We start from the raw sequence: 72,089 nt of genomic DNA on the forward strand, positions 1-72,089 counted from the left end.
ATTGGTTTGAAGAGAATGAAGTGATCTGATTCCTTTGGGAACACAGGGATTAGGAAATGGTTTGACCATCAAGATGATGGTAAATGACCATCTTAAATATAATGGAAACCAGAAATTAATTTACTTTTTCTAAGCCACATAGGTAGGAATTTGCCTGATTTCAAAGTCAGTGTTTTTCCCACTTAATTTAAATTCTCCTTTGTCTGGTACCCCCATTCTGGGTGTATACTATACTCCATACAGTCTGTGCATAGCTCTGTATTTTACAACCATCTTGTTTTATACTTATGTAATTATGACTCTGTTTATCTTATTAGATTGTGAGTTCCTTGAAGGTAGGGCCACATCAGATTCTAATCAAATCAAAATTATATGGGGTCGATATCAGCCTGGCCAACAAGGTGAAACCCCATCTCTGCTAAAAATACAAAAAAAAAAAAAAAAAATAGGCGGGAGTGGTGGTGCATACCTGTATTTCCAGCTACTCTGGAGGCTGAGGCAGGAGAATCGCTTGAACCTGGGAGGCAGAAGTTGCAGTGAGCCGAGATCATGCCACTGCACTCCAGCCTGGGCGACAGAGCAAGACTCCATCTCAAAAAAAAAAAAAAAATTATATGGAGGTTCCAAGGTACATGTTATAACTATTCGTTTATTTAACAGGCACTTAAATGATGATACAATGTGCCAGATACTTGAAACAGAGTAGTAAAAATATTTAGTCCCTGTCCTCAAGGAATTCACAGTCTATAACAAAACCTCTCACGGAAGAGTGCTCACCAACCCTGTGCCCTCTCTCACCTTTCTCTGTTGATTTAATTAATCCTTGCCTAGTCAGGCCAGTGTAAACCATAATCCAGGTATCGAATCTATCCCCTGGCCTCAGGGATGAATTGAGTTCTACGGTATTGATAAGATTCATCTGGATTAACCCCTGTAAATGTGATTTGTAAGTGGAAGAGAAAGTAATAAACCATGACATGGAGAGGCAATTTTTGATGCAGACAGATGGGTTTTAAACAGTAGGCATACAGCCAGGCAACTGGGCTGTAGATGAACAAGAATGTCAGTCCTAACATGGGCAATGGCCACTAAGCACATAGTTCCTGCATCTCAAGATCCAGGTCAGTAGGACCGCAGAATGTCAGCGTGAGACACACTGCTTAAGGTATATGACTAAACAAACACCAGTAAAATAAACTTTAGGTTAAACTTACTGATGCAATCTTAAATTCCGTCCCCAAGCCGTGGTCAACTTCTAAAACTAGAGAAGCTGCTGCTGCGTGTCTCTGTCCTTGGTGCTGAAACAAAGCCCATCGCGTTGGTCCCTGCCCTTGAAGTGCCGGTTTTCCTGAGATGTTGTTGTGGTTGGGGGAGTGATGGGATATAGCCCTCCACCCCACTTTTATGGGGGAGGAGGTGGTGGTGTTCAATACTAAATGTCCTAGATGTGTGCCTGGTTGACATGGATGTCTGAGATAGGCCTGGGAAGACAGCCTCAGCTCTCCATCCTCCTTTATGCCGCTGACACTGCATATGCATATCTGAAGAATGGTTCTTATCACATAGTATTGGGACTGTAAATATCAGGCCTGACTTCAAAACTATGTTCTGTTCTCTCTTCCTTGCATCTTGCAGCTGCCTTGCTGTTTTGACCGTGATTTGCATTTTAAGGAATTAGGTTGACATGTTTATGGGTCTTTCCTAACACATAATACATTTATTCATCTTATCTCAATACCTAGTACAATATTGGCACATGGTGGATACTTAATAATTTTTTTGGATATAAAAATAAGAAGTTAACACTTGATTATCCTTGGAAAAGGTCTGGAGAGAAAAAAAACATTGACTGGGTAGAATTCTATTTTTCTCTACACTGCCTTTTTCAGCAAGAAATGACATGATTTTACAAGGGTAAATAACATCAAAGTTTTATTAAATGCTCAACCAATCACTGCCCTATCATCACATTGAGGATGGCCAGTGAGGTGAAAAGCCAATTCTCAAGAAAATTAGCCAAACAGCCTGAGATAATAATGTTAATATTTCACAAGTGTGTTTTTCTTTAAACTCTTCTGAAGTGTCATCATATACAACTCAATTTGATTACAACATGCATATGAGGTAGGTGAATTAAGAAGTAGAATCTCAATTATATGAGAAAAACTAAGGTTCAGAGACGTTAGTGTCTTGGCCAAGAAAAACATGTAAGTTATAACTGGTCTTGAAAAGAAAATCAAGGTCTCTTGATCTCTGATCCAGAGCTCATTTCATTGCTCTATAGAGATCAAGGTAAAATTAAGACAAAGGCCTCAGAATCTTAGGTGCTCCTCTTAGCAGTGCTCGTAGAATCTTTGGGTTTTTGAGACACTTTCAGGGCAGTGTCTTGATAGAAATCATTTCCTCCCAGTTATATAAGTGCTCTTCTTTTCATGGGTACCAACAGATACAGCCAAATTATCTGTATGTGCCTTTATTCTATTTGGTGATCTTAATTTACTCCAGATAAGTCTTGCTCCCTGCCTTAAATTTATTGACACTCCAGATAAGTCTTGCCCCTGCCTTAAATAATTTTGTTTAAAATTTTATTTATTTGCCTTGGTCATTCTTAAATTCAGGCAAAATGCTATGGACTCTTTCAACACTGGCCAAAAATTAAACAGATCCAATCTGTATTGAATGCCTAACACACATTTATGCATTCAATTTTTAATGATTTTTTTTACCTTCTTAGTTATTTGCTTTCCTGTGGGAAAGCTATAAAGGGACCCCAAAATGATGAAATCCTAGAGGGACTTACAGTATTGTTGGGAGACATGCTATAAAGCTGTGAAGTGCTTAGTCATAATAATAGTTTAAGACAAAAGTACGAGAGCGATTGCAAGGCAGCACTTGACTGATTGTCAAATAAGTGGTGCAGATAAGGATTCCATGGTTTTGAGATATTATATATTGATTTCAGGAGATTGAATTGGACTGGGTACAGTCCAATACCAAGGGGTAAATAAGTATAAGCAAGGCACTAACAAAAATTTCCACCAAAATATAATGAGGGCAATCCCTTTGACAGGCTTTGAGGAAAAGAAGAAGAAAGATGGAAAGACGCTAGTTTATCCTGAATCTCGGGAAGTAAAAGGAAAAATTTTATAACTATGAGGCAGAAGTAAACTATAGTTGTAGTCTCTTGAACATTAAGTAGGAAAAAATTAGAGATACCATTTATTTATTTTAAAATTTTTTATTGAGCCTATTTTGTTTTCTTCTCCAGGGCCAGGAATACAATGGTGGCCCTCATAGCTGTGGCTCTTGCTCTCTTGGCTCTTACAACTGGGCCGTGTGAATCCATAAGTTGCTATGGGAGCACAGAGGAAACTTCTAGCTCAACTGCCTTGAGGGCTAGTAAAGTCTTTCTAGAGGAAGTGACATTTTAGTTGAGACCTAAAGTTCAGGTAGGAAATAGCTAATTAAGGAAGGCTGGGAGTATCAAAAAGATTGTTCCAAGCAGAGAAAACAGCATGCATGATGGCACAAAAGTGAAAGAGCATTTGGTCTATTTTGCAAAAGAAAAGCTAAGTTTGCTAGAGCCTACTGTTTGAAGCAGGAAGCTGTAAGGGTTAAGGCTGGAGAAATAAGCAGGAACCAAATTATGCAGGACTTGGGGCTTTCAGCATAAAACTAGGGCCTGGAGAAGAGAGGAGGAAATAAGATCTTGAAGGGTTTTATCCAGAAAATGGCATAAGATTTGCACCTGTGAAAGGTTTCTCTGGGTGCTATGTGGGGAGTAGATTGGAAGGGGCAAACAGCCTAATTAGAAAGCTGTGTCAATCATTTGGGCAGGAATCGATGGTGCTGAATTACAGCAGTAGCCATGGAAATGGAGAGAAGAGCGTGAGTTTGACAGATATTTAGGAGTCAGACTCTGTAAGATTGATCATGGCTTAGGTGTGGAGGATAAGAGAGAGGGAGGAATGGAGGATGCTTCTTCCAGGTTTCTGGCCTTACTGTATTGCAAATGCATTCTGCTCGTCACTGAGTCATCAAAGGAATTAATGTGGGCCTGGACTCTCTAAGTGGCTTATTTGGCTGAGTGATCTATAGATGAATGCACACCTTTCCACCCCAAGTTCCTATTGCTGCTCTCATCTCTATCTGCCATATCTCATTTCTCTCATGGGTTCTTACCTAAATCCCAGGAAAACTCAGATTGGGGGTGAAAGGTGGTGGAGGGGAAGAATAACTAGAAGATTTAAGATGATCACTTCATTGAATTTGCTTTTATCTTTCCAAAGGACAAGTTTTCCCCCTGCCTTTGGTCTGCTCCACAGAATGAATTCCCTTTTCTGGTTTTGTCTGCTGCTCACAGAGACAGAACAGTGCTACTCGGAGAAATAAACAAACAATTCTCTGCTTTGTGGCTGGCAAGGAGGGCCTGACCTTCACTACTCAATGGCAAAGAAAATGTGATCTCTCCTCCCTCCTAAAGGCCTCCAGGTTCCTTTTCCTAGCAGACTGGAAGGAGGAGCCAAAGGAAGCCCAGAACTGGCTCTGGGCAGGGAACCTCCGCCCCTTCACCTACTTAGCTGAAAATCTGTTAGAGGTAAAATAAACATTATAGCAGAACTGTCATCTGCTAATCGAGATGTGTAGGTGAGAGGGAACCCTGGGGAGTCCAGAGAGAGATGTCCGACAGATGGCTTAGCTTCCGGTGGACAGAGAGGGCCCCTGGACCACAGCACAGGAGCCAGGAAAATTATGTAGGTAATTAAGCTCAGGCTTTTGGTATGGAAGGTCAGGAGGGAAGCTTTGAGAGGCACCTTTTTAAACAGCATCTTTAACCGGCTCTCATTTTAGAAAAAGCCTGGATGGATTCTCTAACTGTTCCCTTTCTGCATTAGAATCCAGAAAGATATAGCTTTAAGTCTGCAGTGGAAATGGCAATGCTGCTGGAGACATCAATTTTGTGTGTTTCTGAGACCGACTAACATTCGTTCCAAGAGAGCTTTCCCCACATGCTGGGGTGAGGTGTGACAGAAATGTGACAGAGGCCCTTGTTTCCACCAGCTTTTCAAAACATTCCTGAGAAGTTTGATCTTGCTTGGCAGGAGCTTCTTGCCGGCTGTGCTGGTAAAATAACGAGGAGTCCCCATTTGTGAGCTGTTTTTCATCCTGGTGGCACTTTTCAAAGCACTGCATCATTAGCCAGGCTGGAAATGGTTTTCAAAGACTGCTTTGCTCAAGCAGGCAGTGCAGGGTCAGAGGCAGTGCAGAGTCAGAGAGGCTGTAGGTGGCCAGAGGACAGTGCGTGGGGGTTTTGTGCCCTGTGAGAAGCCTCAGAACAATCCTCCTTGTGGCTGCACTATTCTCAGAATTGGCAAGGATGGAGCAGAGGCCCTCAGTGTCTCCTGGGTCATTTTGTAATGTGTCCTAAGAAAGATAGGGCAAGAAAAGAAGGTTATGACATGCAAGTGGGGTTGGAGAAATAATAGCAAAGATTATTCTCTCTTCCATCTGTGTAGGGTGGTGTGGGCTGGGAAACTTTATGAAGTTTAATCTACAACCTCCAACTTCACCTTTTGTCTCATATCAGAAATTATCAGCTACTGAACCCAGACCTGTGAATGGGGAAACCCACGGAGTGCATGGAGGAAGTCAATATGCTCTGATTATAGAGATTTCCAAACCCAAATGCTGATATTCTCAAACTTTGGTCTATATCCCAGTCACCTAGATTGGTTTTTTTTTTTTAAAGTAAATTTTCAGAGTTGGCTTTAGAGTCCCTGAATCTGATTCTCCAGGTTGAGAACAGGCCACAGGAATTTTTAATGAGCCCTTTGAGGGCATGAAATGCACATGGAAGTTTGAGAATCATTGTATTGGAGCTGCTGTATTTATCTTTATCCTTTTTTTCTTTGTTTGCATTTGTTCTTGAAAATTCTGCTTTCCTCAGGCATTAGAGGGGCCCAGGGACATCCAACTGAGCGTGGGTGTGTGCCACAGCAAAGGTATTTGAGAACTCCAGCGGAGGAGTGCTGGGGACTCAGGTTCAAAACTAAGGCCTCCTCAGGCGAGGCAGCCAGGTCACTGCTGGAAATGCAGAGGGGGCTGTCAGGCCATCTCAGACAGCTGGGAGTGCAGGCTCTGATTCACAAATGTCAGGGCTGCTGAGGAAGCCTCTCTGGAGAGCTGCTTGCTCCCAAAGAATGAGATAATAATTGCATTGAAAATTACGGAGAAGCAGAAGACTTGTAGAACACATTGGAAATTTTAATCACTTTCTCAGAATGGCTGTAACATTCTCTTTAGCCCTTCCTAGGTGTGTCCTAAGCCTCCCTCATTCTAGCTGACAGGTAATTAGTGCTCTGGCTTGGGAGAAAGATGCACACTTCTCAGATCAAGTAAGATAATGCACATGAAGACACTGCAAAGACTGTAAGGACCACAGTGGAAGGGCTAGCTCTGAATCCCTGCATGGCTCATATGCTGGGGACAGCATGCCCTATCATCTCATAACATTGCTCTTGCTGCCCTCCCGCTGTCCAGAATGCCCTCTGTGCTTTCTCCCCCTGTGAATTCTCCCTCATTTCTCAAGGCTGAGCTCAAATGAAACTGCTCTAGAGTCATTCATTTTCCCCGGCAGAACTAAGCATTCTGTGCCCACTGCTACTAAGGCCACTGGAAAAAGGCTGCATGGTCTCTGGTACGTTGTAGGCCTGATAAATATTCTCATTCAGTTGCCTGATAAATTTCTCTTCCTTCAGCTCACCACTTCTTGATTTGCATGTCTGTCTCCTCTTCAGCATAAGAAATGAGCTTATTCTTCTTGGTATTCTCAATGAGTATGGAAAGCCAACTAGTAGGTGCTCAGTAAATGGCTGTTGAATGAAAACAATAAGTATCAGTTAGAAAAGGTGACCTGAAAGAGGTGAGGCGAAAAGAAATTATTTGCTTTGTTACACAGAGCCCTCCTGGAATGCTATATTGATCTAATGTTTAATCTAAGAACAGCATGGAAGGAGATTTTCTTTTTTTTTTTCAGTTTCTTTTTTTAAATTTTATTTATTTTTTATTTATTTTTATTTTACTTTAAGTTCTAGGGTACATGAGCACAAAGTGCAGGTTCGTTACATATGTATACATGTGCCATGTTGGCGTGCTGCCCCCCTTAACTCGCCTTTTACATTAGGTATTTCTCCTAATGCTATCCCTCCCCCCTTCCCCCACCCCAGGACAGGCCCTGGTGTGTGATGTTCCCCACCCTGTGTCCAAGTCTTATCATTGTTCAATTCCCACCTATGAGTGAGAACATGCGGTGTTTGGTTTTCTGTCCTTGCGATAGTTTGCTCAGAATGATGGTTTCCAGCTTCATCCTAATTCCAATGCATAAGCCACTAAAAAATACCCTGGCCAACATACCTAGATTCTAATGTCATACTATCCTGGTGGTAAATGGTGATGCTTCATGCTGTATTCATTTCTAGTTCAACATAGTTTATGAAGCGGCCTCTTCATGCCTCAGTTTTTCCATCTGCACTGTGGGACAGAGCAAATCGTGACTATCATGAGTAATCCTGCCTTCTCTCCTCTGATATCTTCGGAAGAAGGCAGATGTCACTGGAGGTGGGTGTGTGTAGCTCAGAAAAACAGAGCCATTTGTCACATGTAGTGACAGGCACTAAGGGCAGGGCTTGAGAGGAGAAAAGAGAGTGAGAGAGAGAATCAGAATTGCATCTTTTTTTCTTAATTTTACTCTGGTACCCACTCCACATGGAATTATCCTAACGGGCACATAGGAGGAGAGACTAGCATTTACTGCACAGCTAGCACATTACGGGAAACTTTTATTTAAAGTGGGATCCTCAGACCAACAACATTGACACCGCCTGGCGCTATCTCGGCTCACTGCAACTTCTGCCTCCCGCATGCAAGTGCCTGCACCAGCCTCTGTCGCCAGGCCGCAGTGCAGTGGTGCGATCTTCACTACAACCTCCGCCTTCCGGGCTCAAGCGATTCTCCTGGCCCAGCCTCGCTAGTAGCTGGGACTACAGGCGCGCGCCACCACGCCCAGCTAATTTTTGTATTTTTAGTAGAGACAGGTTTCACCATGTTGGTCAGGATGGTCTCAATCTCTTGACCTCGTGATCCGCCCGCTTTGGCCTCCCAAAGTGCTGGGATTACAGGCGCGAGCCACCGCGCCCAGCTAGGAACTTCTTAAAGATGCAGAATCTAAGTTCCCATCCTAGATTTACTGAATCGGAATCTGGCTTTTAATAAGATCTACCGGTGATTCATATGCATATTAAAATTTGAGAAGCACAAGCATAGAGTAGTTTCAAAAACGTTTGTGAGAGTAAAAGGAGAAGTGGGGAAGAAAAGATGCAGAGGATGTTTAAAAGATATTCTGCCCACCAGGATATAGTGAAATGGAATACATTTTCTCATGCAAATAACTAGAAAAATGCTATGGTGAGGTGGTGGGAGAAAGGGAGGAAGGACTTTTATTTAGCTGCAGACTCACTCAGGGAGTTGACAGAAAAAACATCAATGTGTGAGCTCAGACCAAAGCAGCGTACCCACCCAGCACAATGAGACAGGAGCCTAACAGAGCTTGGAGGCGTGTTGGCTGCTCTTCTGGCCCTGGGCCTTCAGATCTCCTACGGTGTACCCGCCCAGACCTGCCCTGTCATTCACCATGGTAGCAGGATACCCAGGACCTTGCCCCAGGGGTGGTCATGGAGGTGGTGGGGTGTCAGTGTGATCTAGTTCTGTTTAACGATGAATTCTCTTGTCTTCATTTAATTGGAGTCTTAAACTGAATTTCCTCTACCAAATGTAGGGACTTGGTTTGGAAGCCTCTCTGTGGGAAGCACAGTACACTCATGTGTGTATGTGTCTGTGTGCATGCATTCAGGTCTTTGAGATATAATTTACACATAATAAAATGCACAGATTTTAAGTGCTCAGTTTGATGAGTTTTGACAATTGTATGCACACATCCATGTATATGCCAACCAAACTACGTATTTTCATTACTCCAGAGAGTTTCTATTTGTCTCTTTCCAATCAATCCTTCTGTCTCTCCACCCACTTGGAGGCAAAGGGTTCTGGTTTTTATTCCCATAGGGAGTTCTAGTTGGTCCATGTCTTTGCCCCAACGGTTGGTGTTATCGATCTTCGTGATTTTTAGCCATTCTAGTGGGTATTAAATGGTTTCATTGTGATTTCAATTTACATTTCCCTGATGACTCATAATGTTGAGCCCTTTTCATGTGTATATTGTCCATTTATATATCTCTTTTTGTGAAATGTCTGTGCAAATCTATGGCCTCTTTTTAAAAATGTTACCTTTTATTGTTGATTTGTAGGAATTGTTTACACATTTTAGATATACATCCTTGTCAGATGTATGCATTGCAAATTTTTTCCCCAGACTTCGGGTTCCCTATTCATTTTCTTGATTTTTGATTAGCAGAAAAATTTTAATATTTATGAAGTACAATGATTTTTTAATATTTATGAAGTACAATGTATCATTTTTTCTTATTAGTCAGTGCTTTTTGTGTCCACAGAAATCTTGCCTTCCTCAAGGTTTCAGAGATATTCTTCTATGCTTTCTTTTTGAAATTTTGTGGTTCTAGCTTTTACATTTTGGTCTGTGATCCATCCCAAATTAGTTTTTGTGTAAAGTGTAAAACAGAGGTTGAGGTTTGTTTTATTCCATACAGAAATTTGTATGGAATAAAACACTTTGGGCTTTGGCTAAAAGCCAGTTAACTTTGTATGGGGAACTATTTTTGGACTATGTGTTCTGTTCCATTGGATTGATCTGTCTATCCTTATTCCAGTGCCACACAGTTTAATAACTGTATTTTAATGAAATTCTTGAAATCAAGTAGTGTAAGCCTTCCAACTCCCTCATCTTTTTAAAGTTTAGCTATTCTAAACCCTTTACATTTCCATAAAAATCATAGAATTAGCTTGTCATATTTCTTTTCAAAAGCCTGTGGCATTTTGACTGTTTTTTAAAAAATTGAATCCATAGGTTAATATGAAAGACTGGCTATCTTAACAATATTGAGTCTTGTAATTCACGGACATGTTTGTTTATTTAAGTCTCTAATTTCTCTTAGCAATGTTTGTGATTGTCAGTGTAGGCATCTTTTGTACCTTTCATTAGTCTTCTAGATATTAAATCTTTTCGATATTATTATGAATAATTGTTTTAATTTGATTTTTTACTTGTTTTTGACTACTATGTAGAAATTCAATTGATTTTCACATATAGAAGTCGATTTATATTTGAATGTTGAACCAACTTTGCATTCCTGGTACGAACTCACTTAGATTATGTTATAGATATGTGGATATTATTTTCTAACACTTTATTAGTGATATTCATGTCTGTATTCACAAGGGACTCATGGTCTGAAGTTTTGTTTTCTTGTAATGTCTTTGTCAGGTTTTGATGTCAAGATTGTGCTGGCTTTCTAAAATGAGTTTGGAAGTATTCCTAGCTCCTATATTTTCTGAGTTTATGTAACATTAGTATTATTTCTTCCCTAAATATTTGATTAAATTTACTGTTGAACTATCTGGGGCTAAAGTTTCCTTTGTGGGAATATTTTTGAATATAAACTTAATTTCTTCTTTTATCATACATATTTATGGCTATTAAGATTTTCTATGTCTTGTCGCAGTTTTGGTAATTTGTGTCTTTTGAGGAATTTGTCCACTTAATCTAAATTGCCAAATATACTGACATAAAGTTGTTCATCATATGGCTTTATTCTCCTTTTAATGTGTATAGTATCTACAGTGTTGTCCCCTCCTTCATTTCTGATACCAAAAATTTGTATTTTCTTTTTATTCTTGATGAGTGTCTGGATTACGACTGCTGCTTAACAAATTATCCCTAGCATTAGCAGCTTAAGACCACAAATTTAATTTACTCATGGTTTTGTGGGGCTGAAATTTGAGAAAAGCTCAGCTGAACAGTTCTCACTTGGAGCCTTTAATGTCATTGAATTCAGTTGTCAGTTGGGGCTCCAGTCATGTGAGACTCAACTAGGCAGGATGCCCAAGATGGCTTCCTTACATGGCTGGCAGCTGGTGCCTGCTGTTGGCTGGGAGCTCAGCTGGGGCTGTTGATGGAGTGTTTACATGTGGCCTCTCCAGCTTAGCAGCTGTCTTCTTCCAGAGCAAGCATCCCAAGAGAACCAGTTGGAAGTTGTTTGGCTTTTCCTAACATAGATTGAAAGTAAAACATTGCCATGTTCACCAAATTTTACTGGTTACAAGCAAGTCACCGAGGCCAGCCCAAATTAAGAGGAAGAAATATAGAGTCCATTTCTTGATGGAAAGAGCATCAAAAATTTTAAATCGCATTTTATAATCTTCACAGCAGTCTAGGTGGGGATTACCAATTTTATTCATCTTTTCTAATAATAAATGTTTGCACTGATTTTATCTGTTTGTCCATTTTTTATTTAATTGATTTCTGTCCTTATTTTTGTTACTTATTTTCTTCTACTTACTTTAGATTTAATTTGCTCTTCCTTTTCCAGCTTTTAAGATGGAAGTAAACTTAGATCACTGATTTTATGTCTTCCTTCTTCTTATGATAAAGACATTGACAACTACCAATTTCTGAAGTATTATAAATTTGTATTTTGTTGTCTGTTTGTTACATAGTCTGTACTGTAGGTTCATACAGGCAGCCAGCTTCAGGGTGCCAGCAGGCCATAGGAGTTAGAACTGACTACACTGCTCTTTTCTAGAGTATACTGGTTAAGAGCATAGACCTGAAGCCATGTTGTCTGGGTTTAATCCCACCTTGGCACTCACCAGCTACATGATCTTGTCAAATTGCTTAGCCTCTTTGTGCCTCCATTTCCTCTCAAATCATAGATTAACAGATTACTGACAGGCTGAATTCAAATCTATTAAGTAAAATAATGTGTAAAGTGGGGATGGTAATCATGATATCTACCTCAAAGGTTGTTATGAGGGTTAAAGGAGTCGGGATTTGTAAAGTGTTCAGAATACAATTTAAAAATATATTTCTCAGTACTCCTGTTATATTAAAATAGGAAGGCAAATAGGAGGCTCATTAAGCCATTCAAATGATTACTACATGAGTCAGGCAACTGTGCTGGACATCAGTCTTACCATCTAAAGTCACTCTAAAGCTCTACTGTCATTTACTTTCAACATTTTAGGATAACAGCATCATATGTTCTATAAAATTTACAGTTACTGTCTTTGTTCTTGCAACTATTGATTGTTACTAAGTCTTAAGTACCAGGCTAAGTCTATTACATATAGAATATTATTTAAACCTCACAACATATCTTCAAAGATGCCAACTTAGATGGTACCTAGAGGTGAATTAGCCATCACTGTCCCACCTCTGAGTCTCCTTAAAACAAGGACTGCTCTCTTAATCCCCACTCTAGTTTCTTGTCAAGACTAACTAGGGCAGTTTTCCAGTTGGTGCCTCTGGAAATATTGGACATCCTGATTTTTCAGCTGTCTGGAATTGATGGAAAATGTAGTTTCAAGCCAGGGAAGATAATAGAGCGTAGGGGTTAGAAGCAGAAGCTTTGCAATCGGACAGATCTGAGTTGGAGTCCTGACTCTACTCTTTACTAGCTATGTGACCTTGAGAAAGTTCTTTAACATGTAGTCAGCCAACCTTTCATTCATTCCAAAAATATTTACAAGCATCTGTGCAATTCCAGGCTCTGTTCTAGGCTCTGGGGAGACAGCTGGTAATGAAAGAGACTGCAGTCTCTGCTCACATGAGCTTTACATTCAGTGGTTTTATGACTTCTTTATAGGATTGTGGGGAGCTTAATTGGGATAACATAGGTAAAATGCTTAGTGTAGTGCCACTGGAACATATTTGAAAAGGAATAATGTCAGGGAAAATGCAGACACCTTCCTGAATTTTATATTGTTTTCAGACATCTTTTGCCTGACAATAGTGTAGAGGAGTTGCCTTCCAGAATAGCAGTGATTTTTGGAATAACTGATCTGAGGATTGTTCTTCCTTGGCCTCTTTTCAAAGGTGACCAAAAGATGGAAACATACCTAGGATCTTTTATTATAGCAATTTAAAAATATTTATGATAGCTTGTAGAATAATTTGAGAGTAAATTTCATATACGCCTCAACCAAGGAGCCAGCATTACTGGTCATTTAATTGTCCATCCTTCATTGTTTATCTCAATTCTTCAGAAAAATATTCTAGACAAGACTGAAGGTCAGCATTTCATCTTTAAGCTTATTCTAAACCTAAATATTATTGCCCTAAATCTGACTGTACATATAAGAGTAATAAAGGTATTAAGTGGATAAAGAAGATTAATATGGAATGAACCTCTCTATAATTCAAAACAGAAACTACCAATATCTGTAAATTCATACTCTATCTTCCTTCCTTTCACAGTGTACAGACATTACCTTTATCCTATAAAAAATCAGCCCCTCAGATCTTATTCCACTTCTTATCTGCATTATATCCATTTCCTTGGTCATTTGTTTCTCCCCACTAGACTATAAGCTTCTTAAGGGCAGGTGCCATGTTTCACATCTTTATGTATTTTGTTCATATCCTAATGCCTGGCATAGAGTTGGTTTTCGATGTGTGTTTATTGAATTGACTTGAAATGACATAGATTTCCTCTCAAATAATAGACTAATAGATTATTGGCAGGCTAAAATCAAATTCTTCTAACTCTTTCATCTGTTGATTTTATAAAGATTTCTAAAAACATCAAAATGATGGTAAATTTATTTTAAAACACTTTGAATGAAATTTAGCTAAATCAATCCAAAGGCTTAAGTTTAGATAGCCTCACAAAGATGTCATCTCAAACAATGAATTTATCATAGATTCCAGTGAAGAAACATTATTACAAAATCAGAAGTAGTACCTGCCTAATAATGTATATAATTCCACATTAAACGGTTTAAAATGTGCTCTTATTAACTACCACCTCTTTTTTTAGCTTATTTATTTAAACAACTTGACATAAGTATTATTAGATAATCTGATTGCACATTCTCTGGTTATAACAAACAGGAGGACAGACATTATCTTTTATTTGAGTACATATTTTTATAATTTTCAATTGGATGTGAATATATAAAGAGGCTTTAAAAGCTGCTGAAACTTTTGGTTATTTCAGGAAGATTAGTGGAGAATTAATAAGAAAGGAAAAGTTAAAATTTAATCTGGAAAACTTGGGGGCAGGTGTATGCGCTAAAGAATTGGGGGATAAGGGTCACTCAACAAATATTTATTGAGCACTTACTATGTGCGAGCCACTATCCGAGTCTTTTAGATACAGAGAACCCTGCTCTTGCAGAGCTGACATTTAAGTTGGGAGAACATTCATTCAAAGAGATTCTAGTAATAATGACTTTCAAAAGGAACCATTGGATCTCCATTTCTTAGCTTCCTGGAGCTTCTTCGCCCTGTTGAAATGTGAACAGTCCCTTTCTACCTATAAACCCCACAGATTCAGAGAAATTAAAAAGGAAAAGCATGGTCTAGCACAAAACAGGTGCTGTTATAACCTTCCCGGGGTGCAGAGCACCTACTTGTCTTGAGAGGCTACTCAAGTAACTTCCCTGAACAGAAAAATGTTTCAAGGCAATTCTCTCTGTCTATACTAGAATTGACTGGCAACATCCCTGATACAATAAATAATAATATATAGAAGAAAATAAATGCTTCTGTTTCCACAGGCATCTCTATAACATATCTGTCTCAAAAAGATCACAGCAAAAAATAAAGGAGATAATGTAAAGTGTCTAGCATGGTGCCTGGCAAGAGGTTAGCACTAAACACTTAAACATGCACGCACACACAGTCTTCCTCAGCTGCAATGAGAAATATACGGGCCCTGCCTCTGACAGAGAATGTAAATCAGGCTCCTAATTATTCAGCAGAGGCAGTGGGCTCCACCTCCTGCACATCTGGTGTGTGTAAAGCATGTGAATCCCTCTTTAATCAGCAACTCAGAATAATGGCATTTCCAACCCTCATCAGAGAATTCAACCAGGAATTGATTGTGATGAAGCTCTTGCCAAATGCTTGCTGGGACAGTTGATATTTGAGAGAAACTGCCTAATGAATTTGTTATCTGTATGCATTATTTTTCTAGGCTTTTTATTTGAATTAAGAAATCATGAGGAAAACTTACCTGGACTATATTATTGCTAATCTGTATAAAATACTTTGTTGAATTGACATGTGCTGCTTCTTTACATACTTTTTAGCCAATCTGTATTAAAAATATCTGCCTAGCATGGGGCCTGGTCCATGGTAGGTTCTTAATAAGTGTTTGAATATTGAAGGAATGAATCTGCTTGAATAGATTCATGGTTTTTCTTCCTTCGATACAGCCATAAGTGAAAATAACAACCATTAGAATTTGCTTTTTATTCCTTCTCCTTCTGGGGAACTGCTCTTCATCCTTCATGTCTTAGCTGGATATCACCTTCTTTTTGGTCCACCCCTCTGACCCTACCCCACTTTACTTTCTTCTTCAGGCAGGGTTCTAAGTTCTTCCCACCCTGCTCCCACCTCTGGCTTTGCACCTATCACATGTTTTTATAATTGTTTGCACTTATGTCTCCTTGTTGGACAGGGCAGCACTTCAGGGCATGACTGTGTCTTTTTCATTTTTGTAACTGCAGTGTATGGCACAAGGCCTGGCCCAGAGTAGATTAATAAATGTTTAAATGTTTATACACCAACTGAACATTTCTTCCTCGAATTCAGCAACAGGAAAAAGTGATATTTTCAATGAATTTTTATTTAGTTTCTGCTTTATGCAAAACACTTTCCTGATATTATAAGATCTTTGTGGTCCCTACCACTCAGGAGTTCTCCATCAGGTGAGGGAGACAGACATATCCATAAGCACATTCAAGGTTACCTGGATTCAGTGTTCTAATAGCAGTACAGAGACAGTGCTCAGTGGAGTAGGAGGGATGAAAGAGATTAATTCCAACACAGAAATAAAGGAGGCTTATAGCTTGAGGTTGACTTTGAATGGGTAGAATTTTAACAGACATGTATGAGGATGGGAAGCAGATGCCAGGAAGAGAAAAATGCTGTCTTCCTTTACTTGTTTTTAAATGTATTATCTATTCATCCATTCATCCTGCAGACTTTAATGAAGGACTCTGAGGTTTCCAAATGTACAGACTGTATTTTAATAGTTGTATCCATGAATGCCTAGCATGACCCTGATATATGGTAATTTTCCAGTAGATGCTTGTTGGAGACTAAAGTTTGTGAGTATAGAAGTAAATAAGACTGGAAAAGATGGTTGAAACCAAATTGGAAAGAACATAGTTCTGTTTATTGTAGGTGGTCATTGAAAGTTCTTGAGTTGGGGAGGAGTGCAATCAGACCTGGTTATATGTGAAGGATGGATTGTAGGAGAAATAACTAGAGATAAGACAAACAGCTAGATGATAGTTTAAAGGTATAGGTGAGAGTCAATAAGGATGTGAATTAAGCAGTAGAAGTGGAAGGGGCAAAGTAGGGATGAGGAACTTCTGGTATGAGTTGACGTTTCTCCTACATCTCTTTAAAAATCACCCCAAAGCCGGCCAGGTGTGGTGGCTCATGCCCGCAATCCCAACACTTTGGGAGGCCGAGGCGGGCGGATCACGAGGTCAGGAGATGGAGACCATCCTGGCTAACACAGTGAAACCCTGTCTCTACTGAAAATACAAAAAAGTAGCCGGGCGTGGCGGCAGGCGCCTGTAGTCCCAGCTACTCAGGAGGCTGAGGCAGGAGAATGGCATGAACCCAGGAGGCAGAGCTTGCAGTGAGCCGAGATTGTGCCACTGCACTCCAGCCTGGGCAACAGAGCGAGACTCCATCTCAAAAAAAAAAAAAAATCACCCCAAAGCAATAAGGAGAACTAGAACAGGACATACACTCCAACACTGGTGAAACTAGGAAAACATATGTAACCCCAAACCACAATATATACACACAAAACTATACGAGATGTTGGGAATTGATTTAGCAGATCACAGAAAGCTTAAAAAGATGAAAGCTAAGTGTTTGTGGATAGTATACCAGTGAGAAGCAACTTTATTCATTCTGAAGAGCCACAGACAGACCAAAAAACTAAGGACACCAGGTGCTGTGGAAGGTTGTCTCAGTCAGTTTGGGCTGCTCTAATGAAGTTCCATGGACTGGGTGTCTTATAAACAACAGAAATTTATTTCCCATAGTCCCGAAGCCTGGGAGTCTGAGATCAGGGTGCCAGCATGGTTGGGTTCTGGTGAGGGCCTCCTTCCAGGTTGCAGACTGCCACCTTCTCCTGTATCCTCACATGGTGTGAAGGGAATGAGAAAACTCTCTAAGGTCCCCGTTATAAGGGCACTAATCCCACTCATTAGGGTTCAGCACTCATGACCTAGTTACCTCTCAAAGTCCTTACCTGTTAATACCATCGATACTAGGGGTTAGAATTTCAACAAATAAATTTTGAGGGAACAGACACACACATTCAGTCTATAGCAAAGGTGGAAGTGTGGTATAGTTGAAAACAGAGGAATTGGGTGAAAGTCTACAAAACAGTCAGTTCGACCTCCAGACCTCCACCCTGGACATCCAGGTAACTGTCCCTCTCTTATGGCGGGAGAGGAGAGATTTATTCTATGAAGCAGCTGAACCAGAGTGCTTCTGAATTCAGAGATACAAGGTATGGCAGAGAGCTTGGATGAGGTAACCAACTCAAAAGAGAGGGGTCACGTGAAAGGCTGCATCCTGAATGATAAGGCACTCAGCTCCCTTTCCCTACCCTAGCAAAGGCCATCTACTACACTTAAACCTCAATGGAAAAGACTGGTGCCTCCTCCTCTGGGGATCACAGTGGCCAGGGAGAAAGAGGAAAGGGAATACAAGCGCATGCACACACACATGTATTTTCCCAAGGAAAACATCTATGGGTTGGATTTCAGCAGTATTAAGTCTCACTCAATCACAGAGAGTTTCAGTGTATTACTCTTAGAAATGAATGCAAAGCAGAGTCTGGATTTTTTAGAAAGGTCTATCACAGAAAAAGCAGAGAGAAAAGAAAAGCTCTCCAAAAAAAAGAAAAAAAAAAAAGCAAACAAAGAACAGAAAAAAACTTACCTTAAAGCAATAATTAATATCCCCAGAGAGTCAAGGATGCTATAAAAAAGGAATCTGAAGAGAATAAGAAAAAACTCTTATACATTCACAATATAGCAAAAATTAAAAATTTAAAAGAAGAACTGGAACATGAAGTTGATGAAGTCTCACTGAAAGTAAAACACAAAGATATGAATAAGAAGAGAAAAAACATAAGGAAAATGGAGAATTCTAACATCAAACTAATAGACGTTGTAGAAAGCTATAACAGAGAAAAATGAATAAAACAGAATTATCAAATGAATAATTTTATAACATTTTGGAAAACCAAACTACATAAGCATTTAGAGTAAAAGCCCAAAAAACATTCCCCTAAAATAAACTGTACCAAGATACATCCTTAGGAAATTCAGTACACCAGGAACAAAGAAGTAATATAAAGATCTTCCAGAGAGTAAAAAAAGGTCACATACAAAAGTTTAGTAACTAGCAACTACCTTGGAAGACAGAAGACAGTGGAGAACTACATTCAGGATTATAAAGAAATAGTATTTCCAGTCTAGGAATAGACAATTAGCTAAACTATCAAGATGCGTAGTGATAAGATACATATATTTTATTATTTTTTTCTTTTCTTCTTTTTTATTAAGAAACTTTGAAAAGTTGTTTTTTTTTTTTTTCCCCCAGGCTAGTCCAGTGAAGCAGTAGGAGTGGAGAAGAAACAAAGAAATCTGTAACTGGTTGTGATCAGTTAGTTGTAACCACTGCATTTGGACCAGCCAGGATAAATATATTTCAAACGTACAAAAATTTCAACAAACTTACTTCCAAGTATCGTGTCTTAAGAAGCTACTCGACAATATGCTCCACCACACCAGGAGAGAGAGAGCGCACGAACGCCAGGAAGGAACAGCTCCAACACAGGAGAGAGGTGAAGGGAATGCCCAGGCTGGTGGCAAAGGGGATTCTCCATTGGCCTGGAGAGTAACTGGTCCACAGAGCAGGAAGCTGAAAGGCTCAGGAGAGAAGTCTCTAGGAAAAATAAATGTGGTATATAGGAGACTGTGTTTGAGAAGCTGTTAGAGGAAAAGAGAAGTCTGAGCCAGGCACTGGTACACAGACTACTGTTAAAAAAAATTTAGACAAATTAAATTTAATAGAGTTTACCTGAGCCAAGGATAATTTGTGAAGCTGGCAGCCTCCTGAATAGGTTTATACATGCTGGGCACTGTCCTGTGGTTGGACAGGATTATGGACAGAAAAGGGAAAGTAACATATTGAGAATGGAAGTGAGGTACAGTAACGTACAGTAACAGTAGGACTGGTTACAGCTCAGCATTTGCCTTATTTGAACAGCATTTGAATGGCTGACCATCTGTGATTGGCTGAAACTTGGTGATTGATTACAAATATAGTTTATAGTCTGTTCAAACATCCAGTTAGGTTACAGTTTACTAAGTACGAAGAAACCTTTAAGCCAAATTTACAAGGAGGCAGCTTTAGGCTAATCTTAACTAAAAGTATTAAGGAAGTGAAAAAAAAAGGAAAGCAAGTATTAACCATACGAAAAAACTAAAGCTGAACAAGAAGGCAGCCATAATAATAGTGTTTACACTAAAAGCTTAGTCTTCACCACTATGCAAAATATCAATGTAACAAAACTGCACTGTACCCACTAAATTTATACAAATAAAAAAAGATATAGGGATGGGAGAAATAAAAGACAACATATTAAAAGATAGCATACTACTTGATTCAGCAATAAATAGTGTTTACATGGTCTTAATAAGGTAAACTTTAAATATTGATCAAACAAAATTGTGATGTTACTATCTAGAGAGGATAAAAGAGAAGTCACAAGAAGGGATTGGAGCGAGTTTGAGAGAGCTAAGTAATCATCCATTAGGAAGCCAATACCTCACTGATACTGGGGAATCAAATGAAAGCTGCACAAGCTTATTATTTAGAATCATGAAGATAAATACTAGACCAAATAGCCAAGAGAATTGAAAGTGGTGACAACTTGGCTAGGCTACTGAATATGATGGTGAGAGTTGTGCAATGCACAACCCCCCAGGGCAGTATTCCCATTATAGAGTATTTGAATGGTGCCTCCCCAACCAAAGTTGAGCTTTGCACAACCTGCCCAGCCTTACACAACAGCTCTGCCTCTTGTGGGCAAGGACCAGTGTTGGGACAGGTTGATGTGAGACTGGGACGGCTCTATTCAGTTGTAAACATTATAGCACTATTTGTCTTTTAAAATTATGTGTTTGATTTTTAAAAAATCTAAAGTAGAAAAGGGAGAAGACGAATTTTAGACATCTGAGATAGACCCCTTGGGATTCGGCAGCCTCTGAGGGATAGGCAGTTGGAAACAAGACAATGCAGAGAGCTGAGAATAATCAGTTAATTTGAGAGAGAAAAAAAAACAAAAACAAAAAACGGAGAAAGTTAGTATCATAGAAGTAAAAAAGAGATCTTCCAGCAGGAGGTAATGGCAACAGCGCCACATGCTGGTAAGTAGGAAATTATTCAGGCACTGGATCTCAGCTCCATCACTGAACTGTTGTTTCCTCATCTAAACAATGGTGTAATGATATCAACTTCACAATACCCTTTTATTGCTGCTTTTATGAGATGAAAGAGTGACCAAGTTGCTGCAGTAAGACATCCTTTTCAGCACCCAGTTTTGCGTCTTGACTATACTTTCCTCAAACTAAATATTGTTTAGGGAAAGGGTTATGTTAATGAAAATTCATTTTATTATCAAAATTATATAACTTCTTTCCAAGATCCTGGGAAAGATGTTTTCTCTTTTTAATTTGGCTGAGATTAGGCTTCAGTTCCTTGAAACAGAGAGGTGCAGTTGAGATTCTGGAGGCTGTTGGAGAATCCCATGGAAATTCTTTTTCCTTGAGAAATATCTGTAGGGGACTGTCAGCCTCTTGCTGGATGGGTGAAATAATCTCTTTCCTGCCGCAGGACTCAAACTACAAGATGAGCTTCCCTTCTCCAGTGAGTGGACACATAACAGAGACATTAAAGTGATGCTGTCTCAACTCAGCCCAGGCCTGACTTTCAGACAACACACATTGGATCTTAAGCCTAGAGGCATCTAGCCTAGAGCCTGAGCCCAAGAAAAAAACTGAAGAGTCTCTGAGAGGAGAAAAAATCTGGAGTAGAGTGCTGTTCCAACGTCACCAAAATCCCTGTCCTCTTCTCGCTAAAGCAAGAGGTCTCCCTACAGTGACAAGTCCCCATAAAACCATGAGGGCTGTTGAGTTGCCTTTGTTCTGATATCTCCCAGCCTCGGTTTAACAGTAATGACAACAACGACAATTTTACAGAGCGTACTATATGCCAGGTACTGTTCTTAGCACTTTACTTATGTTAACTTTTGTACAGATGAGAAAAATGAGGCCCAAAGGGGTTAAACAACTTGCTAATATTAGAGACAGTCCAAATATTAAAGGAGGTCCCTGAACACTGGCATCTCTACCATGTCTTTAAGATCCTCAGCATCCATTTGAGAGGTGGAAGTTTCTCCCCTCCTCAAAAACCTGCAGTGAGTTCCACCAAATTTTAGCATAGAGAGTATCCAGACTTCTTACCTTGGCTTTCAGAGTTCTTTATGACGCCTAACTTCACCTCCACTATTCTTATCACATTCCGGGAGTGCCTGCTACAATGAGCTTCTCATATGCCAAAAAGAGTGGCATATGCTCTGTAAGGCTGAGGAGAGAGTTTTTTGGGAAAGAGAGCATTTCAGGATCAAACATGTCATACCACACCTGCACCTACCCACTTGCTTGAGCCCAGCCCTCTCAGTTCTATTTCACCCAGACCCCAGGGAGCTTAATGCTTGAGTAAGGAGTTGGTGGACTAGGTGACCTTTGGGGTTCCATCTGGACTAAAAATAGAACAGCAGGCTTTCTATGTTCACTTCTGCCCATGTCTGTGGACAGTCCTGGATGGAGTAAGGATCGCTTTCTTTATATATCACCTAAAGACCAAGACATTTCTCTCTAAAAGCCTTCCAGCCCTCAGAAGTCCATATACACAATCTCTCTCTCAGACTAAGGGAGGTACGTAGGGGCCAGTGAAGGAATGAAGCAGAGTGAAGCTCTTAGGGATGGTGTACTCCTCAAGAACTTTTATACAGACTGAATCTGTACTGGCCAAACTGACCTCTCTTTTTTTGTTCAACCACAGTGGATCACTTGGTCTTTTTAAATATTTGAAGCACTTTCAACATTCAATGTCTTCTGTCAATTTCTTCCTTTTGCCTGAAGTGCCCTTTTCCTTTGGTTTTCTTGGCAAACTTCTGCCCTTTCTTCAAGGTTCAGCTTAAATATCACCTTCTCTGAGAAATGTCTTCTGGACCAGTTAGACAGTAAACCATGCTGGAGGCAGCAGTGGCATCTCGTCGTGAAAGTGAGTAGCCTTCCCAGATGTGTATGTCAAAAGAAGGCTGCTCTACATTAGGTAGAAAATGAGCCAAGGGAACATTTGTGGGGATAGCCACAGCACCCCCACACTCCTAACAAGACGCAGTTAGGGTTCCAATTGAACCACTGATTGGTGATCAAAGACTCAATGCCATTGAGCATGGCCACAATAAATTTAGCAGGAGAAAAACAAAGCAGGTAAAACTCTAACCTCAGCCCTAACAATTCTCAGTAGGACATTCACATAACACTTAACCTTGAGCAATTAACCCTTTTTTGGTGCGTCCTTCAAGGTTAACTGATTGTTGCATATATGCATCAGCAATGGAAGAATTAACTTGCCACATATGGTTAATCAGATGCAGTCAAATGTTAGAGGATTTCTGTCAAAACCAGTGACTTTTGTTACAGAACAGGTGAGCTACGTCTCTTTTGTAAGTCTATAATTATATCTATAATTAGATAAGGAGAACAATAATCTTTTAAGGCTATTTCTAATTCAGGACAGTAATGCCATTTAAAAATTGTTAATTGTGGTAAAATACATGTAACACAAAATTTACAATCTTAAGCATCTTTAAGTGTATAGTTTAGGAGTATTAAGTACATTCACATTGTTGTGCAATCATCACCCTCTCCAGAACTTTCCATCTTGCAAAACTGAAACTCTGTGCCCATTCAGCAATAACTCTCAATTCCCATTTCTCCTACCCCCGGCAACTATTTTTCTACTTTTTGTCTCCGTGAACTTGACCATAAATACCTCATATAAGTTGAAGTACCTCATATAAGTGGAATCATGCAGCTTTTGTCTTTTTGTGACTGTCTTACTTCACTTAGCATGCCTTCAACGTTCATCCATGTTGTAGCATATGTCAGGATTTTCTTCCTTTTTAAAGCTGAATAATATTCTATTGTAGCTGTATACTACATTTTGTTTATTCATTCATCCATCAATGGACACTTGGATTGCTTCCACCTTTTGACAACTGTGTATAACATTGCTGTGAACCTGAATGTACGCATTTCTGTTTGGGTCTCTGATTTTGATTCTTCTATATATATATATACACAGAAGTGGAATTGCTGGATCATAGGTATTTCTATTTTTTATATTTTGAGGAACTGTCATACTGTTTTCCATAGAAGACTCACCATTTTACATTCCCACCAACAGAGAACAAGCGTTCCAACTTCTTCCCATCCTCATCGACGCTTGTTATTTTCTGTTTTGTTTTAATTTTGGTAGTAACTATCCCAATGGTTGTGATGTGGTATCTCATTGAGGCTTTGATTTGCATTTTTGTAATGATTATTGATGTTGAGCATCTTTTCACCATTTAAACATAAGAGAATGCTTTGCATGCTCATTTTTGTAATGGGAATGTGTGCGTTACACCAGGGTTGTCAAGTCATTTACAATTTTTAATAAAGTTCTAAACACATCCCTGTTTATCTTGCCTGACTTGGATTATGCTAATAGAATCATCAAAATTACATTCTAACTTCTCAATTCTTTGGTCAGTCAAAGGTGTGTTCTGCATAAGCATCAACAATCGGGGTCAATATCAAGATTATATAACTTTTCTCATCACCAATTCCTATCCATAGAGTATACACAGGCACACTTGATTCTCTCCTATGGCTTTCAGAGGTTTTTTTTTTTGGTGGGGGGGCAATCAGAAGTCTATGATAAATGCATTTGAAAATTCCTGCATGGCCTCTTCTTGTTTCTGCTTTACATGTTTCTTCTCTGTCAAGCAAGGCACCAGGAGAGTAAATCCTGTATTTGCTAGAGCAGCGTGTGAATAAAATCATTTTAAGGTAATGGCAATTCATTCAGAGGAGATAAGAGGACAAACCTGTCCTTTGAGGCATTCAAGGTTTAAAAGGATCTTTGATAGTAACAGCTCAAATAGAGCTAAAAAAAGAAAAACTGGCACATTTGTTATCAGTCCCTTAACTTCCTCAGCATAATCATAAGGCCAGATGGGCTCCAGAGAAGCTATGCAAAGATAAGTAATGGAGAAAATGTATATTTTTTGCTCAGACCATGGCAAAAGTGGCTAACCAGAATATAAAGTAGACAATTTAGGTAGAAACGCAAGTCAAGTTCTCCTGAGATTTATTCCATGTACTGCTGTTTATTACCGCTGTATTCTGAGGAAAGTAAGGCTGGCAATATCTTTTTTTCCATTTAGGTTAATCAATCTATCTGTGAAAGAATTGTCTATGGGAATCCACTCATTCCCTAAAAGCTTGAAACAAGAGCTCATGGAATTCCTGCCAATCCTAGTGTTTAGATCTCCAGCGATGTTATTTGAACCTGGAAAATAAATACCAATTATCATCAAATTGTGTGTCTGAGCAGACAGGGTAGTGTGAAGGGTAAAACAGAGTCTTCATGCTGTCAGGAAAATCAGTCAAGGCCAGAAGAACAGTTCCCCATGCTGTGAGCAGAAGCCAGCTGAGATGAGGGGGGCTCATCCACTGTTAATACATTTTTTTTTTCTTGACAGCCAAAAAATAAATGGTCTAAACCTGTGATAAAAGAAAGTTCTAAAGTGAAGGGTGTCCACAGGCACATTAGTTTGAGAAGAACAATGGGCTGACCTTTTCAACTCTTTATTTTTAAGTATGCTTTAGATTATATTCTAGATCCAATTGGAGTTCATACACTAACAGTACAGATTCTGCCTTTTTAAGTAGCCCTTGAGTGGTTTCAGTTGCTTTTCTTGACTTGAGCATTTAAAATCCTTCAGCAACGAACCTTAAAACCCTCAGAAAATCTAATGACAACATCCCTCCTGTAGAGCCTCAGTCAGCCCTGTTTCAAGTGAGGACAAACATTGCCCTGGCCTTCAGGTAGAGCTGCATAACATGGGGATTCACAGGGCAAACACTCTGGAGTCAGAGCCTGTGTTTGCCTCTTGCCTGCCCTGCTTCCTTGTTGTGACACTCCAGGCAGGTTATTTAAATTATCTGTACCCTAATTCCCTCATCTGTAAAATGGCAATAAAATTATCATTATACTGACGTGTGTGCTTATGAGGATTACATGTGGTCATTCATATAAAGTACTCAGAACCCAGGCTGGTGCATGCTAAATGTTTAATAATTGTTACCTATTATTATTATTACTAATTTTATCATTATATAACTTATCCCGTGCACCCAGTTAGAAATCATGTCCCAGACCTGCCTGGCCTCATTCTTTTGGTCTAAGTAGGGTATGTCCAACCAGTTTCTGGAAATGAGGTATCTTTACAGTGTCCAGGTGAGGTCACCTGCCTTGAGGCAAGACTTACTGGTGACTTAGCCAAGGAAGAATTCCTTAGACTCTCTGAAATGAGAGGGTAGTTTAACAGATGGTGAATGTAAGCTCCGGGTCAAATTCTCCCTCCCAGCCAAGTGTCCATCCCTGAGACTGTGAGGGTCCTGTCTTGCACAGGCTCCTTCCAAGGCCCTGGGCAATGCCTGCCAATTTTATATTCATAATTTTATATTATTTTTATTAAAGGGTCTTCTAAATCTTTAGGCTTCTCAAAACCTGGATCCACTCCTACATAGGACTTGTCATAGGGAAAGAGCACTTTTTTTTTTTTGGCAGGACTTCAGTTGGCCATATTTCCTCATGTGGCTACTCTGAAGAGATCCCATTTCCAGGAACTGGGTGGACATACTGTACCTTGGGCCAAAGGAGTGGGGCCAGGCCTGTAAATAGACTCAACCCTTGTAGAAGCCATTTATAAGAAGTTGAGGTATTGTCAGTTTGGCCTAGGCTAGTGGTTCTCCACTTTGGGAAGGGGTGCTGGGGTAGAAAGATCAGATTTACCTCTTCAAACTATGCACGCTTGGCAGGGAGAGGCCTATCAAATTTTCTGCCCAGATAATTTTAATACACTCCCCCAGACTGACTGGCCCTCACTGAGTTGGAGTATGGGGCCCTACCTCCCTGGAATACAGTATGTTTTCTTTTGAGAACCTGTGGTGGATTCTGCGGTGCTCCCTAAGCTCACCCAGCCCCACCCTAGGAGCTTCACCTAGTGACAGTGTACACAGAGTCCTCCCCCAGCATTACCCTCCAGGGAAGGAACTTCCTTACCCAAGATTAAGCTGCCTGGTACATGCAAGTTTCTAATGAATAAAGGCCCAGCCCCCAGCCTCAATTTGGGATATGTATCTCTGAAAGGCCATCCCAGTTTCAGAGCTCCCTGGGGGACTAAGGCTTTTGTTTCAACTGCATCCCAGTTGACTTCTCCCTCCACCCTGTCCTGCTTCTCTCACTTCCTTGCAGGTGTTCTGAATGCCCTCCCCCAAAAACCTTCTGAATGCAAATCTGTCTCAGAGTCTGTTTCCCAGGGAACCTGATCCACGACAAACCCCCATCACACTGTCTTCCTCCTCCCCCATTCAGTATAACCTTCCCAATGCCCCTTATAAAGCACTCCAGAAGAGAAACATTTATAACTCTCAGAAATATGACAGATTCGTGGAAGACACATCACAGATACAAGAAGTCAACTATATCAATGTTTAGGTTAAAAAAATAAACTACTGAAATAAAAAGGACTCGTTGGAGATGGTTTAAAAATGAAGCAAAAAGCTTATAGATTAAAGAAACACATGTGAGATTAGGTAACATAGATGAGTTTTAAAATAAAAGACTAGCAGCTACAGTTTTTTTTTTAACTTCTATTTTAAGTTCAGGGGTACAAGTGCATGTTTGTTACAGAGGTAAGCTTGTGTCATGGGGGTTTGTCGTGCAGATTATTTCATCACCCAGGTATTAAGCCTAGTACTCATTAGTTGTTTTAAAAAGTAAAAAGAAATAAGAAATTGAGCTTTTAGATGAAAAGGTAAGACCTAGGATATGAAATGCTGAAAGCATACATACAGATAGGAGTTGAGAATTAGAAATAAAATTCAAGAACTAAAGGATAAAAAACGAATTTAGGAATGGCTTTAAAAATAAAAGCATTTCCTCAAATGGTTAAACATAGAATTACCATATGATCCAGCAATTTCACTTCTATGCCTATACCCCAAAGAATTAAAAGCAGGAGCTCAAACAGATACTTGTACACCCATGTTCACGGCAGCATTATTCACAATAGCTAAAAAGTGGAAGCAACCCAAATGTGGATGAGCAACATGTGGCATAACATACAATAGAATATATTATTCAGCCTTAAAATGAAGAAAATTCTGACATATGCTATAACATGGATGACGCTTAGAGATATTATGCTAAGTGAAATAAGCCAATCATAAAAAGATAAGTGTTTTATGATTCCATTTATATGAAGTACCTAGAGTAATGAAATTTACAGAGACAGAAAATAGAATGGTGGTTACCAGGGGCTGGGGGAGTGGGCAATGGTGAGTTAGTGTTTCATGTGTACACAGTTTCAGTCTGGAACCATGAAAAAGTTCTGGAGATGGATAGTGGTGATGCTTGTAAAACATTGTAAATGTAGGTAATGCCATGGAATTGTACCCTCAAGAATTATTAAAATGGTAAATTTTGCTATGTACATTTTACCACAATAAAGAATCACCCCCTCCCACCAAAAAAAACAAAAGTTCATAGATTAGAGGAAGAGAGAGAGAGAAGAGAGAGAGAGGAGAGAGAGAAGAGAGAGAGGTGAGAGAGAAGAGAGAGAGAGGAGAGAGAGAAGAGAGAGAGGTGAGAGAGAAGAGAGGAGAGAGAAGAGAGAGAGAGGAGAGAGAGAAGAGAGAGAGGTGAGAGAGAAGAGAGGAGAGAGGAGAGAGAGAGAGGAAAGGGAGAAAGAGAGGAGAGAGGAGAGATAGGAGAGAGAGGAGAGAGAGGAGAGATAGGAGAGAGAGGAGAGAGGAGAGAGAGAGAGAGAAAGAGAGAGAGAGAGAGAGACAAAGAGAAAGCCTAGCTAAGCTTGCCAGCTTTGGTTCTGAGCAGAACTGTGTGTGGTGGAGATGCAGTGCTCCTTCATGGAGGAGACAGAGACCAATACACGATGCCCCTACTCTCACCCGCCTATCATGTTCATGTTTCCGTCGAAGGCAAATTTTTCAGCTGGGTCTTCTAGCTACAGGGACCCTGCCTCCTGTGTTGGCCAGCCCCTCTGGAAACTTTTCAGGCATCTGCCATAATCCATGTTGACAAGGGAGAGACTCCTCAGGACAGAAATGAAGAGAGAGTCAAAGCCAAGATGGGTGGTTGTGACTTACCGACTTATTTTAACCAGCAAATTTGGGGGCAGTGGCTATTTTGAGCTGTGTCTGAAGGAAGTCTTTCCTGCACATAGGAATGCAAGTGTTGGCAGCCATCACTGTGGCTTCCTAACAATTGTTCCCTCTTTCCTGACATTCTTCCCATCCTGTAGTTCCAGCACTGAGAGTCCTTCCCACTGGGAGACTTGGGTTATGAAAATACTCCCAAAGAGGAAGCTGCTTTTCCAAGTATAGAGGAAGTGGAAAGGCAAGTGTGATCTGGATTCTACCTGGTTCTGTTCCCACATGAATGACTGCCAAGAGTTCCCACCCACTTGCAGCCAGTGCCAGAGTTTCTTTTCAGCCTCCAAAACTCTTGGTTTTCCAAGAAGTTATCCTAAATTAATTCTATTTATGATAGTCCATGATGACACATTAATCATTTGTTCACATCTTTATTCATTTGGCTAACTTTCATTCTACAAACATCTATTCAACAAATATTTATTGAGTGCCTAATATGTGCCACTGCACTGGGAACTATGTCAGGAAGCTTAGAGATTGATTCTAGCATGAACACTTTATTTTATAGTTGAGCATAAAGACCTAGAATTGCTCTATTCAATACAACAGCTACTGGCCACATGCGGCTATTTAAATTTGATTTAATTAAAATTAAAAAGTGGCCAGGCGTGGTGGCTCATGCCTGTAATCTCAGCACTTTGGGAGGCAGAGGTGGGTGGATCACCTGAGGTCAGGAGTTCCAGACCAGCCTGACCAACATGGTGAAACTATGTCTCTACTAAAAAATACAAAAATTAGCCAGAAACTGTGGCGGGTGCCTGTAATCCCAGCTACTAGGGAGGCTGAGGCAGGAGAATTGCTTGAACCTGGGAGGCGGAGGTTGCAGTGAGCCGAGATTGCGCCATTGCACTCCAGCCTCAGTGACAGAGCAAGACTTCATCTCAGGAAAAAAAAAAAATACAAAGTTAGTTTCTGAGTAACAGTCACATTTCAAGTTATCAATAGACTCATGACTACTGGCTGCCACGTTGGACAGTGCAGATCTAGAACATTTTCAGAAAGCTCTATTGGGCCACGATGGCTTAGAGAGTTAAGTAAATTGCCCTCGATCACATAGCCCTTCCAATCAAATTCTGTGAACAGCACAATTTTCTGTATCTTATGTTTCTACTAATTATATAAAAATGAAACTCATTTCTGTGTTGGACATCTCCTCCAGAAACTTCTCAAGCACCTGCCATAATCCATGTCGAGATGAGAAAGTGGGCCTGGTTGTAAACACCAAAATATTTGAAAGAAAATAGAAGAAAAATGGAGACACATGTACAGATATTTAAAAATTATACAGGTAGCTAACTCCAGCTAGAGTAAAATATCCACATGTCTGCCTGATTGTTTTTATTAACAAAACAAGACTTTTAAAATGTTGAAAGCATGGCTTCAATTCTTACCCTAGGCACCTGCCTCTAGTTTGATTGTGGAACCACCCCTTTGGCTTGAGGATTGAGGCAGACTGCTTCAGCAGTGGGTCTGCACAGGACTGTCTTGGATCTTGTTCTTTGCTCTGTATGTCCTGGGTGATTCCATGCCATTTCCAGGCATTAAAACCCATCGATAGGCAGATGATTCCCAAATATACATCTCTCTCCAGGCCTGCTAGCTCCTTGATCTCTGGATGACTTGGACTCTACACTTGGATGCCTAACAGTTATTTCAAGTCCACAAGTCCGAACATAACTCTTGATCTCACCCTGCCCTCAAACCTGCCCCTCCACCGTCTTGCCTTTCCCAACAAATGGTAACCCCTACATCAAGACATTCAAGTGAAAACCTACAGGTCATGCCGGATTCCTTCCTTTCCTTCATGTCACATTTCAAATCCTATTACCTCTACCTCTCAAATACATCCCCAACAAGTCTCTCCTTCTTTCCAGCTTCACCCCAGTGGTTCCAGACCAAGCCATCATCGTCTCTGCCTGGACTCCTCCAAAAGCCTCCTATACTCCATCCCTATACTCCATCCTTCCACTTTAGTAAGCTTCAAATCAATGGCCTACCTGGCCTTTGCCTTCAAAGTTAAAATGATAGGAAGTGAACAGCAATCACAAATAAGGATTAAGTTAGATTTAAAAGCAACTTCCTGTCAAATAGTGATGTGTGTGTGTGCGCACACGTGTGTGCACAGGGAGGTGGGTATTGACTGAGAAGAAGCATGAGGGAAACTTCTGGGCTGCTAGAAATGTTCTATATCTTGATCTAGGTGTTGGTTATGTGGGTGCATATATATATGCATATAAATTATACTTTAATTTTTAAAAGTTAAAAAAATAAAGAAAAGGAAAGGAAAGGACTTCTTGCCAAGATTTTAAAGACAGTTTGGCAGCACATAAAGGGATGTTGTGGAATCTACTTTCTTGGCTTCCTTTCAGAATAGGATGGGAGTCCTAGCTGCCTGGGGGTGTTCAGTGCCTAGAATTAAAGAGATATAATCAGAAATCACATTTGTTCTGCTTAATTCTACCCTTGGCCCTGTGTTAGATGCATCATGATGAATATTTAATGTGTCACTTAACATTTCATCACAGAAGAGTATTTAAGGACATTATGAATAATTAATATGCTGGGTGGAGGGATGTTTGAGAGTACCCAGCCTGGGTCACTTTTCACTGTGGAGCCAAATTACTGTGGGATTCTTTGGGGTCAAAAGCAGTCACCATTTGCCAGGCCTTTCCTGGATGTGTCCAAATACCACTGTGTCCTTCAGCTTCAGAAATAAGGCAGCCTAAAGCAAACCAGACTGTGATAAAAGGATGTGTTGTAAATTTACATTTATGGAGGAACACAGCAACACAGTCTGTGGCGCCTTAGAGAAGCCAAATTGACTCATGGCTTTCCTTTTCTCTCTACCCACTGACCAGCAATGGGAGACCCTGACCAACTGTCTGGCAAGCAGCTGAGTAGGCATGATGATCTGTGTTGTCATCTGCAAGCAGGCACTTGTGTTTGCCAGATTGGGTGAGTAGGAGTGCAGGGATCTTGGTGTGCCACACAACAGCACAGTAGTTAAAGCACGGGCTCTAGAGTTGCACCACCTGGGTTCACTGCCCGCTGCTGCCCCTTCCTGAGTGTATGACCTTGGGCGAGTTTCTGAACCTCTCTGTGCCTAAAGTTACTATAGGCAATAGCACCAGTGGCATGAGTTTTAATGATTTTAGATGTTAATGCATGTAATTAAAACAGTCCTTGGCACATGGTGTGATTTTTCACAGATAAACTGCAAACAGACAAGTAATTTTTTTGTAAGAACAGTTCACACTTTCAGATCCACCTGACCCTAAGTGTGTGTTCTAAACCACTATTCTTCACTTCTTCCCTGAAAGCACTGAACTCTGATAGAGGTGCGCTGGGCACGATGGTGTAGGGGAAAGAAAGGAGTCCTTCTGGCACTGAGTTATACCTGCATACTGTGAGCCAGAGTTGAGGGGATGGGAATGGCATCCCATGACCTGAATTCATGTTCTGGCCCTGTCACCACCCAGCTGCGTAATCTTGAGCAGTTACTCACCTCCTGGCCTCAGACTCCTCAATTGTGCAGTGGGGAGTTGGATAGGATCCTCTAAGATCCCTCTGACCCTGGCATTCTGCCATTCCAATGTCCACATTCAGCCCTACTCATAGCAGTTGCTCTGGTTTGGGTACGTGGCTCTGATGGGGAACAGAGGCTAAAAGGGCTGCTACTGGGTGAGTATGTCTGAAGGCACCTCAAATGACAAATGTATCTGAGCATATCTTTCTCCTGTCCTCGCCAACACTGATTTTTCCAAGTCTGGGATTGATGCATTGCTGAGATGGAGAGGGGAAGAGTACACAGTGTTCTTCCCCGAGTCCACAGAGGGCAGGCCCTTGCAGAGCTGTCTGCTTTGTGACTCCTCCTGGGGCTTCAGTAGGCACAATGTGCATACTGTCATCTGAAGAGGTAGGCAGGAGGTGGGGGGAAAAGTGAGGAAGCAATATTCTCCCTGGCTTGAAGGCCAGGAACCGAAGCTGCCTGATTTCTAGTCACAGTTTTGCTACTTCTTGTCTCTGAAACCCTGAGTCAGTCCCTCCTGGGGCCTCAATTTCCTAATCTATCAATAAAGATAATCTTATCTGAGGCTAGTCTGGCGTGTTAAAGGGCACAGGAAATCTCCCTGCACACTATCTAGTCCTATAACATGGATGTGGTTTTCCTCTTCTTGGGAAATTTCTGGTGCTCACAGAACTGATTTACAAATACCTCCAGCTTTTGGGATGGAGACTAAAAACCTTGCTTCTCAGGAGCACAGTCTTGCCACAGAAGCTGGAGTATCTAAGAGCACAGCCATGACTTTCTACTTGACATCAAGAGCAGGATTTGGGTGAGGAGCATGTAATTCGATACTAAAACATGAACCCAGCAGGAAAGACAGTGTGATGGAGACCAGAGCCCTGTGCTTGGCATTGGAGGTGCACAAATGAATAAAGGCCAATGGTCCAAAGAGAGAGAGAACTTGGTTAGACAATCACAGTCTATGATGGAGAAGTACAGGTGCTTTGGGTGCACTGAGAAGAAATATCCAAACTGGGAAGTAAGGTTGAGAGAGGGAAGGGAAGCCTCCTCGAGAAGGTGATGTCAGAGCTGAGTCCTGAAAGATGAGTAGGAGTTAGTTGGAAAATACAGGTTTTAAGAAAAGGAATTCAAAGCAGAGGGTACTGTATGTACTGAGGGCAAGAAAGACTGGCTATGCTAGGGAAAACAAGAAGTTCAGAATGGCTGGAGTATAGAATCATGCTTCTGGGGATGTGGAAGGAAGGAAAAAGGAGAAGGGAGAGAGTAGCAAGAGAAGAAGCAAGGGAGAAGTGCTCCCTGATCTCAAGGGAGAAGAACAGAACTTTATTCCGGTTCCCAATTTAAAAATGCTTTAAACAGGCTGGTCATGGTGGCTCACGCCTGTAATCCCAGCACTTTGGGAGGCCGAGGGGGGCAGATCACAAGGTCAGGAGCTCAAGACCAGCCTGGCCAAAATGGTGAAACCCCATCTCTACTAAAAATACAAAAATTAGCTGGGAGTGGTGGCGGGTGCCTGTAGTCCCAGCTACTTGGGAGGCTGAGGCAGGAGAATTGCTTGAGCCCAGGAGGCAGAGGTTGCAGTGAGCTAAGATCACACCACTGCACTCCAGCCTGGGTGACAGAGCAAGACTCTGTCTAAAAAAAAAAAAAAATTCTTTACACATGATGGCCACAGAGGGTAAGAGATTTGCCCATGGCCGTGTGGGGAAACAAATGACCCAAAAATGTGTTGAGGGTGGGGTAGGCATGAATGTGTTGAAGTCACTGCCCTTGAGAGTGCCTGCCAGAGATTTCCTACCTTGCTGAAGGTGATCACAAGAGTGATTGCATAGCAGGTTAATAATATACTAAACGCAGAGCAGTCTACAACATTCCAGATGTGCTACATTTCTGTGCCAGCAGAAACTAATTAAACTCTGTGAATGGGAAGTGTGTGTGTGTCTGAGAGCGGAGAGCAGAATCAGACTAATCTGACATTTCACACTCTTTCCATGACCTTGGCAGATAGCTTCCATTCAGCCAATCTCTGTTCCCCACTCTTCATTCATATACCTTCCTAAGGCTTGAGCAGCTAGCATTTAGAAATGGTACAAATTCCAGGTTTTGTTTAAAAACAAACAAACAAACAAAAAAACCCTTCCCATTAGGGGCTGCCGTTTGACAGGAGCCATTACTTTCAAATCTGAGAAACCAAAGCCCAGACAGGCTTTGTAAGGTCCCCAGAATAGCGCTGCCAGGCAAGGGCAGCTCTGGAGCTAGAACCTAGGCTCCTGTGTCCTAGCCCGACACTCTTCACCCTGCACCTGCCAGGGGTAATGGTGTTGTCTTACAAGGTCTGTAGTAACAGTGATGAGGCCAGAAAGTGATGTCAGCTGTGCGGGGACCACTCTGGGCCTTCTCTGCACCGCCATAGATAACCCCACCTAGGAAACCCCTTCAGAGGCCCTGGAATACAAAGACTCCTTGACCTTCCATCCCAAACTCCACTCTGATCTTTGTTCCCATGATCAACATGACTTAAAAGCTACACTACATGAGGAGGACTGGGCACGTGGGGATGCGATTTTAGGAATTATGCCACTTTATGCCAGCGAATGAAGGACTGTCCCAAATTCTACAACGAAATCCTCCGTGAAGCGGGCCCTCAGCTTGAGCGCAGGCTTTGAGGAGGTCTAAAACGTGAAGCTCTAGCGCTGCAGAGAGGAGCAGCCCCTCACCTTGGGTCGCTTTCCTTCCCCGTCCTTTGTATCAAATGCTCACGCCCAATTCGCAGGGGCGACGGGAGTGAATCCAGCCTGGGTCCTGCCCGGCCGATGGCGCTGTTCCTCCGCCCCCTTCCCTCAGCCCATTTTCTCCTCATCAGGCAACAGAAATGTCTGAACACCTGCGGGGGCACAGACTGGGGTGAGAGGCCTAAGCAGGCAGAATGTCTGTAATTATAAAGTGCTGTCCAAGATCCTAGGCCAAACCTCGGGGAAACGGAATAGGAAGAACTGCGTCCAGGCCTTGGGGAGGATTCTCCACGCACACGGTGAGGTGTTTGGCGGCTCAAGGGTCTCTGTGGTGAAGCGCTGCCCTCTGGTGGTAAGAGGTAGAAATGACCACGTCTTCTTGGCCTGGTTCCAAGAGCATCAGAGACGTAAGCATCAGAGACATAAGCCCCAAATCTGAGCTGGGCTCTTGAAATCCTCTAGGAAAGGGTCTTGTTCCCACTGACTTTCTGCAAAGAGGAAAAAGAGAAGTGTGCAGGGAGGTGGTGGGGAGAAAACGCTGGACTGGTCACCTGGACGCTCAGCTTGCGGTTGTGTAAACAACTGCCAGCTTTCCCTAAAGAAATGGTTCCATCTAGCTCCTGAGGTCCCACGGGGCTGGAAAGAGCTGAATGTTTCTGCTAATGGAGTTTATGTGGCCACTTCTTTCTACCTTCCTCCAGCCCCTTGGTCCTCGATATTTCTCTTCTGCTGTCCCCTAGGACTAGGCCTTGTCAAACTGTGTCAGAGAAGAGTACTGGTGAATTGAAAGAACAGGATCATTAGCCACACTTGTGGGAGGACTTCTGCAGGTAGGTCAGGTAGAGTCCATGCTATGTTGACTCGCTTTGAAGTTAATAACCATAACTATTATTACAGGAGATTTTGGTAAACAAACACAAAACTTTAGTTAGAAGGAACAAGTTTAAGAGGTCTATTGTACATCACAGTGACTGAAATTAATAATAATATATTGTATACTTAAAAATTGCTGAGACAGTAGATTTGAAATGTTCTCATCACATAAACATAAGTATGTGAGACAATGGACATGTTAAATGGCTTGATTTAGCCATTACACAATGTATTCATATATCAAGATACATTGCGCATAACAGATACATATAATTTTTACTTGTCAATTGAAAAAATATATCCATAATAGCAAATTCTTCTGTGTGCTTTCTTCCTGCCAGGCAATACTCTAACCTACTGTCATATGCTTACTCCTTTAATGCTTACAGCGGCCTTATGAGGTAGGTAATGTTCTACTCCATTTTACTGATGAGGAAACAGGCTCAGAGAGGTTAAACAGCTTACTAGATAGAAGCAGAAGATCTAGCATTTGAGCTATAACACCTCGAAACTACTCTCGTATCCTGTTTCTACTATTTCTCCTGACACAAAACAGTAGGTCAGTAGAGTCAGAGAGCCTGGGTACAGAGAGGTAATTAGAGTTAGAGGCCAGAACTGCCTGAGGAAACCATAGGATTCCTGGATCCCACAAAGGAAGAGGTCCAAGGCGGAGTGGCCTTTCTGAAACAGATTCTGCAAGGAAAGGATCATCTGAGATGGACCTGTCTGAGTGCCTGTCTTTCCAAACAAGGTCATAGTAACCGTGGCTTCCACAAGGTGAATCAAGGCTTGGCAAATCTTAACTTGGAAGCTCTTAACCTCCTTAAGAATAGGGATTGTTTTAATAGTGACCGGTGTCTAAGAGTTCTTTGTGCTTGGTTGGTGCATAGTAAATGCTTGTGGAATGTAGGATGAATAGCAATAATAGCTAACATTTAATGAGCAATTACAATATGCCAAGCACTATTATCAGAGCTTTCCATGCACTATCTCATGTAATAGTCACAATATACCTATGAGGCATAATTGTTATCATAATCTCCCCATTTCACAGATAAGGAAATTGAGGCACTAAAGATTAAATTGCTTTTCCAGGTCACACCGAGAATGGAACAAGTATTTTACTTCAGATAATGTGTGTTTGTCTTCAATGTCCAGTTTCTTAACCTCCATGCTATGGCGTTTTTCTGGGTCAGAAGGAAGAGAAGGAATAAGAGAAGAGGAATAAAAAAATCCTCAGGATGCCTGTCCTGGACCAGCAGTTCTCCACCAGGGGACCATTGATAGGATTCTGATATTTGAATTACTTTTTGGGGGGGAGAAAGTCATAATCATGCAGACAAATTTTGTGTCCTTACCAACTATTGAGCTGAGTGCCTTTAGACCTCAGAGCTCCCTTATGAGGTAAGTACTACGATCACAGCCACTTCGCAGAAGAAACTGAGGCATAGATGGGTTAAGTAACTCTCCCAAGGTCACCCAGCCAGTAGGTGATAGAGCTGGAATTTGAACCCAGGGTATCCGGCTCCTGACCTGGGCTCCTGACCACTGTGCCATACTGCCAGAGCCTTTGTTAGAGTCGGAAAGGAGACTGGAGAGCATACACATATCTAGATCTATTACTCCAGACAATCTTAGAGGGAAGTTAGGCCTTTTCTGCTTTTCTCCTAGAAAACCTTATAGGAACAAACAGACAATACCTCATTATTTTATGGGAAAATCCCAACCTAGAGAGAGGTATTTCTAGCCCAGACTCAGTGTGGAGGACACGTTGCCCAAGTCCTGGAAGATAAGGAAAGAACAGAGCAATGTGAATGAGACTACAGAACTGCCAGCCTCAAGCAGGGTTCACCTTCATCACTGCCCTTTTCCTGCTGCTGCTTGGTCTGGTTTGACTCTGTCGCCCTCATGTGGTGTATACGGGGAAGTGCAGGAGCTTTTCCCTTTTGATCATCACAGGTAAAAACCTGAGAGTGAAAGACTGGTGACCAACACAAAGATGGGATCCCAGTTGCTCATAGGATTTGCATCTTCCTCCTTTTTCCAGGGAAGAACCCCTTCCTAAGCACAAGTTATCCAGCTGTGACACACGGTGAGGATGATTCTCCAGGAATAAAATTGTGTTGGTTACAAGTCCATTTTTATTATTGCCTTGGTATGTCCATTCATTGCTGCTTTCTCTGCGAATGGTTAAGATATTCTTCTAGGTGACACAGAGGAAAGGAAACTGGCTGTATAAGAGATTCAGAGCCTGGGACAGAGAGTTTTGGGGTTTTTTGATTGTTAAATTCAGGCTACAAAGTAAATGGTGGAATCCATCCATGGTTTTGAAAGGAGCAGCCCTAACTGGGCAGTAACCATGATGCTGAGCATCATTGCCTTGTTTTGTAGAGGTCTCAGGTTCCTGGGTATGCATTATTTTTGTGGAGATTTAATAGAGGTTAAATAGAGGCTGTCTTCTTGAATCACGAGTTGTTTTTCTAGATGAAGAAAGCAGAAAAAAAATACCAGGCAGAGCCAGGCACAGTGGCTCACACCTGTAATCCCAGCACTTTGGGAGGCTGAGGCGGGCAGATCACCTGAGGTCAGGAGGTGGAGACCAGGCTGGCCTACATGGCGAAACCCCGTCTCTACTAAAAATACAAAAATATTAGCCAGGTGTGGTGGCTTGTGCCTGTAGTCCCAGTTACTTGGGAGGCTGAGACACGAGAATAGCTTAACCTGGGAGGCGGAGGTTGCAGTGAGCTGAGATCATGCCAGCCTGGTGTGACAGAGTGAGACTCCATCAAAAAAATAAAAATAAAAATAAACCACTAGGCAGAGTGAAGGGTAAGGACAAATGCACAGAAGTGTGAAGGGGCAGTGAGCAATGCAGGACAAGGGATAGACTGGTTGGGGACAGCTGAACAGGTGGGTTGGAGCAAGAGTTTTCAGGGTTTGGGGAGTCAATCTGAAGAGATGAATAAATAAAATTTGGAAACTTTGATAACTGGGAGTAATCTTTGTATTCTCCTTACCAAGGGGCATTCATGTAGGTTAATGTAAACTAATGGATAAACTTCTAAGCTAAAATGTTGGTATCAGTTCTTGATGAGGGAGCAAGTTGATAAGAAGCCTTCCTGTTTCTCTCAATTCCCACTATTTAGGTGGGAATCCACTTTATTTCTACTTCGTCTACCTTAATTATAATGGATGCAGTAAGAGACAGAAGACAGACCCCATCTCTACAAAAAATTTAAAAAATTGGCTGGGCAAGGTGACATGCATCTATAGTCCCAGCTACTCAGGAGGCTAAGGTGGGAGGATAGCTTATGCCTGGGAGGCTGCGGCTGCAGAGAGTTGTGATCATGCCACTGCACTCCAGTGTGGGTGACAGAATAAGACCCTGTCTCAAAACAAACAAACAAATAAACAAACCAGAAAAACAACAACAACAACAACAACAAAGAGAGATGGAAAACATGCTGTTTAATGAAGGGAAGGGTTAGAAAATCTGGGCTTATTTTTTGATATATTATTTAATATCTGTGTGGCACTCAGTTATTATTCAACTTCTCTGAGCTTATATTTTTCCATTGGCAAAGTGAATAATACCTGACTTACAGCATTAAGAGGATTAAATGAGATACTGCATCATTCAACAAATGTTTATTGAGCATCTACTATGTGCTGGACACTGTGCCAGGTCTGAGAGATTCAGTCGCCATAAAGCCTTCAAAACAGTTGGAAAAAGTACAAATAAACGAATTACAATGTGTGTGTGTGTGCGTGTGTAAGAGCAGAGGTGGGAGTGTAAACTTGTTGAGGAGTCAGGAAAGACCTCTTGAAAGAAATTCTACTTAAGTTAAAACCTAAAGAGAGATTGAGAACTAGCTAAGTAAAAGGGTGGAATGGAAGTTCTTGCAGATAAAGAAACCAAGATGATAGACACTGAGACCATGTTATCTTGAAGAATCCAAGAAAACTGAAGTATGGCTGGAGGGTAGAATGAGGAGGGTAATAGGGAAAAATGACATTACAAAGGTCATGAAAATTCTTCTAAATCATGATAACAATATTATTGTGATAACCAACATTTATTGCCTATGATGGTGGGCACCATGCTGTGTGTTTTATGTGTGTTGTCTTTAATTACAAGTCTGAACCCTCATACCAAACCACAATAAAGCCAAGCCACGTATCTTTTTCCTGCTTTCTCAAGCCATTTTTGGGCCTGCTTGGACCTGCTCTGCTCTCCCCAGAAAGCCTTATTATATGAGTCATGGACCATTTCGTACCCTTTGGTGCATGTTTGGCATCATCAATCTGAACCAAATTTGGAGTGGAAGTTCATTCCACTCTTGCAGACTGATCACAACCTTGTCTCATTTAGAGTTTACAGTGACTGTATGAAGTAGGTGCTAGAATTATCTCTGTTTTACAGATGACAAAACTGGCTAAGACATTAACTAGTCCAAAGTCACATAGTTGAGAAATCATACATGGATACAAACTGAGATCATCCTAACTCTTGAAGCCATGCTCTAAGCTGCTTTGCTCTACTATTTCCTAGGTAAGGGACTTTGGACTTTATCTTAAGGCCAATGAAACAACATTGAGAATATTAAGTAGGAGAACAATATGATAAGTTTTGCATTTTGTAAAGGTATATCTGGAATTTGTGTACAATAGAGTGATTTGCATTGACATGTATAATTCCCTTTTCACAAAAACAGATAAAGTAATTAAGAATAAAATTTTACCTAAAATATGAGCCTTGTGTAAAGAAAGAAGGCAACATTCTCAGGTGCCAGAAATAAAGAAGGATCACAAAACTTAAGGGAGCATGGAGCCAAAGTTGAGTACATTCAGGGTACTCGATGTCAGGGTGATGAGATTTTAATGGCAACAGAGAGATGGTTGATGAGACCCAGGGCCTCTGCATGTTAAAGAGCTGGAAATGAACCAGCCATATACAGTTGGAAGTTACTGGTTTATGAAGGAAACTATGAAATTCCTCTGTTTCACAGCTCAGAGATACCACAAAGCAGCTTGATAGGCTCATGAGAAGATAGAAAAAATTAATGCAAGGAAATTAACCCCTCAAGCTGGTTCAGCATACATGATCTCTAAATTGCACACCACACAAGTATAGAAATCTAGAGTCAAGATACATTGTAAAATTCCTCTGGAACCAGTGAAATTCACAGAATCGCAGCAAAGGAATTTGAAACTGCCCCACAAGATTGTTCCCAGGTACCAGGACCTGAGGGTCTTCCATGGAAAACAACTCTCTTTCAAGAGGAGCTCATGATTTAAAAATATTGCAAGTCACATAAGGAAACAAACTGATTAGAGAGGGAGTGGTAGAGTGCACATACAAACAGCTGCAGTTAGTAGAAAATAAAAAAGGAGAGTCTTTAAGTCAGATAAGCTCAAAGAGAAAGAGAAAGGTAACTTCACAAAGCAAGAGGAGGACATTGTAGGAAAGGAGTCAGTAAATCGAAAAAGAAACAAATCTAAATTTTAGAAATGAAAAATATAGCTAATCAAATTTAGAATTAAATAGATGGGTTTGTAGACTGATCAAGAGAGAATTGGAGGAGAATGATGTCAGCAGGATGGCCAACTAAAAGCTTCTAGCGCTCATTTTTCCAACAAAGATAGCCAAATAACACACAAACAATCATGTTTTAATAAAAACAACTAAAGAAGAGTGGCTGAGTATGGCAAAGGAGTAATAGAAACCCCAGTGAACACGGAAACTGAGGTTGACCACACAGAGAGCAAAAGGAAACACCTGGTCTTCACCACCCCACCTCCCAACCAGAATCAGCTAGAAACCAGGAGGAACCTCTTTTTATGGTGCAAAGGTAGACAAGAGGATCCCAGTAACTGCCATCAACTCTTTGGACACCTACACTTCTCATCACTGGGGTCCCCCTGAAGTCCTCACATGCACTAAGTCCAGCTGAGGGAGCTGCCTGGAGTCTGCAAATCTGTGTTCCCCCCAGAGAAGGAGCTGCCACTAGGCCCCATCCCCTGTGGCCTGCATAGCTACTGTCTTACCCCATTTCGGAACTGGAACTACTGCTGGAGTGTCTTGCTCCAAGGGAGAGTAGCCATGGCTCTTGTCCATCCCTGAGGCTAAACCACCTTTGATCCATCCCTGCCCAGTGGCCTAACATCCCAAAGCCAAGCTTCAAGGAACTGTTACACCTTTGCCCATGGGGCTGAACAGCACCACCTACACCTCCTCTCTCCCCCTTCAGCTGGAGCTGAAGCTGCACACTTCCTCCTAAGAAAACAGTGCTTTAGCAGAATAGCCCCATCTACTTCTCTCGGTTATGGCTGTGCCCTGCCCCTAAGGTCCTGAACTGAAACTATGTGCTGCCTCTTGAGGAAACAGTGCCTTGGCAGAGCCCCACGTCTCAGGGAAATAGTGCCTGGCAGCCCAGAACAGCCACCCTCTATGCCTGAGCCTGAGCTGAAGTGGCACACAAACCCCTGGGGAATTGGTGCCCTGGAACCTGAGCAGCTCAGGGCTGAGCTGACGTAGTACCCCATGTTCCAGGGAAACATGGCAGTGACTGAGCTGAGACACTCTACCCTACAGGCTAACCTACTCTAATACCTTGCTTTCCTGGCATTAGACTAGTCTCCTGGAGTCTGAGCTGCCAAGAAAGCCCTCTCTCCAGGGAATGCAATCGTCACTGTGCTGCTCCCCTGACCCCCAGGGCCCAAACGACAGATGTGTTTGACCACTATGAAAACTTGCTGCTGCACCTAGCCTCACAGAGTCTGGGATACTACTGAGTCCGCCATCCCGGAGTCACCACTACATGTTGTCTCATCCCCAGGGACCCAAGTTTCCACTGAGCTCCATTGGACCAGGTTCCCAAATTGCAGATATACCTTGCTCTCTGTACCCTAAACTCCAGAGCTCCTTTTCTTCCCTGGAGTTGGATATACCCTCCACACAGGGGTAGACTCACAGCTAAAACCAAACTCTCTGGGTCCAAGCTTCTAGGGGTTTCCTCAGAGTCACAGATCCTGGCTCTGCAGGCAAATTACATCCAACCCTGCCATAAACAGTGAACCTGCACCTCAAGACCCAGATGCCACAATAAGTTCATGAGACTCTGTGGGAAAATTGAAAGTAGGAGGACTTCAAGCACCCACAAAGAAAGAATTTTAAAAATAACAAAAGAAAACATCAAGTCACGTATAAAGAATCCCCATTAGACTAACAGCAGATTTATCCTCAGAAATCTTACAGGCCAGGAGAGAATGGAATGACATATTCAAAGTACTGAAAGAAGAAAAAAAAGGCAGCCAAGAATACTATACCCAGTAAAGCTATTCTTCAGAAATAAGGGAGAGCCAGATTTGGTGACATATGCCTGCAGTCTCAACTACTCAGGAGGATGAGTTGGGAAGATTGATTGAGCCTAGGAGTTCAGATCAGCCTAAACAACATAGCGAGACCTCATCTCAAAAAAAGAAAAAAAAGGAAAAAGAAATAAAGTCTTTCCCAGACAAGCAAAAACAAAGGAAATTCATTACCACCAGACTGATCTTATGAGACATACTCAAGGGACTCCTATATCTGGAAGTGAAAAATGATAATCATCATTACGAAGACATGCGAAAGTATAAAATCACTAATAGACACACAAATGAAAAACAGAGAAGAAATAAGCCTTATTACTACAGAAAACTACCAAACTGCAATGATTAAACAATAAGAGAGGGAGAAAGGGACAACAGATATACGAAACAACTAGAAAACAATTAACAAAATGACAGCAGGTCTTACCAATCAGTTATAACCTTAAATATATAAATGGCTTAAACTCCCCACTTAGAAAAAACAGACTGGCTGAATGGATTTTTGAAAACCATCTAGTATATGCTCCTACGACATAATACTTCATCTGTTAAGACACATAAAGATTGAGAGTAAAATGATGGAAAAAGATATTCTCTGCAAACAGAAAGCAAAAGTGAGCAAGACAGTAGATAAAACAGACTCTAAAACTGTCCAAAACTGTAAAAAGAAACAAAATCATTAATAACGATAAAGGGATGAATTCAGCAAGATGATATAACAATTATAAGTATATATGCATGCAACACCGGGACACCTAAATATATGAAACAAATAATATTAGATCTAAAAGGAAGAGATAGAATCTAGTACAGTAAGAGTTGGGGACTTCAATTCTCCACTCTCAGCACTGAACAGATCGTCTACACAGAAAATCCGTAATGAAACATTGGATTTAAACTGCACTTTAGACCAAACGAACCTAACAGACATTTACAGAATATTTTACCCAACAGCTGAAGAATACACATTTTTTCTTTAGCACATGGAACGTTCTCCAGGATCGACCATATGTTAGGTCATAAAACAAGTCTCAACAAATTTAAAAGAATTGAAATCATATCAAGTTTCTTTTCTCAGCACAACGGAATAAAACCAGAAATCAATAACAAGAGGAACTTTCAAAACTGCACAAACACTTGGAAATTAAACAAGATGCTCCTGAATGCCCAATGAGCCAATGAAGAAATTAAGCAGAAAATTTAAAAATTGATTGAAACCAATGATAATATAAACACACTATATCAAAACCTATGGGATACACCAAAAGCAGTATTAAGAGGGAAGTTAAGTATTAAGAGGGCAATAAACAACTACATCAAAAAAGTAGAAATATTTTAAATAAATAACGTAACAATGCATCTTAAGGAACTAGAAAAACTAGAGCAAACCAAACTCCAAAGAAGGAATAAAGAGAATTAATGGAAGTGCTCTTTGAAAAAAAAAAAATGACCCATGATGCAGCAAGCAGAGGTGAGGATATAGAAAAGAAAAAGAAGAGACAAAGAGTATAGAATGCCAAGTATCATCATGCATCTGATGAAAAATACAGGGTATTTCTTGTTATAATCTCAGAGTGTAGTAGGACTTTCAAACTATAATTAAAAACCAGAGGACATAAAATAAACCCACCCCAACAAAGTCAAATTAATTACAAGCTAGGAAAATGTATTTGCAATTCATAGCGTATACAAACGGCTAATTTTTGAAACATATTAAGATGCCAATAGCCCAAGAAGAAAATGAGTAAATTTAAATGAGTTAACAGAAAAGGAAATTAGATGGCCCTTAAACAAATTTAAAAGATGACGAATTTCACTCATAGTAGGTAGTATTTATTAAGCACGTCATATGTGCCTGGGTTGGTGCTTTACATTCCCACAACAACCTTTTGTTGAAGTAGGCCCTCTTCTTATCTCCATTTTATAGGTGAGGAAACTGAAGCATGGAGAGGTTAAGTTTTCTCAAATACATTCAGCTGGTGGTGTGATGAGGCTTCAAACTCAGGCAGCTTGACCATAGACACCACCACTTCTCTATATTGTCTCTTGGTATTTTCACTGAAATATAAGTTAAATGCAACCTAAAATATAGTAAGATACATTTTATTTGACTCCCAGATTAACATGAATAAAAAGCTGGATATATGTTGGTGGGGATCCAGAGAAACAGACATTCTCGTATATTGCTAATATGAATGTAAATTGTTTGACCTCCCTGGAGAAAAATTTGTCAACATTTTTCACAAATAGATGGCTGTCCTTGTAATTCTTATTTTTCTTAAAATCTAGAACTGGAGTCTAAGTGTGTGTTTTGGGGGTGATGATGGCGATGGAGCCTACCCTTTGCAACAAGAACGAGACTGTCATGTTAAGGCAAGTGTTATAAAAGTTGGGCAGTGGCTGATGGTTAACTCACAGTCCACAGTTCTTGATGGTCTAAGCCACATCTATTCTCCAAACTTCTTCAATGCATCCTCCAGACTTCAACTCCCTGGACTTCCCTAAAATCCTTATCAGATAGGGTTTGATATCCCCTAGATGCCACCAAAACAGTAGGCATTGCAGTAGACAGGTGCAGCAGAAGGAGAAGCAGCAGAACATTAGCTGCTTGGGATTTTCCTGGTCAGTTTGAGGATGCCACTCATGAAATTCTGAGGTCATCTCTTCCTGGTCTTCACATATGAATTGTGCTCATGAAGCCAGAGTTGGTTATTCGCTTCCAGGCCCAAAATTCATTCAGTTACTTATTTATCCAGCAACTTTCTGACCTACATAAGAGATATTCAATAAATATTTGTTCAACGAATAAATGGATGGATCTTTGACTGTATCATATCCTCATTTTTGGCTGCCAAAAATTCTTGGCCTTCTGCCCTTAAACCTATACATTCTAGAAAGATCTGTCATGCAAGTAGAAAACAAGAGCAGAGGTCGCTTTTATATCAGATAAAACGGACTTTAAACCAACAAGAGTCAAAAAGGACAAAGAAGGGCATTAAATAATGATAAAGGGTTCAATTCAATAAGAAGACTTAACGATCCTAAATATATATGCACCCAACATTGGAGCACCCACATTCATAAAAGACCTACTTTTAGACCTATGAAAAGACTTAGACAGTCACAATAATAGTGGGGGATTTCAACACCCCTCTGAAAGCATTAGATCACCGAGGCAGAAAACTGACAAAGAAATTATGGACTTAAATTCAACACCTGACCAATTGTACTTAATAGACATCTATGGAATACTGCACCCAGCAACCACAGAATATATATTCATCTCATCTGCACTTGGAACGTACTCTAAGATTGACGACATGCTCAGCCATTAAGCAAGCCTCAATAAATTCAGAAAAATTGAAATCAAACCAACTGTACTGTCAGACCACAGTGGAATAAAAATGGAAATCAATACCAAAACCAAACAATTACATGAAAATTAAACAACTGGCTCCTGATTCACTTTCGGATAAACAATAAAGGCAGAAAAAAAAAACCTTTGAAATAAATAAAAACAGAGACATGACATACTAAAATTTCTGGGATGGAGCAATAGTAGGGTTAACAGTAAAGTGTATAGCATTAAACACCTATATGAAAAAATTAGAAAGCTCTCAAATTAACAATCTAACATCACACCAAGAGGAACTAGAAAAACAAGAACAAACTAACCCTAAAGCTAGAAGAAGAAAAGAAATGGCTAAAATCAGAACAGAACAGAATGAAATTGAAACCAAAAAATCCATACAAAAAGTCAACAAAACCAAAAGTTGATATTAAAAGGATAAACAAGGTTGATAGACCACTAGCTAGATTAACAAAGAAAAAAGGCTAGGTGCATTGGCTCATGCCTGGAATCCCAGCAATTTGGGAGGCCGAGGCCGACAGATCACTTAAGTCAGGAGTTCAAGACCAGCCTGGCCAACATGGTGAAACCCCATCTGTACTAAAAATACAAAAATTAGCTAAGTATGGTGGCATGCACCTGTAGTTGCAGCTACTCTGGAGGCTGAGGCACAAGAATCACTTGAACCTAGTAGGCAGAGTTTGCAGTGAGCCAAGATTGCATCACTGCACTCCAGCCTGGATAGCAGAGTGAGACTGTGTCTTAACAACAACAACACAAAACAAAAGGAAAAAAGAGAAGATCCAAATAAACACAATCAGAAACAACAAAGGTAACATTACAACTGATCTCACAGAAGTACAAAAGGTTCTCAGGCACTATTGTGAACACCTTTATTACACAAACTAGAAAATCTAGAAAAAATGGTTAAATTCCTGGAAACATACAACCTCCAAAGATTGAATAAGGAACAAATTGAAACCCTGAAAAGAGCAATATCGAGTTCTGAAATTGAATTAGTAATAAAAAATTCTTACTCATCAAAAAATGCCCCCGACCAGATGGATTCATAGTGGAACTCTACTAGATGTACAAAGTAGAGCAGGTACAAATTCTACCAAAACTATTTCAAAATATCAAGGAAGTGGCAATCTTCCCTCACTCTATGAAGCCAGCATCATTGCATCATTCTGATACCAAAACCTGGCAAAGATACAAGAAAAGAAGACTGCAGACCAATATCCCTGATGAACATAGGCACAAAAATCCTCAACAAAGTAATAGCAAATTAAATCCAGCAACGTATCAAAAAGTTAATTCACGTAATCAAATAGGCTTTATTCCTGGGATGCAAGGTTGGTTCAACATATGCAAATCAACAAATGTGATTCACCATATAAGTAGAATCAAAAACAAAAACCATATGATTATCTCAATAGACACCCAAAAAAACTTTCAATAAAACCCAAACCCCTTTATGACAAAAATCCTCAACAAACTAGGCATCAAAAGAACATACCTCAAAATAATAAGAGTTATCTATGACAAACCCATAGTCAATATCAGATGGAATGGGCAAAAGCTGGAAGAATTCCTTTTAAGAACAGGAACAAACCAAGGATGCCCATTCTCACTGCTTTTATTCAACATAGTACTGTAAGTCCTAGCCAGAGCAATTAGAGAAGAAAAAGAAATAAAAGGGATCCAATAGGAAAAAAAGAAGTAAAATTTTCTGTCTTTACTGAACATATAATCTACTCCTAGAAAACATTAAAGACTCCACCAAAAGGCTCATGGAACTGATAAACCACTTCAGTAAAGTTTCAGGTTATAAAATCATATGTACAAAAATCAGTAGTGGCTGGGCATGGTGGCTCACACCTGTATTCCCAGAAATTTGGAAGGCTGAGGTGGGAGGATGGCATAAGCCCAGGAGTTCAAAGACTAGCCTGGGCAAAATAGCAAGACCCCAACTCCACCCCTCAGCTCCCCCAGATCTGTAGCATTTTTATAGACCAATAATGCTCAAGCTGAGAGCCAAATCAAGAACACAATCCATTTACAATAGACACACATACAAAAATAAAATACCTATAAATACATCTAACCAAGAAGGTGAAAGATCTCTATGAGAAGACTACAAAACACTGCTGAAAGAAATCACAGATGACACAAACGAATGGAAAAACATTCCATGCTCATGGATTGGAAGAATCAATATTATTAAAATGACCCTGCTGCTTAAAGCATTCTACAGAGTCAATGCTATCCCTATCAAACTACTGGCATTTTACTGTCATTTTTACTATCAATTAGAAAAAAATTCTAAAAGTCATCTGGAACCAAACAAGAGCCCAAATAGCCAAAACAATCCTAAGCTAAATGAACAAAGCAGTAGGCATCACATTACCCAACTGTGAATTATACTATAAAGCTAAGGTAACCAAAACAGCATAACACTGGTACAAATGCAGACACATAGACTAATGGAACAGAAGAATCAAGAACCCAGAAATAAAGCTGCACACCTACAGCCATCTAATCTTCAACAAGTTGACAAAAATCAGCAATGGGGAAAGGATTCCCTATTCAATAAATGGTGCTGGGATAGCTAGCTAGCCATATGCAGAAGAATGAAACTAGACACCTACATTTCACCATATATAAAAATTAACTCAAGATAGATTAAAGATTTAAGTGTAAGACCTCAAACTATAAGAATCCTAGAAAATATCATTCTGGACATCAGCCTTAAGAAAAAATTTGAGTAAGTCTTCAAAAGCAATTGCAACAAAAACAAAAATTGCCAAGTGGAACCTAATTAAACTAAAGAGCTTCTGCACAACAAAAGAAACTGTCAGCATATTAAACAGCAGCCTACAGAATGGAAGAAAATATTCACAAACTGTGCGATTCACAAAGGTTTAATATACAGAATCTATAAGAAACCTAAACAATTCAATGAATCAAAAACAAATAGACCCATTAAAAAGTGGACAAAAGACATGAACAGACATTGCTCAAAAGAAGACATACACACAGACAACAAACATATGAAAAAATGCTAAATACTAATCATTAGAGAAATGCAAATCAAAACCACAATTAGATACCATCTCACACCTGTTGGAATAGCTATTAATAAACAGTCAAAGGGACAGGTGCAGTGGCTCACGCCTGTAATCCCAGCACTTTGGGAGGCCGAGGTGGGTGGATCACGAGGTCAGGAGTTCAAGACCAGCCTGGCCAAGATGGTGAAACCCTGTCTCTACTAAAAATACAAAAAAAAAAAAAAAATTAGCCGGGTGTGGTGGCAGGTGCTTGTAATCTCCCCAGCTACTTGGGAGGCTGAGGCAGGAGAATCACTTGAACCCAGGAGGTGGAGGTTGCAGTGAGCCGAGATTGTGCCACTGCACTCCAGCCTGGGTGACAAAAAAAAAAAAAAGTCAAAAAATAACAGATGCTGGTGAAGCTGCAGAGAAAAGGAAACATTTATACATAGTTGGTGGGAATGTAGATTAGTTCAGCCACTGTGGAAAAGTTTGGAAATTTCTCAAAGAACATAAAACAGAACTACTATTTGACCCTGCAATACCATTACTGGGTATATAGCTAAAGGAAAACAAACTATTCCTTTAAAAAATAATTAAGAGAGTATTATTTTCTTTTTCTTTTTTAACTTTTGTTTTAGATTCAGGGGTACATGTGCATGTTTGTTGTACAGGTAAACTCATGTCATGAAGGTTTTTTGCACAGATTATTTAATCACTCAGGTAGTAAGCCTACTACCCAATAGTTGTTTTTTCTGCTCCTCTCCCTCTTCCCAACTTCCACCCTCCAGTAGGCCCCACTGTTGGTTGTTTTCCTCTTTGTGTCCATGTGTTCTCATCAGTTAGCTCCCACTTTATAAGTGAGAATATCGGTATTTGGTTTTCTGTTCCTGCATTAGTTTGCTAAGGATGATGGCCATCATCTCCACTCATGTTCCTGCAAAGGACATGATCTCATTCTTTTTTATGGCTGTGTAGTAGTCCAATGTATTTGTACAACATTTTCTTTATCCAGTCTACCACTGATGGGCATTTAGGTTGATTGTATGTCTTCCTATTGTGAATGGTGCTGTGATAAACATACAGGTGTATATGTCTTTGTGGTAGAATGATTTACATTCCTTTGGGTATATACTCAGTAATGGGACTGTTGGGCCTAATGATAGTTCTGTTTTCAGGTCTTTGAGGAATCACCACACTGCTTTCCACAATGGTTGAACTAATTTACTCTCCCACCAGCAGTGTATAAGTGTTCCCTTTTCTCTGCAACCTTGCCAGCATCAGTTATTTTTGACTTTTTTATCAATAGCCATTCTGCCTGCTGTGAGATGATGTCTCATTGTGGTTTTGATTTGTGTTTCTCTAATAATCAGTGATATTGAGTTTTTTTCATATGCTTGTCGGCTGCATGTATGTCTTCTTTTGAAAAGTGTCTGTTCATGTCCTTTGCCCACTTTTTAATGTGGTGGTTTGTTTTTTTTCTTGTAAATTTGAATTTTTTATAAATTCTGAACCTTTGTCAGATGCAAACATTGTAAATACTCTCTCCCATTCTGTAGATTGTCTATTTACCCTGTCAGTAGCTTCTTTTGTGGTGCAGAAGCTCTTAAGTTTAATTAGATCTCATTTGAAAACAAATTATTCTACCAAAAAGACATATGCACTTGGATGTTCATTGCAGCACTGTTCACAATAGCAAAGATAATGGAATTAACATAGGTGCCCATAAATGCTAGACTGGATAAAGAAAATGTGGCACATATGCACCATGAAATACTATGTAGCCATAAGGAAGAATGAAAACATCTGCACTGCAGCAACCTGGATACATTATTAGGAGGTCATTATCCTACGTTAATTAACATAAGAACAGAAAACCAAAAGCTGTATGTTCTTACTTTTAAGTGGGAGCTAAGCACAGGGTACACAGATGGGAACAACAGACACTGAGGACAGCAAGAGGAGAGAGAAGGGGAGGAGGGAAAGGGCTGAAAAACTACATAATGGGTTCTGTGCTCACTACTTGGGTGAGGGGATCATTCAGACTCCAAACCTCAGCATGAGGCAATGTACCCTTGTAACAAACCTGCACGTGTACTCCTTGAATCTGAAATAAAAGTTGAAATGTTTAAAAAGTTATCAACATGTAAACTTACAAACAGTGAATTTCACTGTGTAAAAATTATATCAGTAAATGTGACTTTAAAATATCTTTGAGAAACAACTAAATTTTACTGACTCATAATGACAAATTTTATATAAGGTACTCTTTGAAAGAATGTACAGAATTATGCCTGATCTTTCTTAACACTTTATCTTCTATTTAATTTGTATTTTCACTCCCTTGAACACTTGCCAACAACCCCAGAACAGAGATTATCAAATTTGTAGGAGGTCAATGAATCTTTGGAAATTAAGGGCAAATTTTGTGGTGTATACAAATGGGTCCTCATATGAGAAGAAGCTTTGTAACTTTGAGTTTTCAAAGGTGGTCCCAAAAGTTACCAATATGTAATGCTTCATTAAATCCAGGGGTAAGAGTTTCCACTGTTGTGTGATACCAACTGTGGAAGATTCTGTCCTGTGGCAGCCTGGGGCCTTGCCGCCCCCAGACTCCAATGCTGGCACCAAATAAAAAGTTTTATGAGAGATAGGCCTAATCTTGGCTGACACATGAGTAGTCTCCTGTGGGAATTCTAGGAGACTTTTGTTTTTGATAAGGTATGTGGAGAAATCTTTGACTGTATATTTCTGCTTTTGTGTATAGTTGTTCAAGGGGTTATTATTATTATTAGAGATTCGGCAGCAATCTTGTAACCAACGTAGAAAGATCCAAAGAATTTCTGAGAAGACATCTCAGAGCACTGATATGGTTGAACTGCTGAAGAAAACTTGCAACTGCCTACCTAACCCTTAAGGGTAATTACCTGGATCCTTTCTACCCCATTTTTATGAATGAGAAAGGGAAGTTTGGTAAAGGGAGCACAGAAGCGGCAATCTTTTCCAGACATCTCCGCCCCTCAACCTGGGATAGCATGGTCTGAAGAGACAGCAGACTCGACAGCTCTCAACAATTGATAATCTTAGAATATGCTGATAAAGGTGGGGGAAATTAGACAATTAATTATAATAAGTTTCATGAATCATTGTTTAAAAATTTTGTACTTTAATCTTTGTTTAAATTGACCTGAAAACCTGAAGGACATCATTAAAAGTTGAGTGTTAAACAACAAGGGAGTGTGGATTTGTTTAGACTTACCTGGTTTTAATGAGAAAATGACCCAATGATAATGTATATGTAATTAAGATTTCATTTGCTTCCCTATACACCGTGAGAGTTAATAAATATAATCCTCTATGGGCAATTTCTTTAAATCACAAGAATATTGGTCCCTGAGGGAGTGTGAGTGATCGAGCAGTTCCAGGTAAGGACATTTCCTTCTTTGAAAAGTCTATTACTCTTATTTCAAATGGATACATACCATCCACTTAGACATGTGGCAGCAGGCCAGATAATTCCTCTGATACTCATGCCAGATGGCAGTGAAGTCACCAGATTCACTCAGCACTGGTCTCCAGTTCCCCAGGACATGCATCACTCACTACAGCCAATAACTTGGTGGATGAATAGAGCAGAATGTGGCTATCAGGTTTTCTTGTTTTGTGGGGCAAACCACATCCAAACCGTAGTACTCATAAAAGTTAAAGAGGCAGGGCAGGCGCACTTCCAGAAGCTCAGCACAATCTTGTTTGTGTCCATAGTATGTCACACAGTACCTGCCAAACAGCAAGTATTAATACAAAATAAATAAACATTGTGTACTTAATGAACCAAGCTCACTAAGAAAGAGCAATGCTTTACAGTAGTGACCACCCCCAGATTCTTAAAATAAACACATTTATTGGTGAGTTGAAGAAACTCTCTAAAGTTTCTTTAAACGTTTCTGGGCTTATTTTTTTCTAGAATAATGAGAGGTCTAGAAATAAGAAGTCCAGAAGTGATACCATATATCAAAGATGGCACAAAGCCCCAGGCTCCTTTGTTTCTTTCTGATCCACTAAACTTAGCCTGAGGTTGTTCTCCTAGTTGAGAGATGACATAGGGGATGTCTAAGCTATTTTAAATTTTATTTTATTTTTTTAGATTTCCTGAGTATTTCTTCCTTGTTAATTATGATTATCTAACCTATTTTAGAAGGAGAAACTATTCGGATGGCCTTCTGGTTCTCATAAGATTTTACTCTTTTAAAAGTCTAGTTAATATAAAACTTAATTCTTGCTTACCTTGGCCTCTTTTTGTATAATTTTGGCCTCATTTTATATGACATCAGCATTACAGCAGTTCCATTTCAAGCCCATAAATATTTGTTTCCTCTGCTTCATTAATATTTTTCTCATAGTGACCCCAGAGGGAGGAAAGTAACTATAAAAGAAAAAAGGAAAGGAAAGAAGGAAGAAAATAGCTATCAAGGGGTCAGAATAAAATAGCTATGAAGGTGTTGTTATTGAGGCCTGTATAACATTCTAAGAAGACCATATGTATTAAGGAGTTAAACTGACTAGCTAATGACTTCTAGAATAGCCTCTGGTTAAAATAGCAAATCTGAGCCTTGCGTTTGAGCTGTGGCAGGAGGGATAAGTTTCTGCAACAATTACCCTACTCCCCAAGATGTTGATTGATGTTTATCAACATTTTCCTTTGGTTTAATCTCCCTGCCACTGACTTTTAGACTACAAAATGTGGTTCCCTGTTTTTTTTTTTTAAAAAAAAAACCTTGACGATATAAGGTTTATTTCATGGATTCAAAGGAAAAAGCTCACAAAAACTAGGCAAGGAAGCTTTGATAATAAGATTGCTTTAGTGATATATAGCCAACTACATAAATCTCTCATTTTCAAGATGACAGCTTTTTGCCACAACCAGAACATCTGCTTTTGGCAGCTATCCTTGGTACTGATCGTCCTCTGCCTTCAATTCTCTTTGATCCAGTAGTTCAAACTTCCATCCTTGGGCCTGCCCTAGTCATACTGTGAATATAGTATTGAATTCAATTTTTTAAAAAGTATTATCTTCTGATTATAAGCATACAAGAAGCAAATTACCCATAAACCCATTATCTCCAAGCAAGTATAAATAAGACGTAGGTTCATAACTCTCTAGTCTTTTTTAAATACATATTTTCAAATATTTGAGATCATGCGGAATATGCAATGCAATTTTGTACATTTCTCTTTTTCATAGTGGTACATGCATTATTCATATTAGATACTCTTTGAATACACTTTTGAAGTAGATGCGTAACATATCCTGTTCCATAATTGACCTAAAAATGCTTATGTAATTGAATAGTCTTTTTATTTTAAATATTTATAACAAGATAGTAAATTGTCTTCTGATAATTTTTTCAATATTCAACATTCAAAATGATTTCTTTAAGAAAAAATGCTGAAAATGCATTCCATGTAGTCACTTGCTAAAGGAAATGACAAATCTAAACTTGACGAAAATTTGATAAATTACATAATTCACTCTGAGTTTAGAAAGAAAACAAACAGAAAGCTCAAGAAAACAACACTATTCTAGTGTTAAAGAATAGATAAACTTTTTCCTGAAGCTCCTCAAAAAGAGACTAAAAATTAACATAACAAACCATGCTCTTGATAACATCATTATAGCAAACAGTGATATATTTCAAAGGGTTATTATTTCTGAGAGGTCAATGACACCACACTAAAACCAATAGAAGGATGGCAGAAGATTCAATATAATATCTTCTTGATAAACAATGCTTTACTGGTATGTTTCAATACAGGGTAAATTTTGAAACATCTAGAGGAATGATAGACATTGTGCTAGTTTCTATTAATGTATTTCCTTCAGAAAATAAAAGAAAATGAAAGGGCAATCTTGTTCATAAATATAGATGCAAACACATCTTTTAAAAATATTAGCAAACAAAATCTAGTAATATAAAAGAGGATATTAGGTCACAATCACAAAAAAAGTTTATTAGGTCACAATCAAGTTGCATTATTTCATTAACATTAGAAAATCAATAAATTTATCACATTAACAGTTTAAAGGAGAAAAACTATGTGAATATCTCAATAGATGTAGAAAAAGCATTTGCCAAAATTCAAACCGCATTTATAATGACAACTTTTAGCAAATTTTAAAAAAAGAAAAGAATTTTCTTACTCTGCAAAATGTAGCCTCAAATATCTACTGCAATCATCTTTAGTGGCAAAATATTAAAATTTCTCCCTTTGATATTTAAAGCACAACAGATAAGTACTAACATCAGTATTTTCTATATTGTAACAGAAGTCCTAGCCATCACAAAGAGATAAAATATACATTTGGAAAATGAAATATATATCATTATTCATCAATGACATGATTATGTAGAACATCCAAAATAATCTACAGATAAATTATTAGAATTAAAAATGAGCTTATCAAGATTTCTGGATACAGACAACATACAAAATCAACTGTGATTTTATATACTAGTATCAAACAAAAAATGACTTTGAAATAGCATAAAATGACTTCTGGTTCCAACATGATGCAGAAACAAGCTGGCTTTACTTTCCTCCTGCCCCCTAGAAAACTAAAAACAAAGATACACTGCTGAGATTACAATCCGCAGTATCTCAGAACTCAAATATGAAGATGAGACCATTCCCAGGGCAATAGAGAAGTGAAAAAACTTTAAGCAGACAATAAGAGAACAAGACTTCCATATTCATGACACCCCTCTCCCCAATCTGCTTGACACCAAGTTTACCAAAAACTTTACTCCAACTCACCGTTTTTTCACAAATACGTGAGTTTGAGGTGAACAACCAGACTCCCCATCATCAAGTTTCCTTGGCAAGAAACCTTTTTCCTGCCTCCACCTACAGGAAGCATCAGGAGTGCCTAAAGGGAGAAATCTCCCTGAGGACAGCCAGAGACAAATGGAAGAGACAGGACTACCTTAGGCCTAAAAACTCTGATCTGTAACTCGGTCAAACTAGATGTCAAAGAAGAGTGGATAGTCAGCAGCAGCATGCTATAGGTTTGTTTCACAGGTCCCCTGGGCACGAACCCCTAGACAACCTTCCCACACTGCCAGGATGTCCCCTTTGGGACCTCCCTCATTCTGGACAAGCAGTGTTCCATTTATTAGAGCTGAGGTAAGCCTGGGCTTAAAGTCCCATGCAGTGCCAAAAAGGAGGCAGTGACCTAGGAGGCAAAAAGAAAGATATCCAACAAGGAAATTACAAGGAAACTCTAAGAAAACATGTTCAATAAAAACAAAAACAAACCAGATAAAGAAGAATAAATTAGATTAGAATAAATAACTAATCATTCAATGCAAAGACATAGATGTACATTCACAAGAAACAGCTGCAAACAGGGAACCATGGTCTCCCCAGACTGACAAAGCAAGGAACAAATGAGACAGTGATATCTGAGCTCTCTGACCAATAATCCAAAATAGTAATTTAAAGCCAACTCAGTTATCTCCAAGATAACACAGGAAAGCAGTTCAAAAATTTATCAGAAAGGCCAGGCGTGGTGCCTCACACCTGTAATCCCAGCACTTTGGGAGGCTGAGGAGGGTGGATCACAAGGTCAGGAGTTTGAGACCAGCCTGGCCAAGATGGTGAAACCCCGTCTCTACTGAAAATACAAAAATTAGCCAGGCACAGTGGCAGGTGCCTGAAATCTCAGATACTCAGGAGGCAGAAGAAAAGAATCACTTGAACCTGGGAGGCAGAGTTTGCAGTGAGCCAAGATTGCACCACTGCACTCCAGCCTGGATGACAGAAAGAGACTCTGTCTCAAAAAAACAAAAAAAAATTATCAGAGAAATTTAACAAAACTTGAAACAATAATACATAAATCAAACAGAAATACTGGGACTGAGAAATACATTTGCTGGACTAGAAAAAACACCAGAAGCTCTCAACAGCAGAATGGATCAAGCAAAAGAAAGGATCTGTGAGCTTAAAAACAGGCTATTTGAAAATACACAGAGGAGAAAAAGAAAAAAGAATAAAAAGGACCAAAGGTCACCTATAAAATATAGAAAACTACCACAAAACACTATATATAAGAATTATTGGTGTTCAAAAGAGAGTTGAGCAAAAACAAAGGATAAAAATCTTATTGAAAGAAATAATGACAGAAAAAAATTTCAAAATTTGAGAAAGATATAAATATCCAGGTACAGAAAAGCCAGAGAATACAAAACAGATTTGACCCAAATAAGACTATCCCAAGGCATATAATAATAAAACTCTCAAAGGGAAAGGACTAAGAGAGGATCCTTAAGTCAGCAAGAGAATATAAGCAAATAGCATATAAAGGAGCTCCAATTTTTCAGGCCGCAGACTCTTCAATGGAAACAATACAGGCCGTAAGGGAATTGAATGGCATTTTCAAAGTGCTGAAAGCGGGGGAAAAACCCTTCTTTTTAAGAATACTGTACCCAGCAAAGCTAGTCTTCAAATATGAAGAAGAGATAGTCTTTGTTTCCCAACTTTTATTTTAGGTTCAAGAGGCACATGTGCAGGTTTGTTACATTGGTAAGTTGCATGTCATAAGGATTTGGTGTACAGATAATTTTGTCACTCGGATAATCAGCATAATACCATATGTGTAGGTTGTCTATCTTCACCTTCCTCCCAGCCTCCACCCTCAAGTAGGCCTGAGTGTCTTTCGTTCCCTCCTTTATGTCCATGTCTGCTCAATGTTGAGCTTCCACTAATAAGTGAGAATATGTAGTATTTGGTTTTCTGTTTCTGTGGTAATTTGCTTAGGATAATGGCCTCTAGCTCCATCCATGTTGCTGCAGAAGATATAATCTTATTTTTTATAGCTGCATAGTATTCCATGGTATATATGTACTATATTTTCTTTATCCAGTCCACTATTGGTGGTCATATAGCTTGACTCTATGTCTTTGCTATTGTGAATAGTGCTGCGATGAACATACAAGTGCATGTTTTTTTTTTTTTTTCTGTATAATGATTTGTTTTCCTTTATGTATGTAACCAGTAATGGAAATGCTGGGTCAAATGGTAGTTCTGTTTTAAATTCTTTGAGAAATCTCCAAACTGCTTTCCACAGTAGCTGAACTAATTTACATTTCTGCCAGCAGTGTATAAGCATTCCCTTTTCTCTACAACATCATCAGCATCTGTTATTTTTTGACTTTTTAATAATATCCATTCTGACTGGTGTGAGGTGGTATCACATTGTGGTTTTGATTTGCATTTCTCTAATGATTAGTGACATTGAGCCTTTTTTTCATATGCTTGTTGGCCATGTATATGTCATTTTCTGAGAAGTGTCTGTTCGTGTCCTTTGCCAATTTTTTAATGTGGTTCTTTGTTTTGTACTTGTTGATTTGTTTGAGTTCCCTGTAGATTCTGTATATCAGACCTTTGTTGGATGCATAGTTTGCAAGTATTTTCTCCCATTCTGTAGATTGTCCATTTACTCTGTTGATAGTTTCTTTTGCTGTGCAGAAGCTCTTTGCCTCCATTTATCAATTTTTGTTTTTGTTGCACTTGCTTTCAGAGTCTTCATCATGAAGTCCTTGCCTGGGCCAATGTCCAGAATAGTATTTTCTAGATTTTAGGAAGAATCAGTATTGTTAAAATGGCCTTACTGCCCAAGGCTATTTGCAGATTCAATGTTATTTCTATCAAACTACCAATGACATTTTTCACAGGATTAGAAAAAAAATTCTAAAATTCATTTGGAACAAAAAAAACCCCAGCCTGAATAGCCAAAGCAATCCTAAGCAAAAAGAACAAAGCTGGAGGCATCATACTACCTGACTTCAAACTGTACTACAAGGCTACAGTAACTAAAACAGCGTGGTACCAGTACAAAAACAGGCACAGAGACCTATGGAATAAGACTATCTGATCTTCAACAAAGCCCACAAAAACAAGTAATGTAGAAAGAACCCCTTATTCAATAAATGGTGCTGGAATAACTGGCTGGCCATGTGTAGAAGATTGAAACCAGACCCCTTCCTTTCACCACATACAGCAGTCAACTCAAGATGGATTAAAGACTTCAATGTAAAACCTAAAACTATAAAAAATACCAGGAAATAAAGTCTTTACCAGACAAACAAAACCTGAGGGAATTCACCACCACCAGACCTGTCTTACAAGAAGTGCTAAAGGGAGTTCTTTAGTCTGAAAGAAAAAACACTAACATGCAAAAGAAAAACATTTGAAGGCATAAAACCCACTGGTAAAATTAAGTAGAGGTAAACCTAGAATAACCTACTATTGTGATTTTGGTGTGTATTCCACCAATAACTCCAGGATGAAGCCTAAAAAAAACAAATTTATTAAAGACAATAATAGCTACAACAACCTGTCAAGGGATAGGCAATATAATAATATGTAAATCGAGACAATAAAATGTGAGAATGTTGGGTTGGTGAAGTTAAAATGTAGAGGGTTTTTTTTTTCATTTTTTCTTCGTTTCTATTCTTTTCTTTGTGATCTAAGATAAGTTGTTATCTCTTTAAAATAACTTGTTATATCTATAAGATGTTTGTTTGTAAGCCTCATGGTAACCACAATGCCAAAACGTATAATAGCTCCACTAAAAAAGTAATAAATTAAAACATACATCAGTGAAAAATACTTATCCACCTAGAGAGACATTAAGAAAGGAAGAAGGAAACAGAGGAGTTACAATACAACCAGAAAACAAACAAAATTGCAGAAATAAGTTTTTACTTAATAATAACACTGAAGTTAAATGAACTCAGTTCTCCTATTAAAAGGCACAGAGTGGGCGAATGGATAAAGAAACAAGACCCAAGTATGTATTACCTGTAAGAAACCCACTTCACTTGTAAAGACATCATAGACTGAAAGTGAAGAGAAAAAGTTATTCCTTGCAAGTGGAAACCAAAAAAAAAAAAAAAAAAAAACAGGAGTAGCTATACTTAGATAGAACAGACTGCAAGTTAAACACTATAAAATGAGACAAAGAAGGTCACTATATAAAGATAAATGGGTCAATTCCGCAAGAGGATATAACAACTATAACTATCAAGGCACCCCACACCAGAGCACCCAAGTATATAAAACAAACATTAACAAATCTAAAGGGGGAGATAGACTGCAATACAGTAATAATAGGGAACTTTAACACTCCACTCTCAGCAATGAACAGATCATCTGGACAAAAAAATCAGCAAAAAAATCAGAGTTAAACTGTACACTAGAACAAATTGGTCTAACTGACATTTACAGAACATATCACCCAACTATTCCAGAACACACATTTTTTTCATTAGCTTGTGGAACATCTCCAGAATAGATCATATCTTAGGCCAAAAAACAAGTCTCAAAAAATTCAAAAAGGTAGAAATCATATCAAGTATATTTTCTGACTTCAACTGAATAATGCTAGAAAATCAATAACAAGAGGAGCCTCAGAAGCCACACAAACACATGGAAATTAAACAACATGCTCCTGAATAATCAATGGGTCATGAAGAAATTAAGAAGGAAATAAAACATTTTTTGAATCAAATGAAAATGGGACTACAACATACCAAAATCTATGAGATACAGCAAAGCAGTATTATGAAGACAGTTTATAGCAATAAATATGTATATTTAAAAAGTAGAACAACCTCAAATAAATAACCTAATGATGCACTTCACGGAACTAGAGAAGCAAGAACAAACCAAACCCAAAATTAGTAGAAGAAAAGAAATAATAAAGATCAGAGCAGAAATAAATAAAATTGAGACTAAAAAAATACAAAAGATTTCTACATATGGCTAGCCAGTTTTCCCAGCACCATTTATTAAATAGGGAATCCTTTCCCCATTGCTTGTTTTTCTCAGGTTTGTCAAAGATCAGATAGTTGTAGATATGTGGCATTATTTCTGAGGGCTCTGTTCTGTTCCATTGATCTATATCTCTGTTTTGGTACCAGTACCATGCTGTTTTGGTTATTGTAGCCTTGTAGTATAGTTTGAAGTCAGGTAGTGTGATGCCTCCAGCTTTGTTCTTTTGGCTTAGGATTGACTTGGCGATGTGGGCTCTTTTTTGGTTCCATATGAACTTTAAAGTAGTTTTTTCCAATTCTGTGAAGAAAGTCATTGGTAGCTTGATGGGGATGGCATTGAATCTGTAAATTACCTTGGGCAGTATGGCCATTTTCACGATATTGATTCTTCCTATCCATGAGCGTGGAATGTTCTTCCATTTGTTTGTATCCTCTTTAATTTCATTGAGCAGTGGTTTGTAGTTCTCCTTGAAGAGGTCCTTCACGTCCCTTGTAAGGTGGATTCCTAGGTATTTTATTCTCTTTGAAGCAATTGTGAATGGGAATTCACTCATGATTTGGCTCTCTGTTTGTCTGTTATTGGTGTATAAGAATGCTTGTGATTTTGTACATTGATTTTGTATCCTGAGACTTTGCTGAAGTTGCTTATCAGCTTAAGGAGATTTTGGGCTGAGACAATGGGGTTTTCTAGATATACAATCATCTGGAACCCTTCCTTACACCTTATACAAAAATCAATTCAAGATGGATTAAAGACTTAAACGTTAGACCTAAAACCATAAAAACCCTAGAAGAAAACCTAGGCATTACCATTCAGGACATAGGCACGGGCAAGGACTTCGTGTCTAAAACACCAAAGCAATGGCAACAAAAGCCAAAATTGACAAATGGGATCTAATTAAACTAAAGAACTTCTGCACAGCAAAAGAAACTACCATCAGAGTGAACAGGCAACCCACAAAATTGGAGAAAATTTTCGCAACCTACTTATCTGACAAAGGGCTAATATCCAGAATCTACAATGAACTCAAACAAATTTACAAGAAAAAAACAAACAACCCCATGAAAAAGTGGGCAAAGGACAGGAACAGACACTTCTCAAAAGAAGACATTTATGCAGCCAAAAAACACATGAAAAAATGCTCATCATCACTGGCCATCAGAGAAATGCAAATCAAAACCACAATGAGATACCATCTCACACCAGTTAGAATGGCGATCATTAAAAAGTCAGGAAACAACAGGTGCTGGAGAGGATGTGGAGAAATAGGAACACTTTTACACTGTTGGTGGGACTGTAAACTAGTTCAACCATTGTGGAAGTCAGTGTGGTGATTCCTCAGGGATCTAGAACTAGAAATACCATTTGACCCAGCCATGCCATTACTGGGTATATACCCAAAGGACTATAAATCATGCTGCTATAAAGACACATGCACACGTATGTTTATTGTGGCACTATTCACAATAGCAAAGACTTGGAACCAACCCAAATGTCCAACAATGATAGACTGGATTAAGAAAATGTGGCACATATACACCATGGAATACTATGCAGCCATAAAAAATGATGAGTTCATGTCCTTTGTAGGGACATGGATGAAATTGGAAATCATCATTCTCAGTAAACTATTGCAAGAACAAAAAACCAAACACTGCATATTCTCACTCATAGGTGGGAATTGAACAACGGGAACACATGGACACAGGAGAGGGAACATCACACTCTGGGGACTGTTGTGGGGTGGGGGGAGGGGGGAGGGATAGCATTGGGAGATATACCTAATGCTAGATGATGAGTTAGGGGGTGCAGCGCACCAGCATGTCACATGTATACATATGTAACTAACCTGCACATTGTGCACATGTACCCTAAAACTTAAAGTATAATAATAAAAAAAAACAAAAGATAACCAAAATGAAAAATTGGTTTTTTGAAAGGATAAACAAAACTGACAGACCTTTACCTAGACTAAGAGAAAAAGAAGATGCAAATAAATGAAATTAGAAACAAAAAAGGAGACATAACAACTGATACCACAGAAATACAGGAATCATTAGAGACTATTATGAACAACTATACACCAATAGATTGGGAAACCTAGAGGAAATGGACAAATTCTTGGACACATACCTACCATGATTGAACCATGAAGAAATAGAAAACTTCAACAAACCAATAAGAAGTTATGAAATCAAAGCTGTAATAAAACAGCTCCCATCAAAGATTGAACCATGAAGAAATAGAAAACCTCAACAATATGGAGTAATGAAATCAAAACTGTAATAAAACGTCTTCCATCAAAGAAAAGCTTAGGATCTGATGGCTTCACTGCTAAATTCTAGCAAACATTTAAATAAAAACTAATACCAATTCTACTGAAAGACTTCAAAAAAATTAAAGAGGAAAAAATACTTCCAAACTCATTCTACGAGGCCAGCATTATCCTAATACCAAAACCAGTCACAGACGCAACAACAAAAAAAAGACTATAGGCCAATATCACTTATCACCAATATCACCAATATCACCAGTGGTTTGCCAGGGGCTCTCAGGCCTTTGGCCGTAGACTCAAGGCTGCACTGTTGGCTTCTCTACTTTTGAGGCTTTGGGACTCAGACTGGCTTCCTGGCTTCTCAGCTTGCAGATGGCTGGACCTTGTGATTGTGTGAGTCAATTCTCCTAATAAACTCCCCTTCATATATTAATCTATCCTATTAGTTCTGTCCCTTTAGAGAACCCTGACTAATGCAATAGCCTATATGAAAACAAAATCAAGAAAACATATTTACAGTAGCATAAAAAATAATTAGGAATAAATTTAACCAAGGGGATGACAGATCTGTACACTGAAAACTATAAAACATTGATGAAAGAAATTGAAGAAGGTACAAATAAACAGAAAGATACCTTATGCTCTGAGATAAAAAGAATTAATATTATTAAAATGTACATACTACCCAAAGTGTACACATTCAATGTAATCTCTGTCAAAATCCCAATTACATTCTTCACAGAAATAGAAAAAACAATCCAAAAGTTTATATGAAACCATAAAAGTTTCTGAATAGCCAAAGCAATTCTGAGAAAAAAGAATAAAGTTGGAAACATCACACTTCCTGATTTTAAATTATGTTACAAAATGATAGTAATCGAAACAGTTTGGTACTGGTAGAAAAACAGACACATAGACCAGTGGAACAGAATAGAGAGTGAAGACGTAAATTTAAACTTACATAGTTAACTAACTTTTGACAGGGGCACTACAATGACACAATGGGAAAAAACAGTTTCTTCAATAAATGGTGCTGGAAAAACTGGATTTCTGCATGCAAAGAATGGAACTGGACCTTTATCTTACACCATACACACAAAATCAACTCAAAATGGATAAGAAATCTGAATGTAAGACCTAAGACCATAAAACTCCTAGAAAAGAACACAGTGAAAAAGCTCCTTGACATTGGCCTTGTCAGTGACTTATTTCAACATCACACCAGAAAGGCTACAAAAGCAAAGATAAATACATGATACTATTTAAAAATGAAAAGCTAACTGGGCACAGTGGCATGCATCTGTAATTCCAGCTACTTGTGTGGCTGAGGTGGGAGGATCCCTTGAGCCTAGGAGTCTGAGACCAGCCTGGGCTATATAGCAAGACTCCCATCTCAGTAAATAAATAAATACGTAAAATAAAAAGCTTCTGCACAGCAAAGGAAACTATCAACAGAGTGAAGAGACAACCTATGGAATGGAAGAAAATATTTTCAAGTCATATATCTGATAAGGGTTAATATCTAAAATGTATTTGTTTTGAATTATTTGCTTTCTACTATTGTGTGTGTTTTCAATTAAAAGTGGGCAAAGGATCTGAATAGACATTTTTGCCAGAGAAGACATAAAAATGGCCAATAGGTATAGAAAAAGATGCTTAACATAATTAATCATCAGGGAAATGCAAATGAAAACCATTTTGAGATATCTTCTTATACTTGTTAAGTTGACTATTATCAAAAATTCAAGAGAACAAGTGTTGGTGAAGGTGCGAGGAAATCACTGTAGGAATGTAGATTGGTGCAGCCATTATGAAAAACAATATAGAGGTTCTTACAGAAATTAAAAACAGAGGTACCATATGATCCAACAATCCCTCTTCTCGGCATGTACTCAAAGGAAATAAAGGCACCTCCTCAAAAATAAATGTGTGCTTCCATGTTCATTGCAGCATTATTCATAATAGCCAAGATAGGGAAACCTAAGTGTCTGTCAGTGGACAAATAGATAAACAAATATATGTACACACACACACACACACACACACACACACACAAAGAATATTATTCATCCTTAAAAAGAAAAAGATCCTGCCATTAGCTATAACATGGATAAACCTGGAAGACATTATTCTAGTGGAAATAAGCCAGGCACAGAAAGAAAAAAATGTTGCATGATCTCACTTACATGTGGAGTCTGTTTTTAGAAGTCAAATATACAAAGATAGGGAGTAAAAGAGTAATTACCAGGGGCACGGTTGGGGGTAGAGAGGAAATGCAGAAATTAGGTCAGAGGATGCAAAGTAGCATATATGTGGGATGAACAAGTCTAGAGATCTAATAAACAACATAAGGGCTATAGTTACTAAAAATTGTACTGTATTTAGGATTATTGCTAAATAAGTAGATTTCAGCTGTTCTTGCCACAAAAACAAAACCAGAAAAAGTGGTATGGATTTTTTTGATGATGGATATGTTAATTTGCTTCACTATAGTAATCATTATACTATCTATATATCATCCCATATAGCATGCTGTATATCTTAAATATACACAATAAATATTTTTTAAAAACAGTACTGCTATACACAGTAACATGTAAGAATTGTAGATGCTGAGGGAAAAAAACATTAAGTATAAAAAGTACATATTGTACTATTTTATTTATATAAATCTCGAACATGAAACTATTGTGTTTCGGGATGCATATTTAGGTAGTAAAACTTTAAAACATAGCGAGGAAATAATTACACAAACTGTCAAAACAGTGGTTGCCTTTAGGAGAAGGAAGCTATACTAAAGAAATTTAATGAGATTCTATTTACAAAACATTTTCTTTTTTTTTTTCTGAGACAGGGTCTCACTCTGTCACCCAGGCTGGAGTGCAGTGGCTTGATCTCGGCTCACTGCAACCTCCGCCTCCCGGGTTCAATAGTTTCTCCTGCCTCAGCCTCCCTGGTAGCTGGGATTATAGGCACCCACCACCGCACCGGGCTATTTTTGTATTTTTAGTAGAGATGGGGTTTCACCATGTTGGCCAGGCTTACAAAAACACTTTCAAAGCAGAAAGTTTGAAAATGCAAGGATAGGAAAAGATATTCCATAAAAAAACACACAAGCACACACTCACACCATGAAGCAAATAATAATTTGGGATAAGACCACTGAAGGCAGAAAAATGGTCTATAAAAAGGTCCTAAAGCTTAAAGTAATATAGTGCATTTAAGAACATATAGGATGCCAGTTTGGTTGAAGTCTAATGAGCCAAAGAGCATAGGTATGATGCATCTGGTGAGGGACTTACAGTGGAGTCATATTGTGGAGATTTGAGACTCTATCCTAATAATCAGAAGTCATAGACAGTTCTTCATCAGAGAATATTTTTGTTTTCTGACTACCAAACAAAGAATTGCAGTGAACAAGAGTTTAAGTGGAGACACTAGCTAGGAACCTGCTGTAATGCCCAAGGCTAGTGTCTTGTACTAAAGTAATAACCCAGGTGGGAGAAAGGAGCTTTTTTTATAAGATATTTTGGATGTAAAACTGAAAGGACTTAATGGTAAGAGTAAGGGAGTCCTCAATTAATTATTTCTAGAGAATGTCGTAAGAGGGAGAGAGGTATGGCCCTTCTTTTGAAGGACTCTATTGTTTTCACTTCTCCCAGGAGAAATATATTTATTCTTTCTCTCTATGCAAGACATTTGCCCAAATTCAAAAGAACCAAATGCTTGAATCAACAGGAAATCTAGTACATGCTCCCAAGACAAATATGAATACAGACTCAACGGACAAGCACACATGGAACTGGGGTTGGATGGACGTTTAGAGAGAGAAAAATACCTTCATAATAAGCTAAATGAAAGTTGCACTGCAATAAACATGCAGATTGTGTATAATCATATTTTGGTTAAACAAATCCAGTGATTGAAAGCAGGCTCTAGAGTTTTGAGAAAGAACTATTTCTACTTTTCCTTCTACCTTAGAGAGGGTCTTGCTCTGTTGGCCAGGCTGGAGTGCAGTTGCATGATCATAGCTCACTGCAGCCTCAATCTCCTGGGCTCAAGCAATCCCCTGCCTCAGTGTCCTGAATAACTAGGACTTCAGGTGTGTGCTACCATGCTATTATTAATATTTTTGTAGAAACAAGGGTCTCACTATGTTGCCCAGGCTGGTCTTGAACTCCTGGCCTCAAGTGATCCTCCCTCCTTGACCTCCCAAAGTGCTGGGATTACAGGTATGAGCCACTGCACCTGGCCAATACTTTCCCTAAGGTAAAGCTAGGGATGACACTTACGTTCCAGGGAAGATTACGAAAAAATGTAGGTGGAGTAATTGACAAGAAACCATCGGTTTCCAGAAACAAATAGATTAGTCTTCAATGAAAATAAAGTTTATAAAATCCTTTTGTGTTTGTCAGTTTGTGTACTCATATTCATAAGATTGAAATCCGATTTTTAAAGAAATTTTATAATCCCACAAGACTTTCCAACAGCAACCAATATTATAATCTCTTTAATAAATACAAATTCCCAAATTATACAACATTAAACGGGCTTGGGACTTCAGTTGGTCCAGATTAAAGAGAACTCTCATTCTCTGATTTAGATGGGGTTACTTTTTCTCTGCCTGTTGGCTATGCACAGGGAAGTACAAGGCTTTAATCACTGCTGCAGCCATCACAGCAGCCTGTGAAGAAAGCCAGTCTAAACATGACATTGATACTGTGGCAAGTAGAATTATGGGCAAAATTCCTACGGGTCTTTGATGCCCTCATAGAACCACTGACCACTGAATCAGACCACTGAATCAGATTGAACAGTATTATCTTAGTTTTGTAAGAATATATGTGGTGTATGTATGAATGTGTGTGTGCACACTAACAGAGGGAAAAGAATAGAGTGAGAGTGAGAGAGAGTAGGATATGAAAGGATATACATCAAAATATTAATTGTGCTTATCATTAGGTGATGGGATGTGGTAATCTTATTTTCTACTTTAGAGAGGGCTTTTAAAAAGCATAGTCTCTAATTTCAGTCAATCTATAACGTCATAAGTCAATTTTTTATTTGCAAAAAGGTTGGAGTGAAACTTTGTGTTGCACAGGTCAATCCAGTGCTGAAGTTCTGAATTCCTCTAGCTTCAGTCCTGACTTTCTACTGTCACCTAATTTTGCATAACACAATTATCAATAATGAAAATAATAATCCACATTTGTATTGCTTTATAGTTTACAAAGCTTTTCATCTGTATTATTATTTCCTTTCCCCATTGAGAAAACAAAGACTCCTAAATATTTAATGACTTGATAAAATTTACACGGTGAAGCTTAACTGTATACACAGCATGAGTGTATCAGAATTTTAGCTCCTATAGACAACTACGTATGTCTTCATGCTTTTCTTTAATCCATACTTTTCTATTTGGGGGATATGCTTTTTGATATTTCTTTGTATATAAGAATCCCTCAGTGAAAATAGAACCATCATACCTGTTCAATGAATCCTCAGTGTGTTCATTCATTTACATCTTAATTTAGCAAATGTACAATGAGCCCCTGCTGTGTGTTCGGCACTGTGCTAGGTATCGGAGATAGCATGATGGTGAAGAAGATCCAATCCCTGCCTAAAAGTTGCTCAAGATCTAATTGGGTAGATGGACTTTTAAATAGATTTATAAAGCTGTGTGGAAGGGTAATAACAGGAATATGTACATGGTGTTTGATTTTCTTTTGAACCAGACACATAGCAGATACTCAAAAAATGTTTGTTTTGAATGCTGTAGTTTGATGTGCTTGATTACTGGTACTGATTTTGAATGAGGTTGATTTCTGTTTGTGAGGATGGTAGTCTTGATTGCTATTATCTAGTTGCTCAGTGTTATGTTATGAATAGGATGCGTAAACACCCTATTCAGAATATCTTTTATGTAGTTTGTTCACCTATGTTCTCAAAAAATTATCTGCTTTCTCTCCAGTCTTTCAACTTGAGCAGATAACTTTTCAAAATTATCTCCCAATGTTAATAAACCCTATTGGGAAGAAGAATAAAAGCAAGAATGACTCATGATTGAGAAGGCAAATTAACAGTTGGAACTACTTCGTAGGATACTCAGAATAAAAGACAAAATTAAACAGCTGAACTAGTTGCTTTGCTGTATTAAATTCAAGTCCCCTAGCAGCCATTCTCCCATTCTTCCAAGTAGTAACAGAACCTTTCCCCCCCAAAAAAAATTTTCCAGGGAATATGGCTAACAAGTTAGAGATGACATTTTCCAGCCCTCCTTGCATTGCGTTCACACCCATGTGAATACAGTGTGGTGTGTAAGCTCAGTGTGTGTGCGATTTCCATGTGGAATATTTAAAAGGACACTGCTTGCCTTCCGCTTTCTCCTTTCCTCACTTCTTTTTGGATGGTGTGTACGTATGCTTCTGTTGAGCTATTTCCAGTCATGTGGTTGAGGACAACGCTCCAGGGAGTATGTAGAATAACACAGAGGGAACATCAGGGACCAATGCCAGCTACAAAGCTTGGACCATGTACCTGCCTCTGTTGTGGTAGATAAAGATGAAGTTCTACCTTGTTACAATCACTGTATTTGGGAATCTTTTTACTATAGGAGCTTAGCCTGTATGCAAACTCATACAAGTGCCTTGTTTGCTTCAGGGAAGCACATGAGACTTCTGGAGAAACAAAGGATAATAGACATGGGATACAAACAGATTGATGCCTTTATGGACAGATGTTACAGCTCACTTAACACATAATTCCAATAACATTTTATCTTGCTTTCCTCTGATAAGGGCTGAAATATTAAAAACTTCTCTTTCTAGACTCCATGGCAGCTAGTATGATCATGTGACCCAGTTCTATCCAATGTATCATATGTGAAAATTGGATGAGGATTTCTGGTAAAACCTTGCTTTCCTGATATTATCCCCTCCTCCTCCTTCTCTTTTCCAATTTCCTTCTTTCAAGAACATAAATATGAGGATTTAAAGTAGAATATTCTTGTAATCTTGAAGGAAAAGTAGAGATCGTAGAGATCTCAGTCCTACCATGTTAGGCCATTGAACCTATGCCAGCAACTACTTAACTAAACATATTTTGGTATATGATGTCTCTACTAAAAATACAAAAAATTAGCCAGGCGTGGTGGTGGGCGCCTGTAGTCCCAGCTACTCAGGAGGCTGAGGCAGGAGAATGGCATGAACCCGGGAGGTGGAGCTTGCAGTGAGCCGAGATCGCGCCACTGCACTCCAGCCTGGGCGACAGAGAGAGACTCCGTCTCAAAAAACAAACAAACAAACAAAAACATTGAAAATGTGTTTAACCACAATGTAGATAACTTTTCTGTAACTCATAACTAAAAATTGTTACTGATCGATTTATGAGAGAGCAAAGAGAAGGAAACCCTCATGGAGGAAAAAGAGACAAGATAAACTTCCCTCAATATTTTTCTGCTTATTGGTTATCTGTTGCCACAAATGTGTCAAAAGTGTACTGTAAAAGAAATAACAATAAAGCCTTGGTGACATTAAATAGGAAACATTTATTGCTCATACGTCTGGAGCCTATTGGAAGTTGGTTAGGTGACTCTGCTAATCTTGGTTTGGCTCGCTCACATGTCCAAGGGTAAGCTGTCTGTTAGCTGATCTAGGATGCTTTATATGAGCTAGCAGATGAATCATTTCTGCTCCACCTGTTTCTCAACCTTCAGCATAATTGTCCTGAGATGTTCTCATGTTGATGGCAGAGATAAAACAGCAAGGACAAATCCAATTACTTAAGCACTTGTCAAGTCTCTGCTTGTATTATGTTTGCTAACAACTCATGAGCCCAAGCAAATCACATGGCGAGGCACAGATTCAAGGGGTTCAATAAAGAGTCAGGACACAAAATATATCACTGTGTTGGGTAAAGCTTCCTCCTTTCTTCCTTCCTTCCTTCCTTTATTCCTTCCCTCCTTTCCCAAAGTTTCTTTCTTTTTTTTTCAACTTTTATTTTAGGTTCAGGGGGTACATGTGCAGGTTTGTTACATGGGTAAATTGTGTATCACTATGGTTTAGTGTACAAATGATTTCGTCACTCAGGTAGTGAGCATAGTACCTGATAGGTAGTTTTTTGACCCTCACCCTCCTCCAACCCTCCTCTTACAAGTAGGCCCCAGTGTCTTTTGTTCCCATCTTTATGCTCATGTATA

General features: G+C 39.3%; 2 long non-coding RNA genes across 2 annotated transcripts, besides 1 other annotated feature; both read right to left on the reverse strand.

The window, feature by feature from the left end:
- Positions 1-3,309: 3,309 nt before the first annotated feature.
- On the reverse strand, positions 3,310-18,193 carry LOC124904296 (uncharacterized). The gene is made up of 3 exons (XR_007066362.1): positions 18,173-18,193; positions 6,764-6,872; positions 3,310-5,424 (listed from the first exon to the last, which is right to left on the reverse strand). It is a non-coding gene; the product is annotated as an uncharacterized LOC124904296 (long non-coding RNA).
- A 760-nt stretch (positions 18,194-18,953) lies between these two features.
- LOC105378901 (uncharacterized) lies at positions 18,954-28,770 on the reverse strand. The gene is made up of 3 exons (XR_001737801.2): positions 28,615-28,770; positions 21,766-21,886; positions 18,954-19,183 (listed from the first exon to the last, which is right to left on the reverse strand). It is a non-coding gene; the product is annotated as an uncharacterized LOC105378901 (long non-coding RNA).
- Positions 41,980-42,319: an enhancer, noted in NCBI's record as "active region_1475". NCBI's record gives its function as "activates an Ori minimal core promoter by ATAC-STARR-seq in GM12878 lymphoblastoid cells {active_cell/tissue: GM12878}" and the evidence as "EXISTENCE:reporter gene assay evidence [ECO:0000049][PMID:35858748]".

The sequence above is a fragment of the Homo sapiens genome, chromosome 1 (genome assembly GCF_000001405.40).
Source record: "Homo sapiens chromosome 1, GRCh38.p14 Primary Assembly".
Classification (NCBI taxonomy): Eukaryota; Metazoa; Chordata; class Mammalia; order Primates; family Hominidae; genus Homo; species Homo sapiens.